The sequence below is a fragment of the Pecten maximus genome, chromosome 17 (genome assembly GCF_902652985.1).
Source record: "Pecten maximus chromosome 17, xPecMax1.1, whole genome shotgun sequence".
Taxonomy (NCBI): domain Eukaryota; kingdom Metazoa; phylum Mollusca; class Bivalvia; order Pectinida; family Pectinidae; genus Pecten; species Pecten maximus.
In genome coordinates, this window is record NC_047031.1 from 1,202,601 (window position 1) to 1,269,892 (window position 67,292).

Below are 67,292 nucleotides of genomic sequence, written 5' to 3' on the forward strand. Positions count from 1 at the left end.
CTCGGAAGTTACTGCTTCCGGTGTAATGAACTACATACTTATTTGAGTAGTTGAAAGTCTCGAGAAGAGTGGACATTGGTTTGACTACCAGGATCAACCCTACAGAAACAGCCTCTCCACTATCTTATATGATTGGATGTATGATCGCCAGAGTTTTTAAAAAAAAAAAATTTTGTATTTATTTTATTTTTTTAAGTTTTTTCTGCATAGTAAAATACAAAAATATAACCCATACACTTACCCTCGCACATAAGGTCGTAATCACATCACATATATGATATCATCATTATCATCATCAATATCATCATCATTAACGCCAGAGGTATTTGTTTCTTTGAGCATTTCACGTTTAACTGCTGATGTGAGATTAATATCAACCAGTACATAGATCGTATTGATACTTAACCATATTTACTGAGGATATAAAAAGACCCTGTTTAACTAAGCTAAACCTCTACAGGGTCCTCGGATCTGTTCATGTTAAGCCTGATATTTCTTTCAAAACAGATGGAAACCAAACAAGATGGCTCCAAGGTAGAGCAAGCTATGATTGCAACGAATCCAATGGGACCAACGAAATTGCGGTCACTATAACCAAAACCCGTTATAGGATTTTAAATAAATGAGATAAAGGCAAATTCGGGCTCATGCATTCTACTAGATAATAAGCAGAAGTTCATATTTCAGGAAACCAGAACCGAATATATTCAATTTTCTTTTCTAAACTTCTCCTTAAATAATCAAATTACAGGTAGTATCATACAGTGTACCAAACTCGCTTTAATACATGATCCAGCATGCCAGATGAATGACAAACCAGTCGTTTCTATCCCACAATATTGACTGTAAACCATGATTAGTAAGTACAATTTTAAATGCCGTATTATGTCTCTCCCAGAGACAACCTCATTTCAATAATATAAAAAAACATATATTTTTATTTTTTTTTAATTAATGTTGATTAAGTATTAAATTAACTTTAACACATTAGCATGCCAAATAAATTAGTATTTAAATTAGTGAAGTATAGAGATGTGTAAAGGACGTTTTCTTTTCAAGAAATGTCCCGATATACCTTACAACAAATCAAATTAACTATCTTTTGTTGAATTCACCAAGTTAACACGAACATGTCAATATATTTGGTGGCCATAATATCCACATTTTCCATGATTATGCAAGTAACCCACGCACTTGGCGAACCTGGTGATTGTTAACTGGTCGTCAAAAATGACATGTGGTCAGAACGGCTTTGTGGTCCAAGCCATGAAAATGACACCTGCTTCCTGTCACGTGATATGGTATTCCTAGTATTTGAATTTATCGTATGTTTCCGTTTAACGGGGAAATGATTCTCATAAATCATAAGATTGCATTGCTTCTAAAAAAAACCACATGAAACTGACACCCAAAGTATGACTTGTGAAATATGACTTGTCGTAATAAAGCAATAGTAGCTTAGTCGGAGCACGAGAGAATATCTTCGGGATGAAATTAATGTGTTATCCACTTAAAACTTAAAAGAGGAAAATAGAAGCTCAAACTTTTAAGAGGTTTGTCAACAACGTTATTCAGCTTTAGTTATATACAACAAAATATTCTTGATCTCGATCGTAATTTCTTTTTCATAGAGATGTAATCTTTATATAACACGAACCATTTGTGTGTTATTTGTATTCTTGATAATAATATTTACTGAAAATATAATTAATTGAACATTGATCCCCAGTCTTACATAACTGCATCAAAGAAAGTATATAAACACGTGAATAAAGACAGTCACATTTCTAAATGGTGCATAATTTATTTCTGGCTGAGATTAGTCGTATCCCCAATAATGATAAGTACTTTTTAACATTAATTAGGAAGTATCGTTTTTCGAGGTAATTACAACAAAGTTTATTATAGAATACATTCGTTGATTAGATAGTTAATTGCTTAAGTTTATTTTTCAAAATAATATCCCAATATTTGATTGAACAATACATATTTTTATGCTAAGACAATCAGTTATTTTACGTTGACGTAAAATTACTAGCTGAACACTTCAGCATTCGAGATGAATAGATTTCACGGTTGGGAATCATGTGGTCAGAGGATACGAATTCAAAATGGCGGCCGCTAGTGCATAAAACATAAAATGAGGTTAGATATCGAAAATACTCATTACATAGGTTTTTTATTGTAGAGAGCATATGTCATACTATAATCTCGACATATCCATACCTCATGTGTGCTGGGACAGTTTGTAGTTATTCGTAACATTCTGACCAAAATTTCGAATCGAAAGGATTCCACTGACGAATTCGATTCAAAATTCTGTTACGGAAAACTACGGACTTTTCCAGCATGCATGAGGTATGGATATGTCTAAATTATAGTATAGCACATGCTCGCTACAATGAAAACCTTATGTAATGAGTATTGTCAGTGTCTTACCTCATTTTATGCTTTCTACACTGGTGGCCACCATTTTGAATTCGTATCTTCAGATCACGTGATTCCCCTCCGTGGATTTGGTTTATGTACGTGATAAATCACTTTTTTGGTCACTTTTCAAAAAAAAGATTTAATAGCAATTAAAATTAACCTCCATTACTGTATTGCTCATGCAAACTGATTGGAACGTTTTTTGTATTGTTCCAGAAAAAGTTTTTATAAACAGATAATCCATTATTCAACTGATAAATTTTCTACATAACATGGTCGTAACTACAAACATCAATAAGATTGTTTTATAGATAGATGGACAGTTTAAGTAGATGTGGGTGTTTGTCAATGACGGATTATTCACATAAATAATTCTAGACCATTCATAAATATGTATCACCACAGAAAATTGGTAATAGTTGAATAAATTAAGTGAACGATGACCATGTCAACCGAACTTTTCTGACGACAGTATGTCTGAATCATTCCCACACTTTATTTCGTAGGTATATTTGTGGATAGGACTTCATTGACACAACCCTTTTTTGTTCTTCGAGATCACTCACACGCTTTATTTGGTAGGGATATATCTCTATTGACACAATCCTAGAATTTGTTCTAGATCATTCACACGCTTCATTTAGTAGGTATGTCTTTGGAGTTTTATTTCCGGGTCATTGTACAGGAATTCAGTACATAAGGTGTTTTCTGTTCTGTTTATAGATAATTTCTTCTAACTGTATTCAAATATCTTTTCTAAAGATATTCAATTTGTTTTAATGTAATGTGCACCTGAACGATTTTGTTTATTTACTTATTAAATTTAAAAAAAAAAAAATCAAATAATTTGATTTTCTCATGGTTACATATAAATAGAGATATTTTTCTTTTGTCTTGTCATGATGCCGTTTCCACTTATCTGTAAGTCCAGATTTTAAAAAAAAATCAAAATAATATGAACTTGTCTATACACCGGACATTCATTCCATAGGTGTGATCAACTTTGTTCTGTTTCTGTAATACAGACATTTTTGTTCTTTAACAATGTACCTTTTGTTCCATCATAAGCTCCCTCTGTGGTATCTTTATTGTACCCATACTATTTAAACCACTGCTACAACAGAATATAATATTTCATTGTCTTCTAAAATGTGCCTCATTGTCACCATTACATATTTATTTTCCATAGCAAATTTACATACTTTAATTCCTGGAGATGAACTCAGTTGTTCTCAACTTAAACAACAATATAGCATTTTGTCTATAAATAGGTGCATGACTAGATAATTTAAAATGTTTTTAAAATGAAATTTACAATAAGATTCACATCACCTGTTTGTCATGACTTAATTCGTCTGAATAGTGCCACGTTTAAAATTATAACAATGCACTTAACGTTAATTTGAAATTAATTGATAAACATTATGAACTTTATTGAATCATCGGTATATCGCACACCCACATCCAGATTTGGACATCCCTTCCGACCTTTAATGATTTTGTTGATCGCCTCGTATAATTATAATTAATTTTCCAATGTTTGTACGCAGAATGCGGCTCTCTGATTTGTTGATATTTGTATACCTCTATTGTCACAATACGGCCATTGACGTTGTGTATTGATTTATGAAAAAGAATCCCTTGTAAGCTAATCTAAATTGTATATAAAGTACGTCTTCATTTATTTCAAAAATTATTATAAGGGTTCATGTAGATTATTATAACGTTTCATAGGGGTAAAAAACAAACGTATTTGAATATTTACGTCAGAATCCGCTACGCGGAGTCATACAGTTTGCAAACAATTTTGTGTCATACCCCAATGAAACTAAACAATGACATCAATGCTTGAAACACTTTACGCCCGTGGCAGCAACACGATGTTAACCCATTCACATTTTGACATTTCCTGAGAACAGTTTCTTGATTGCCTTAAATGATATCAATGGCGAGTCCTAGAAGGACGGAACAGCCGTATGTTGCAGTTTATTGCATTTTTTTCTCTACTGTATCTAACTCGAAATTTGTATTTAAAGGTGTCGACATCTTGTGTATCTTTATTAAAATCAGTTTAGGTGGTAGGCAATGCTAGTGGACAATCACAAGGACGAGGACGAAACAGTTGTATGATGTCGCTAACAACACTGACGAGTCATACAAGGACGAAACAGCTGTATGATGTCCCTAACATCATTGACGAGTCATACAAGGAAGAAACAGCTGTGTGATGTAGTCTGACTGTATCTAACTCTAAATTTGAATTAAAAAATTGCTTATACCTTGTGTATCATTTTAACAATCATTTCAGGTCGCAGATGGTGGACACCACTGACGAGTCTTACAGGGACGAAACAGCTTTATGATGCAGTCTAAGTTTTGCTCTACTGTTTTAATCCTCAATTTGCATTCAAAGATGCCGATATATTTTGTGCCTTTTGTACAATGAATCGCTGTGTATTGTTTCTCGTAGATATTGTATATCTAGCTGTAATGATTGCCGAATGACAAGCTGACCAGGGGTTATGACAGATTACTGACCATCGGTCATCCACGACAGCTGGACACGGTACTAATGAGTAATGGTGTTATGTGTCACCTCCACAAATTACCTGTATTGTGAATACGCCGGTGATAGTCTATCTTAACATTAAAGGTCAGTATGTCGAGCGAGTTATTGCTGAGGTATTATCGAGAATATAATACAAAATCAAAAAATAAAAACAACAAACAAAGAAACTGTAAATATATAATTTTTGTTATAAAATACACTGAGAAATGTTAGGGGCGCTAGGGGTCGGGCGAGATAAATATACCTCTAACCGTTGGTCTTTTTTCTATGGAAAATTTAAAGCAATATCAGATATTCCCATGGATGCAATAAACATGTACCTGTCCATGGTTTCTTCAGCATTCCCTAACTTAAGGAATCACAAAATCAATCGTATCCAAGTAAACACTGTTTTATCTTAGTAAAGCAACTTTTCTTAAAACTGTAATGCTTTCCCTTTGGAAACATTAAGTTTAGGGATTTCCTAACGTTCCGGATTATTAATGAAGCCATGTTATCTATTAATGTGGTGAGGATCCTATTGTAAAACGTCTGCTCCGTCCTGTTTTCTGTTGTGCAATATGTTCAATATCCGGAAATAAGAAATCCAAACTTTCCATTACTCACGTTTCTACCTAATTCCTTATTTTACAGAAATAGACAATTTATGTTTGTATCGGCCTTCTAAGTAGAAAATGATAAAAAATTGTTCAATACAAGTTATGTATGACTAATACCCGGATATCAGAAATCCAAACTTTTCATTATTCGTGTCCCTACCTTAGTCCTTATTTTATAGATTAGAAAATGGATGTTTACATCTGCCTTCTCTATAGAAAATGGATGTTTGTGGCCTTCTCACTAGGAAGTGATATCAAATTGATGAAATCTTACCTTCGTCTTCCTCATTGTGTTACCTTACAAAATGGTAAGGTCAGTTTAACGTTGATTATAAGTACGTCAATGTTATGATTAACACTACCACAAGTACAATATGATACCGCGTAATTGGGGAAAGATATTTTATCTATATATATATTTTTTTTTTTTTTTTTATGTATTGTTTGTTATTCTACAAAAAATATGCTGACCCTTTCTATTGATCGTAGATTACATATTGTAAGTATTCCATTCATTTTGTTAATATAATTATTTGGTGTAATATTGATTTCACATAATGTTTCCCTAGTCAGACAAAACGATTGTTTTTAACATTCAAATCAAAATAATTATTTTTTCTTTGTTTTCATGGTAAATACTCAAATGTGATTGGTCGAAAAATTCTTTTCATCTTCTATGAAAGAAATTCCGAGAATGGCGCGAAAAATGTGACGTCACAATACGACAATTGACGTTGCGTATTGATTTGAGAAAAAGAATCCCATTTAAAACCAGTAAATTGTACATAAAACATGTTTTAAATTAGAAAATCATTTTCAAAAATTAATTATAAGCGTTGATGTCAATTTTTGTTTTAGTTTCATCGGGGTATGAAACAAATTTTGTTTGCAAACTTCTGTAAGAATCCGCTACGCGGATTCATACAGTTTGCAAACAAAATACAAATTTTATTTGCAAACTTCTGTAAGAATCCGCTACGCGGATTCATACAGTTTGCAAACAAAATTTGTTTCATACCCCGATGAAACTAAAATAAAATGACATCAATGCTTAAATGGTTTTCTTCTACTATTTTATCTTCATAACACAATATTAACACTTGATATTTTGTTGACATATAGCATAATATAGTCAATCATTGTTATATAGGATAATTTAGCTTTTTATTTTTATATAGGAAACAATAGGCAACCAATTTATTAATTACAAACAATAACAAAGACAGAGAACAAAGAACTTTTATATCCCGGGACCTCACAGAAAAACAAGGCATTGTTACAGGTATTTTGTAATTTATTCTCATATATAAAATAACAATAAAATTGGTTGAAGAACAATTAAATAGTTATAAACAGCTCTCATGCCATGATAAAAGCATGATAAATCAACGTATATGTAAACAATATATTATCAATGCTTAGGCTCGCCCTGATAAGAGTAAACAATTTATTTTCAACACAATAACCCCTATCATATATTTCTGAGTTATAGCGTGTGTTCAAGTTGTCTTAAGCATGTGTTCATCTTGATTTGCACAACTCTAAACCGTATTATCTAATTTAATTGACATTTTCCTGGGAAGCATTTCATTTTTCATTTTTTTTTCATTTTTTTTTTTCAAAAAATATGTAATGCTCTCATTGTGTTGTGATTACTGACAAAAAAAAGAGCATAACCATTTTAATTCCTTCCTGTGAAAGACTATAATGACGTAGAGTAAAGGATGAAAAATGATTTTTTTTTTCTTTTTCTTTTTTTTTTATCATTATTATTCAAATTTTGAAAATAACGTTTGTTATAATGAATGAAAGATCGGAAATGATATCGGATTTGATTACAAATGCAACTACAGAAATATAGGAGTAACGAGCTGTACGGAAAAGATGAAAAAACGAAAAACAAAATGGCGGATACTGGATACAAGCCAAAGTTATGATGGAAACCAAACAAGGAAACAGAAGACGTCATATTGAGAGTCATTAAAACAATACAGCAATTACAAAGAAAAAAACAGATACACATTGGAGAACAACTATGATACGACGGAAACAAATCGAGAAAATAACAAGACCATACACAACGACAATTAGAATCAGGGCGAAAACAACAACAACAGTGTATGAAACGGCTACAGTTCAACAACAACAATAAAGTGATGTTCTCTCTTACAAAGAAATGATAATCATGTGACACAAAAAGGAGAGATTTCAGGCTAAAGATAAGACAACAAGAACATCGCAGTCTTGAAAACAATTTGCCAAAAATGGTTACCACAAGATATGACCCATATTTGGGTCCGTTCGTTTAACCCATGACTATATAGCTCACAAAAACAGTAAACTTCTATTTGAATTATATAAAAAATTATCTGATATATTTTATCCAAATAAATATATATCTATATATTTACATCATATATGCTATCTTAGGTTAACGTAATTATCTAAAATGGTTATCTGAAAACCAAGTATCTCGGAAATGCATAAACTACATGTACGTTAATGTCCTTTCATTCAAATTTACAGTCATTGCCATTCTCACACATTCTAATACATGTACTTACTGATAAGCTATAATGTGATTACAAATCGTTTATGTTTTAAAATCATCAAGCTCTTAATAGATAATAATCCGGAATCTGTAAATATTGATAATTAAATCTCATCCCTTCCGATATATACAAATAAATATTCCCCTGTAAGCAAGGTAATGCAACAACATTGTAAGCTCGGTTATGTTCGGTAATGCTCGGTATTGCTCGGTATTGTTCGGTAACGCTCGGTAATCTCGCAATAAAGTGATTCCATAGAAATATTGTCATTTAACAACAAACAATAACTTAGCATTATTAGCATTACAATACATTTGGATCTGTTCAGAATATGCGAAATGTATTTTTTTTTATCATAGGTCATTCTTTCTAATTGGTGCCATCAATTATCATTATGTACAAAAATGGAGTGGAGATGATTTTTCTTTTGTGTATAATTAGTCGAACCGGTTTATCAAATGTTACAACACATTTACTGCAAGAATAGAGGCTAAAAGGTAATTAGATAGTCGTTTATAACGAATGTCGATTCCTCATCATGGATCCTGATGAAGATTTTAAAATTTATTTTTTTATGAAACTTGGTTCTTCTTACCCAAATAAATTTACATAATCTACCGGAAATATTAATTTACTGTTAAAGCATTACATTTCGTGGGTGTTTATTTTTCGTTTATTTCGTTGGTAAACCTAATACACGAATTCGAATGGGAACGAATTTCTAAAAAAAAAAGCTCAAAGTACAGGCATGGAGATCTTCTATATCCAGGAATTCATGTCCCTACGTATTTTTTTTTCTTTGAGAAAACCACGAAATTGTAAACCCATGCAATTGTATTATTTCACAGTAATAGCGACATTTTATCTCAGCACCTATGTAGCAAATTTGTTCGACTACATTCTAATTGCCCTAATTGCAGTTTCTACGTATTGTTCTCTATGACGAGTTATGATGACGCGCAAATTGATCATGGCGCTGAATTATGCTGATTGACCAATTCAATATGGCGCTGATGAATTTTCATGCGCGAATGTATCATGGCGCGGAGTAATGCCGATATATTTCAGTTCAGGTATACTTTAGAATATAAGTGCGGCGCCAAAATAGATACGTGGACTGGTTGCTTTGTTCTGTTATAAATTTACATCGGTTCAGTGGTCCCTAGCCCGGAAGGAGGGTATATGAACTCTCCTGGTTCAGGCATTTCCGTTTCCTCCATAAATATGGTGCTAGTTGGGATCGTAGAGGTAGGCGTTGGCATGGCAGTAGTTGTCGTTGTTGGTGCCATGGTTACTGTCGTCGTTGCCGTGGTAGCAGGCGTAGTGGGTTTGGTGGTTTTTGTTGTAGCCTTAACCGTCGCACCAGTAGTGGGTCCGTCCGCCTTGATGACGAATTGGACTCGACCGTCTGGTAGTTTTTCCTGTGATAGGATAATGTTCCCGAGTGCTTCTATAACGATTGGCTGCCCTCCTTCAAAAAACAAAAAAAAAGCAGAATTAATGAAATTGTTTGATTCACGAACAATCTTTAAACCGTTTCTTATATATCAACAATACAGTTCAAATTAAAGAAATTGTCACAGAAGTCATTTTTATTTTTTGATGGCATATCTTACTTCATATTTAGCCTTTTGACATGGGACTAAACTCTAAATAAACACTTTGTTATAAAATATCATAACATATCACAGTCAAATTCCTGTTAGGATGTGTGGAGATTCGAAGGTCAGGAAAATGCAATGGGTCAACATAATCATTGTCTAATTTTCCAGTAGATGAAGATTGGAGAAATAATTATGTTTTAATGAAATTGAAATAGGGGAGCTAATATTTTCCTGATTAATTGAAAATAATGTGTGGAAATTCTAAGAATTAGGAAATTGCAATATGTCGAAACAAATGTTTAAAATAAATGGATGTAGAGGGAGACCACATTAAAAAATTACCTGATTGACCAGAGGATAATGTCAGGCTCATTTTCTTCTTGCCACCAGAGGTCAGTCCTGAATGTACCTTCTGTATCTGTAGAGAATGGACAGGGGCCTTGTTTGTTGACAAAACTTGACTTGGGGAATTGGAGGGAATCTTCAATCCGGAAGTAGCAACATTTGCACTTCCTGCAGCTGCTATTTCCGTAGATGGTTGAACGCTCTGGATAACATTTGCCTGTTTCGTGTTTGCTGCTCCAAGATTAAGTTCCAAAGCTATCATTCCGTTAGCGTCGTTAGCGCCCTGAGTCACTCCAGACTGGACACCATTTGTAGCCAGGACTCCAGCTGAAGGGCTTCCAACTACACTGCTTGCAATATTTGTAGCAATAACATTCTGCGCAGTTTGCACAGAAGACATTCGGTTTTTGGAGTTGGCTAAGTTTAATGTCGCGTGACCTTGAGAAACAAGTGGCTGTGAGTTTAAAATTATAGAAGACTGGCTTTGAACAGGTCTTGATTGACTTTTCAACTGTTCTAAAGGAACAGTCGCTGGGTCGACCGGAACACTCTTCCACATACCTCTTCCTGTGTTTTCCCTTATAATTGGTGCGTTTCTATTAAAATCGTTAAATGGTAGCTTCGAGTTATCTGTCTGTGTTCGAATTCTGATTTGATTTGTCGCCCCTTGCTTGAACTCTCCTCTGTTTTGTCCCTGCATCATACCATTTGATCGGATACTCCCTGTGTTCCGGACAGGACTAATCATGTTACTTGAACCGCGGACAACTGAACCCTGTCGCCTGGCAACTCTCGCAGTTACAGTGTTGCTAGGGAAACGGTTAGTTTGGATTGGTCGACCGAGGTTACTTTGCAACTGACTAGACATATGTCCTCGCTCCAGCAGAGCTGCTTGTTGACTGTTTCCTCGTGCTCTTTGTCCGCGCGCTACACCAATCCCGTTTTGTGTATTACGACCATTCGATATCCTTACATTTCTATTAGATATCACCTGGGCGAGGTTGTTTCTGCTAGCAACTGCATTGCTTCGAGAGAGTTGTCGTCCTTGATTTCGTTGAATTGAAACACTAGGCGGTATGATATGAGAGCCTCGTTGTGGATTCTGAACCAATGGCCGACCACTGGGTTGTCTGATAGTGACGCTCTTCTGACCCTGTAAACTTTGTGTATTCATACGCACTCTCCGCGGAGAAGGGTTTATTTGCTGAGCAGTCCGTAGATTTGACCTGTTCGGGCGGTTAATGCGATTTGAAATCTTGCTCTGGTCAAGTCCTCTACTTGGATTCAGTATGTTCCTTGACAACATTGACTGAGATCTTGATGACGTAGGGCTTCCTCGTAGATTAGTAGTTGTGCTTCTGCGAGGAGAATTAATCCTGTTGATCTGTGTGGTTGTTTGTTGGCTCTACAATAGAGAAGTGTTCATAATAAAAAGTATTCAGGTAAGATTGGGATGTTCATCATTTATTTTACAAAAACTGTGTTTTAAGCACCTTGTTGACCCGGATGGAAGTGTGCACGAGGCTCTACTGTGGGATAAAACCAAAGTACTCTGTTAAAACCCACGTGGTTGGGCAATTGACCCCATACCAGATTGTGTCTGATCAGGGAATATGATTCCATGTTCGAAATGTTTAAAACCAAAGCCAAAGGAAATAAATGTTGTTATATTTTCAATTCCACTAAATAAGAAGAGTTGGAGTGTGGTATCCGTATGTAAAATGCATATAATCAGACAGCATTTCAACATATTTTATCTTTTTGCGCCTTTTTTCAGAATTATGGTCGTACTTCCCCCGGGGCATCTGATCTAAGTAATTAACCTCTGTGTCGCGCTATAATCTTTATTTTATTACCTTTTGGGGTCAATCGGGGTCATTGAGGTCATCAGTAATCAATGCACAGGCCAATGTGTCGCAAATTACGTTTATCGACCAATCAAATGATGTGTTACATTTCCAATGAATGAATATCTTCTTTATTTACATTAGCATTATCATTATAGCAATTATACCATTCGCTTGTCTGTATGTGGTGAGTAATACATTATGTCTATTTTCCATTGTTTAATTAATTATATTAATTACACCAAAAATAAGTGGTGATCACATTTTCTTATTAAAAAGAAATGAAGACCAAAACTTCAACAAAAACACTATAAAGACCAAATTAGCTCAAAGGGTTAAATATATCACAAGAACATCATTATCATATCAAGGAATACTGATATTCCTCAGCACAGAGAAGACAGAGAAGGTTACTGATATTGCACAGTTTCTAATGGCTGGAAATATATGACTGAGAATGTAAGAACATTTAGGTCAAATAGTATGGAAATCAACGGGAAAAATTCCAAAGTTCTGTCTGCAGGAGAATTGATGACACATTCAAAAGAGGCACTTTTAAGTCGCTATATCTCGGGCTCGAGTCGGGTCATCAAACTGTCACAGTCCCATCTTCCTATGTGTTGTAATGACAGACAGGTGTCTGGTAACGAGGTCTCTGTTACCTGGCGACCTTACTGGTCACCGTATGGCTATACGTGGGCTAATAGGTATTAATAATAATCAGACTGACCGGCGTTAGAGGGATACCTAACTGACTCACCAAGTCTAATTTCTATAAACTTAGGATGTATACTTGATAAATTCATTAAGAGGCATCTAAACAGCAAATCCAGACAAAACAGTTGATATTTTACTAGGCTATAAATCTCTACTAAGGTACAATTTAATAGAAGTAACTTGATAAAATTTTGATATGTATCATGTCAAACCGTGGGCCTTGCTGTTGACATTTAATTTTTTCAGTTGTTTGTAAATTTCAATAAAACATGAGAAAAATGCATGTTTCAGGGGGACATAATTAACTCATTTGTATTTATTGCGCAAAACAGTCATGTCGTTTTGCTCACAAGAGTCTAAAGCACAAAATAGGAGCATTGGTTTGACTAGATCGGACTTTATGATATGTATTAACACTGATTTTATTTTGACCTTGAAATGCAAATTGCGGTTGTGAATAATATCACCTCCCCCCCCCCCCCCCCCCCCCCCTTTATGTCATCATCCACAGCCGCCATTTGCATTTGAAGGTCAAAACAAAATATGTGTTTATACCTACATAGAGTCAAGTCCGGTCAAACAAATGCTCCTACCCTGTACTATAGACACTTGTGAGCATGACAGCTGGGCTATTTTTCAGGTTTGGTTATTTTTGTGACTTAAAATTATTCTATGCTACAACTTACCACAAAGTAACTCTTTAGATCAACATCAAATTATTTGTGATTTTAAGGCACTACATGTCCAAACAAACATTTTGGTATATTATATGACTATTTTTGTGGAAATTTTAAGATATTTATTCGTGTTTGAAATCCAACATTATTCTGCTATATAGATGACCCTTAAAAACAAACTACAGACTAATTATCAATCGGTGTTATATTAAATTAAGATAGTATGATCTGTCTAAATCTGCAATATGAGTTATATCGGATTAAGGATAATGATAGCTGTCTCAGTCTGCAGTCCCTGTTATAGTCACTAAGGGACGTATTAAAACTTTCAATCTGTGTTAGAATGAATAAGGGATGTATGATAAATGTCCAAATCTGCAATCTGTGTTATAGTAAATTAAGGACGGATAACAGCTGTCTCAGGCTACAATCTGTGTTAGAGTGAAATAAGGACGTATGATAGCTGTCTAAATATACAATCTATGTTCGAGTGAAATAAGGACGTATGACAGCTGTCTAAATATACAATCTGTGTTATAGTGAAATAGGGACGTATGACAGCTGTCTAAATATACAATATGTGTTATAGTGAAATAGGGACGTATGACAGCTGTCTAAATATACAATATGTGTTATAGTAAATTAAGGACATACGATAGCTGTCACAGGCTACAATCTGCGTTAGAGTGAAATAAGGACGTATGACAGCTGTCTAAATATACAATCTATGTTCGAGTGAAATAAGGACGTATGACAGCTGTCTAAATATGCAATCTGTGTTCGAGTGAAATAAGGACGTATGACAGCTGTCTAAATATACAATCTATGTTCGAGTGAAATAAGGACGTATGACAGCTGTCTAAATATACAATCTATGTTCGAGTGAAATAAGGACGTATGACAGCTGTCTAAATATACAATCTATGTTCGAGTGAAATAAGGACGTATGATAGCTGTCTAAATATACAATCTATGTTCGAGTGAAATAAGGACGTATGACAGCTGTCTAAATATACAATCTATGTTCGAGTGAAATAAGGACGTATGATAGCTGTCTCAGGCTACGATCTGTGTAATAATTAATTTAGGACATATGATAGCTGTCCCAGGCTACAATCTGTGTTATAATTAATTTAGGACATATGATAGCTGGTGAAGAAAGACGTTTTTGTCTAATCAAGTACTTATAAAAAGTGCTTTATTCATGGGAGTTACGTAATTTTCAAAGTAAAAAAGAATGGTGTATAAAAATTGAAAAGATAGGGAAAGCCATAGCCTGATATTTAATGTAAAGGTTATACACACCGGTTTAGCTATAAGATAAAAAGTACAAATACATTGAATTGTCCAATAATAAAAAAAAAAAAACGCATATAATATGTAGTTATCATTCCAATCGATTTTCAACAACTATTAACTTTAAAATTATAATCCTGTCTTATATCTAACAAAGGTAAATAATTATAATTCCTCATTTAAAATTGATAATTTTTAAATACTGAATTGAATTTGGTTGGTCATCAGTTGCTTAGACAAAGGAAGAGCAAACTGTTCCTGTTTAAATATATAGAAACTGAAACATGGTGCGGGCGTTAAAGTAGAAACTGAAATAGTTGTAAGGTATTTTTCCCGAGTATTGTGGTATATTTTAATGACCTATTCTCATTAACGTAATGTAACTCTAGTTGTATTCACAGGACTAAAGTTATATGAAAAAAAATACTACTTTAACATTTAACAAACGACTTTTGATGTTAAATCTCATCTAATGTGATATAATGCGTGCTTTCCACAACAAATTTCGAAAATAAAATCATATTTAGAAAGATTACAGATATATTTCTATTTTTGCTCACAAATATAACTCATGAACATAAAGTAAAAGAAAATATTTTAAAACATAACGCTATGATATACTATTTTGTTTGAAAAGTTGTTTTAAATTCTCACCTCTCCAAGATGACGTGCCTTTGCGAGATAGAAGAGGCTTAGAATCACATAGACACCCCAAACAATATTCTTCATCTTGCGTTTTCCTCAAGTCTCTTCAATTTGAAATCCGTGAGTTGATAAACTTCCTGGCAAAATCAAGTTCTCTTCTTCAGTCTGTTAAATATTTCTCCGATGCGATCCTGTTCGAAAATGATGGTGAAATTGTCCGGGAAAATCTGCCTTGGTATATTTTTCTTGTTTTTTTTAAGGTCGCTATGCGCCCGGATTCTTCTAAGATGGTCGAATGACAAAAAACGTCCTGTTCGTACACCGATTTGACATTCGTCGGGCGATATTAATTAGCGAAACGGTAACAACGCCTTTATCCGGAAATTACCGAATCAAAAATGTATAGCAATGCAAACGTCTTGTTCACACTAATGTTTAATGCATAATGCACTCAGTGAGATGCTTGTTGATTGATAATTTATGTCCGTGTAAGAGCATTTGAGTAATGGGAGATTATAGCCGTCAGTGTGTTGATCTGGTACGACACATGTGTCCGATGTATCTTTATGACCATTGTGACAGAGGTACAAAGACAGGGTGTTCGGAAACATGACAGAATTATTGTCTCTTTATCGTCCATACTGATCATTAACCGTTGTACGAAACTAAAGCTTGCGAAACTACGGCTCGACCTATAAATGGACAATAGACAAGATTGGACTTAGAGTAAATGTTCTATACAATGTTGGTTCTTTTCGGGGTTTTTTTAACAATTAGGATATTGCAGGGTAATGTTTGATTGAGAGCAAATAATGAAATGCATATTTTGACGTGTATGCATAACAAGACTACAAAAAATAAAGAACGGTTTTGTTGGCAACTTTAATAGTTTTAAATATTATTACAAGGAAACAAATACAAAAATACCGCAGCCATCCGCAAACCAGGCATACATATACACTACACGCTTTTGGCCCTAACTTTCTCGCATTGTCGATGAGCCGTAAAACAATTTATCTCGCGCACGGGGGAGGCATTCCTTAAAACAAAACTAAGCCAAGCCTTAATGATATTAGAATTTCCAAGTGATATAAGCGACTGATTATGTATGCCGATGATTTTTCCCTTCCTCTTTCCAATGCTTTAAGGCAAGGTAAAATGAGATGAATCAGTTCAGTAATGAATCCGCCCATGGATGAATTATTTCAATTATGAATCAGCTTAATGATGATTAAGCACAATAAAATAGTATTTCACTGAAGAATTAGCTCAATGATGAATTAGCTAAATGATGACTTAGTTTATTGCTGAACTAGCCCGATCACTAATTAGATGATATATAAGCTTGATAATAAATTATTTCAATGATGAATTAGTTCAATGATGGATTAGATCAATGATGATTTATTCAAATGATGAATAAGCTCAATGATTATAATTTCACTGTTGAATTTGTCGATTGATGCATTAGCTAAATTATTTATTCGTTCAAGGATGGATTAGCTTAATAATGAATTATTTTCAATAATGAAGTATTTTAATGATCATAAGTTCAAAAAACGAATTTGCGCAATGATGAATCAGTTCAATGATGAATCAGTTCAATGATGAATTAGCTCAATGATGAATTAATTTAATGATGAATTATTAGCTCAATGTGGAAATTACTCAAAGATGAATTATGATAGTGATGAATTAGTTCAATGAAGAACTATTTCAATGATGAAATGTCAATGGTAAATTAACTCAATGATGAATTATATCAATGTTGAATTAGCTCAAAGATAAATTAGTTCAATGATTAAATAGCTCAGTGATGAATTAGCTAAAGTATGGATTCGCTAAATGATGAATAATTATCCAAGTTGAATTGGCACATTGATGATTTATTTCAATGATTAGTTATTTCCATAATGAATTAGCTGAATACTGAATTGTACTTACGATGAATGAGCTCAATGATTTATGATTTCAATGTTGAATTAGCTCACTGATGAATTATTGCAATGGTAAATAAGCGCAATGATTGATTCACGCAACGATGTATTAGGTCAACAATGAATTAGCTCAATGATGAATAATCTCATTGATGAATTCGCTCAAGGATGAATTAGCTTAAAGATGAATTAGCTCAATGATGAATGACTTAAAGGATGAATTAGCTATATGATTAATTTATAGTGGATCAGCGTTACCAGAATGCTTGCCGTCAGGAACACTATAGTAATTATCGCAATCATTAATTAGCTTGATGCTTTTACACGAACAGAAATGTAAATTTACACCATGAAATAGTTACAAAATATCATTTGTTTATTGTTAAACATACATATTTACATAGTTTATCAGATTGAGACAAATAAAACTGTTAAGCGTACTTCATACATTACCAGGCGATGATATCTATATATATACATCTCATAAATCTATTTATAGCTGTTGAATTGTTGACTCTGACTTGTTTGTTGTTGTTGTTGTGTTTATGTATTGTGTACTTCCCGCTTGACTGATCACTGCCGAAACAGTTAACATTATATTGGACCTGTAAGAGTATACATGCTCTATAAGTTGTTAACCCGGAGATCGACTATTGTACTTTAATTTAATTTTATTTTGTATTTGGGTGAGATATTCTTCGTTGTCATGGTAGCCGTTAATTATTAAAATATTACTTATTTTCGTCAGAAATATTCTGCATCGGTTGTTTAATTCCAGGCTTTCCTTGTTTTGACTGTATTTTGAAATGTGGTTCTGACATTTATTTTGTTGGAAATGAAATTCCATAATATACATTTTCTTTTCTGTTTTTTTTTTTAATGAAAGTTACATGCATTACGATTTAAACAATAAATATCTTTTTTTTAACCTTAATTAGCTTAATGTTTTGACTAATATTGAGATATTTTTATATCTATTATTTATTCATTTATTCTTTTTTCTCTCTTTTGGCTGACATACTACACCGTTGTTAAACTGCACTTAAAGGGAGGTTATTCGTATTATTGTATCCGGATGCATTTGGGATAGCTCGGCAGATTCCGGCACCCTATCATGGATACCGGAATCTGCCGAGGTTTATCGAATTATCCAAAGAAGTCAGTGCCCGAACCCAAGCTTATAACTTGTAGGGTATATTTTTCAGACTTAAAATACTTATAAAAAAGCATGTCGAAAATTAACAATGGCAAATCACTAGAGAAAATCTCAAAATCATGAATAATATACTTGACTACTACTTAGATAGCAATGTTCATGTAAATTATGTAAGATTAATTTATTTACATTATTTGAAATAAATTAATGTGTGTGCTTGCTGCTAGGGACACATGAAACATAAAGTACTCACCTTAAAATCACTTCCCTACTAAAACGGCGGGAGGAGAGGTGATGGGGGTTCTGATGTGGGAGAGCTCTGGTGGGAGGGGATGGGGGTTTGGTGGGGGTGTTCTGTTTAGTGGATGTTCTGGTGTGGGGGGGAGGGGATTCTTGTGGGGGGGGGGGGGGGGGGGGGGGGGGGGGGCTCTGGTGGTGGTGGTGGTGGCGTTGGGGGATGTTATGATGAGAGAGTGTTCCAATGGCATCAATATTTGTAAATACTGTTAAAGACTTATTCTGCTTCATTGTCAGTGGCTTGATTAGGTAAGGTAGATACTACTGTATCAAAGTAGTGATTGGTGTCCCTGGTGATGCATGCTCAAGTGGAGGAAGCAGATGTCTTCTTATCTTCTGTAAAAGGACGAAAAATTAACCAAGTAAAAGTTAAATTACAACATATTCTGTAAAAACAGGGACATTTGCTTAGTAATGTATATATAATTATAATGTACTTTATAACATACTTAATGTACTTAATAATGTATTTGATTAATACTTTACGTAATGTGAAAATGTACTTACTGTACAGAATGTACTCACTAATGTTCTTAATAGTGACTTTATAACGTTCCTTTTGATGTATTGATAAGAATTGTATGTACATAATAACGTTCTCAAACATATAATAATGTTCTTCATGTTCTCAATGTGCTTAATTATGTACTTAACGTACTTAATAATAACTTTATGAACTTAATAGTGTACTTCATAATGTATTTATGTACTTTATGTTCTTAATGTACTTAAAACTGTACTTAATGTACTTAATAATATACGTAATGCAATGTTCTTAATGTATTTTATAATGCACGTTATTTACTTCATAATGTATTGAATAAGTACTTTATGTATTTAATTTACTAAATGTGCATAGCATTATACTTAATGTACTTAATAATGTCAGTAATGTACTTAACGTATTGAATAATGTTGTTGACCATGAACTCAATGTACTTAATGCATCTAATTATGTAATATACCTTAGACTGTTCATACAATTGGGTTACTTCGGCGTCAGGGGCAACATTAGGTAATGCACACAATTTTGTGTATTTCAATAAATAATTTTCACTGCTGTTTTATGATTTTCAAATTGTCTTTTGTAAAAAAAATAACAGCAATAGCGTCATTGTTGGTAGAAAGGGGGTATTTAATTCCTTGAAAACAAAAATGCGCCTCAATATAAAATGATACAGAATGACTACATGAACTTTTACCTAGTACGACATATGTTATATCTGTCTTACATTCTTTTAAAGTAATTTATAAACGTGACCTACAGCCATATATCCTGCCTAGAGCCTACTTTGGTAGGCGTTTTCTCAATTACCTGCTCACTGATCTGCATTCTATGATAATTTATACACTTTATCCCAAATGTATTGAATCATCTGGAGATTGATCTCACTTTTTTTTGAAAGAATTCGTATTTCAATAAATGTGATTGTACGATATGAACCTGAAATAAACAATTAATTAGTATTGTATATTCTTTTCCTCTTTCATACCTGTCGTTGTGATCACATATAAAATACCACTTTCCAAATACCCCCCTCCTCGACCAATACTCATCCTTCTGCCTCCCCCTCCATCAATCTCCCTTTTCATCAATTGGAAGAAGTGACATGCTTTAGAATACACACATGTACATGTTATTTTAAAACACGTTTTGCAAACTTATAAAATTAGTTTTGGTCATTTGCATATTTCCGCCCAGATTTGGACAGTTCGTTGGATATGTTTTAAATTCTTGTGGTCGACTCCTATCACCACCTTTGGCACTTAGCATCACTGACGAGACCCAGAAGGACGAACGTGCTCTATTGTACAGATTGATTCATTTGGACTCCCTAATTCTCAGTTTGTCTTAAAAGGTGCTAATATCATGTATGTCTGTTGTAATAATTTCAAAACTCAAATCTTGGTCAAATTCGGATAGGTAAAATGTTAAAAATTTGAACTAGCATGGTGAAAACGAAATAGGTCATTTTCATTTCAAAATATTTATCAATTGATATTATTAAATACATACAAATATGTATGCATCATGCATGCGTCCAAAGAACAGGCTAAGTCTATATAAGTCTTTTTGCAAGAAAACCTTCAGGTTAGACCTGACAGAAAAATGTTATTTCCCTCTATTGATCCTAGAGTATAATTGTAAATGTCTAGTCATTTTAATAAGTATAGAAAACATATGACTTTAGAGTATAATTGTAAATGTCTAGTCACTAGAGTATAATTGTAAATGTCTAGTCACTAGAGTATAATTGTAAATGTCCAGTCACTAGAGTATAATTGTAAATGTCTAGTCATTTCAATAAGTATAGAAAACATCTGACTTTAATAACTGGTATTGATCCTAGAGTATAATTGTAAATGTCTAGTCATTTCAATAAGTATAGAAAACATCTGATTTTAGAGTATAATTGTAAATGTCTAGTCATTTTTATAAGCATAGAAAACATCTGACTTTAATAACTAGTCGTCTACTATAAGATATCAATGTTGTGTTAATACAATACAATTTAGCTTTAAATTCAGATCCTAAAAACTAGTTGAAATAGTCTAATATTATAGTACAGCTGAGCAACTCGCAATAATTGGGGATAGGTATTAGTAATGTTGTTGAGGCAGAAGAAATGGTCTTAATCTCTCTCTTATCTGCTGCAAGGGTATCCATGATGGTCCTTATTCTCTATAAGTATGTTTTTCATTTGATCGATTTTGAATTTAAATTACAGTCGTCGTCGTCGTGTATTTACATCAGATGACATGAGAATGTAAGTATAGTTAAATTATCTAAGGATGAGTGATTTATTGTTAACATGAGAAAATTCGGAGTGAGTCGTTTTTGCAATGAATCCGGGCAGAGGAACTTCACAGATTTGGTCAAATGGTGAAAAAAGATCTGGTAGTGGTTGTGGCTAGGGGGCGGGGTGTACAAAGATTGTTATTATTGGCCAAGGATTGGCTAGGGGGTGGGGTGTACAAAGATTGTTATTATTGGCCAAGGATTGGCTAGGGGGTGGGGTGTACAAAGATTGTTATTATTGGCCAAGGATTGGCTAGGGGGTGGGGTGTACAAAGATTGTTATTATTGGCCAAGGAACCAATTCATGCGTAATTGTTCTGTGTAAAGCTTCATTATACCTGTTTTAAAATGTGCTACAGATCTGACAGCTGGTCCGCGCCATCAATGAATCATGTACTACCAATAACTAGTTTTACGTTTTAGGAACATATGTATTAATCAGCAATATAGGATGCTCACTAATATTGCTCAAATTGTTTGAGGAAACAAATTACAAAAAAATATATATATTTATATATATATATCGAATGCCTGCCGATAGGGGATAGTTTGTAGCCCACGTCGCACGTGCTGGTGGGGGAGCCCCATTGAACAGTCTACACTTAAATTTGCAATTCATAGTATTTGTCGAGTTGTTTTTGTGACAAGGCTTAAATGGTTTTATAGGAGAACTCCAGTTTATCCCTAACCAGGTAATCATATGTCCATGTTTACTTAAGAAAAGAAAGATAACTCGTACTTTTCTATTTAGAAGGTTTATGGGCGTTTAGACTTACTGTTATTGTAGATGTATTTAGATCATTGTGTTATACGCTATGAAGATCACGTATACGTCACTTTGAAGTATTTGTTTATTTATGTTCTGATGTATTGATGTTTATTTGTTAAAGCAGCTCCTTTAGATATGATTTAACAACAAATAAATCAGATAAGGTATGAATTTTGTTTTCTGTATATACTTGTATCATCAATGAACAGCTTAGTAAAGTTGTAATACTACTCAATCAGGTGTAAACTGGGCTCGACATAAAACCACGTGACTAACTGAAGCCATTGATGTATGTTATATGTGAAAGGAAATCTTAAGTAACTATTAAATATTTTTGATTTATGAATATAATCACTTTATCGGTACAATGTCGTATTACGGTGATGATATATTGGTGTCTCCATTGTAACACTGATTTATTTATAGGTTACACACGGAGGTCAAGGCAAAGTTCATGGTCGACATCATGACCTTATTTGGAACTCTTTTGTTTCCTTCTGCGATAGAAAGTCAGACATGTTGTATACGTGTTGGTCAAAACAAAACAAAACACATAATCCAAACTAAAGTATCATTTATCTCAGACATAACACAGGATTATGACATTGAATTAAGCATTGATGTCATTTTTTTTTAGTTTCATCGGGGTATGAAACAAATTTTGTTTGCAAACTGTATGAATCCGCGTAGCGGATTCTACAGAAGTTTGCAAATGTAGTAGAGGTGCATGTTTGTATACAAATAACGTACACTCTGGGTGAGGTCTCTGTCATTTATTCGAGAATGTACCATGGTACATGTATAACCCTGTAACAAAATAACAATCGATATAACATACATACTATACACTGACACAGATTAAACATACATTTAGAGCACAACGCTTACTAAAGATTTCTTATATTACAGCGATCCGCTATAAATACGATAGTTGCTTATTGATACATAAATTACTATAAATACTAATACCATTACTTTCACTTATTAATTACTCAGGTAATTCAAATAACAAATATTCATTATTAAAAAATAACACATAGCTACCTGCGTGTGGCGCAGAGCCGTATCTACACAGACCTTGCGAGACTCCCAATACTATGAGAAATTCAAACTGTAAACAAAGTATAAATAATTAAGTATCACTATCTTCGTCTAAAGACTAGAACGTTAATTTACAAAGAATACATGAAACTATTATGACCTTGAAAAGATTCATTGTCACGTACATTATAACATATAAATTATCACCAAAATTACAATACAAAGCATTAACAACGCTTTGTCAGCTTAATATATAGAGATGTACATATGATAATTAAATATTTAAAAGACTTAAAACATCTTTCAAACAAAGACAACACTTACATTCCAGACACGTCCGTACGGTCGTGGAGTCCAACTCGGAACTGACACCTACCCGAGACAAAGACAAATACCCGCCAAGTGACCAAAACACTGACCAATGAAAACAACTGACACAACTTTACGTAATACGTACAAAACCACACCATAGAATACAAACGTAGAAAACCACATAAACACGAGTAACAAAACGCAATACGTCTGTACGCTATATGAACCACACAACGGGATACGACACGCGGACAAACTAGGAGCACGATAGCGAGCACTTACGGCGGGCGCGGACATACAAATCAGTGCTCTTTACGGCGGGCGCGGACAAACAAATCAGTGCTCTTTACGGCGGGCGCGGACAAACAAATCAGTGTTCTTTACGGCGGGCGCGGACATACAAATCAGTGCTCTTTACGGCGGGCGCAGACACACAAATCAGTGCTCTTTACGGCGGGCGCGGACACACAAATCAGTGCTCTTTACGGCGGGCGCGGACACACAAATCAGTGCACTTTACGGCGGGCGCGGACACACAAATCAGTGCTCTTTACGGCGGGCGCGGACATACAAATCAGTGCTCTTTACGGCGGGCGCGGACATACAAATCAGTGCTCTTTACGGCGGGCGCGGACACACAAATCAGTGCTCTTTACGGCGGGCGCGGACATACAAATCAGATAACAGCTTGACCCTGCTACACAAACAAAATTTATTTCATTCCCCGATGAAACTAAAAAATAATTGACATCAATGCTTATAATTAATTTTTGAAAATGATTTTCTAATTTAAAACATGTTTTATGTACAATTTTACTGGTTTTAAATGGGATTCTTTTTCTCAAATCAATACGCAACGTCAATTGTCGTATTGTGACGTCACATTTTTCGCGGCATTCTCGGAATTTCTTTCATAGAAGAATGAAAAGAATTTTTCGACCAATCACATTTGAGTATTTACCATGAAAACAAAGAAAATTTATTATCTGTCTTTTAAACGACACAATTATCCAATTCAAAATGGGTTGGTCAAAATAACTGCTACTTACACTTTATCCGAACAAAACTAAAGTATTACTTATCTCAGCTATAACAAGTGCTTTTTACTTTGAACTGTACTTTAACGAGACAATTGTCCAATTCAAAACTTGTTGGTCAAAGCAATGGCTTCTTACATTTAATCCAAACAAAACTAAAGTATCAACTATCTCAAATATAACACATGTATATGATTTTGAACTGTATTTTTTAAACAAAGAATTCTCCAATTCAAAACTTGTTCAAAACAATGGCTACTCACATTTAATCCAAACAAAACTTAAGTATCATTTATCTCTAACATAACACATGATTATGTCTTTGAACTGTATTTTCACGGGACAATTCTCCGATTCTCAGAAAAGTATAGGCACGTGGGTGTGATTATAACCTCTTATGCAAAGTGCGGAAACCGCATAGAAAACTGATATCAGTCAGCATTGAAAAAAGTAAACGCTTTGAGAATAATTAAAATTTATAATAAAAAGAAAATAACTTAAATTTGTTAATGTTTCATACTTCCAACTTTGGAAGATGTTTTTGAACGTTGATGTGGTTGCTCTCTATTCCATGTCGATTCACTAGAAAAACATTAGAATCACCTATAATTGTAACCTGATTGTCGTGTTACATCAGTAAACAATCTCAGCATTTAAACACAGGATTGGAAACTTTAATAAGTAGACGAGGCGGGAAAAAACTTAAGTTATTTCACAAAATTGCATAATAAACAAACACCTTCATACATGTAAACATTATTACCTAATTAAGCTGGAGAAAAAAAAACCCGTACGTGTTAAGAAATAATATCAATTACTCTATTTCAAATTATAATCTTGCGAATTCTAGATTATCGTTTATTCTATCGACCAGTAGACTCTTGAATAGTCTCGCAGAAACAGTTACATGTAGAAACCAGCCAAATCTGAAAACAATAATTGTTTCTTTACATAAAAGCAACACATATCCTCCGCTCATTCTTAACTACGATCAACGTATTCTTAATATTCTAATTACTAGGCTAAGACACAATCGACGTGCATTAAACAATGATCTATATCGTGGGAATTCATCTGATTTTCCTTTTTGATCTTGTAGCGATACCTGTTAAAATTCCTATCATTTTTTGTTAGAATGTCCACTGACGACAACATAAGAAGTTATATATTAAGCTAAGTCGGTATATCAATAATTACCCCTGGATATGTTTTTGCAAGAAAGTGGTGATCTAACATTAAAGAAAATAAAACTATTTATGAAACTCATCAAATATTTATTCGAAAGAGTGATATATTTCAATGTAGTATTAAAGAACAGGTGAGATTACCATATAATTAAACTATTCTCTTATTTTCTGTGTTTCTATATAACCTACCTATTCAATCACAAGCGATTTAAACCAGTTTATGACAACTCTGTTATGCTTTTCGGTTCTGTTACCACCACTCTAGTCCTCCGTCTGAGGAGGTAGATACCACAAGTGGACCTTTCAGTCCTCGAGGTGTATCAGAACCAGCTTGTCGCATTTTAATTCCTTCTAATAGTTTCAAAATACATTCATGTACTTCATGTTCTGTTGAAATGCAATATCAAAAACTATGAAATGTATTAAGGATAATGAATTTGCTCTTCCGCATCTGGGTTTTGCTTTTCTTTTGATCCATTTAGAGTTTTGCATTTGATCGCCTCTTATCATCAACACTACTGGCCTGCACCATCAATGGCGAGTCCTAGATGACAGAAACAGCTGTTGGCGAAGTATAATTCATTTACTCTACTCCATCCAATTCTCGATTTGTTTTGGGAGATGATGATACCTTTTTTATGTTTGTGCAATCCCTTGCGAATGTCATCTTTTCTACACTAGACCCAGATTTAAATGGCGGATGTCGTCAGTGAAACTAAACGACACATACCCTTCCGAAACTTCTGGTTGCATTCTCACTTTACCCTTTAAATGATTTCTATGTAACTATTAACAAAAAGCCGTACTTTCGTCCTAGTCTTAGGGTTAGAATTATAACATGTTGGTATGTGGGTATATCATTGGCCTTCTTATGCATGATTTCACTTTTTACGGAAATTGTGTATGTTCAAACAATTATCAGTGTGTCAATGTTAGGAATGCTGTTTACTGTATTAAATTATAGTATTGTTCGTGGGTAATAAAACATTGAATACGAACACCAGTATGTTGGGGTTTTGTGGTTTTTGTTTTTGCGATTAACTTCCATTCGAAAGCGGCAAATTATCACATCTCCTGTCCATAATATAATTGTGTTAAGGTACTGTCTATGTACCACTGCAATTAATCATTGTATACGAATTTTTGAAATTCCTGCCGAGATTTGTAAGTTTGTATTGCAATGATTAATTATTTTGATGTCAAAATGACTGATCCCTTCAGTATAAGAAATGATGATGAATCGATATTATTTGGAAATGACTTGCAAATGAGATTATGCATGTCATTGAACAACGATGGTTCGATATCGTATAGTATATATACAAGTAGGTATGTTTAGCATGGCATATGAAGAGTTTAACTGATTAATTTTTATAAAGGTCTAAAAACTACAGCATTGTCAGTTTTACCAGATATTAAATCATACATCTAAAGAACTTGACCAGAAATATTCATAAAAACTGATATAACTAATATATTTGATTAGGAAATACAGTTAATCCTTCATGTTCCTGTTTAATATTTAATTTTCGCGGGGTTTATTTTCATTGATTTCGACTCATCCTCGAATAGGACTATCCATTTATAAAAAAAAATCGTTATTTTAGGTTGGGGTCGTTTGGACTTTTATTTTACATACTTGTTTGTGTAGCCATATTAAAGACCGGGGTCGTGAGGACTATTATTTTAAATACGTGTATATGTAGCCATATTTTAGACTTGGGTCGTTTGGACTATTATTTTATATACGTGTATAAATAGCCGTACTTTAGACTGGGGTTGTTTGGACTATTATTTTACATACGTGTATATGTAGCCATACAAAAGACTGGGGAAATTAGGACTTTTATTTTACATACGTGTATATGTAGCCATATTTTAGACTTGGGTCGTTTGGACTATTATTTTACATACGTGTATAAATAGCCGTACTTTAGACTGGGGTTGTTTGGACTATTATTTTACATACATGTATATGTAGCCATATTTTAGACTTGGGTTGTTTGGACTATTATGTTACATACGTGTATATGTAGCCGTACTTTAGACTGGGGTCGTTTGGACTATTGTTTTAGATACAATGTACGTTTACAAATAGCCATATTGTAAACTGGGGAAATTAGGAGTTTTATTTTGCATACGTGTGTAGGTAGCCATATTTTATGTATTTTTTTTTGCCGATCACAATGTTTGTCATTAATGCTTTCTTTTTACGAAAACAAGCCATGCTTTTGGAGCTACTGAATTTTGCTTAATGAAATCGTCTGATGGCCACGTGGTTTCTCTTCGTTGGAGTAAAGCATATATAATTGCTTTTTTTACCTTAACTATAAACATAATTAAGACATACCCAATTAATTATTCAAAAGAGAAATATATTATTATAATGTCATTATTCCCAGGATTTACATATGACTCTTTTTGTTGTAAGCTAACAATACTTTGAATATCAGTTGTGCAGTTGTATAGTATACATACGGTTCTCCTAACACGAATGAAGAAGTCTAGTTAGATTTTTACGTTTTATTTTCTTCAGTTTCTTAACACACCATAGTTATAATAAACATTATTTTTATATTCAGTTTAAAATTGCATTATATCCGTGACTGGTAAATTCTTTTTATGCAGTGATAATAACGAAATTGATAGATATACAATTTATGTATAGTTATATTTTTCTGCGTTAAGTTAACCAGGCTCGGTTTTACTATGATCCCCAGCACACGTCAGAGTTTGAGTGATATCATATCTGCGAGAGAGTGAATGGTACACCTCCATGTTGACATATCCATTCGGTAGGGATGGAGGGATTAACTGTCTTCCTGCTAAGTGTTCTCCTGTTTGGTAAGTAAATTTTCCATTTCATCTACTAGCATTTTTTACTTGTATTATATATAATGAACGTTTAACATTCATGTGTATTCATTAATTCTAACATAACACGTGAACTTAAATATTTGTATAAACATACATGTCTTAAATGTTAGTGTTGCTTCCGCTGGAAATACATAGCTAGGTAATCATGATAACATTCTTGATTTTTGCTTTAATTTCCGTAACAAACCTGAACTAGAAATGCATTCCATTTTACAATAGCGAAGATAGATTTATTAGATAATTTAGAATATATAAGAGACACAAGGTTGTCAGATATGTCCCGCTATATTCGTCATGTAGGAATAAATGTAAAAGTCTGCGTCTGAAATAATTAATTCAAATATGTATACATTTCTAACAGGATAAGACTATAACATACATTTGCTTCCTTTAAAAAAAATTATAAATACAAGGAGCGAAACCCATGTACATGTTTTTTTATTCCCATTGTTTAAATGTTAATATATTCGTAATGAGTGGAACTTGAACAAAAAATTCAAATAACAAGAAAAATATGAATGACAAAAAAAAAAAAAAGCTTCATTCATATCCAATCATAGTTAAACATGGCATTTTAGTCCTGCAAACTACTGTCATTTATATCGACAATAAATGAAATACCATATAGATCTAATCATTTTCTAATATGTTCTTATCATATCCATGGGTTTAGATTATGATCCGATCGAGATTAAACATTAGAACTATTTATCACCAATAGTCATACACCTAAATGACCCTGGCTGTTAATAGGACGTTAAACAAAAACAAACAAACATACACCTAATGATTATGACGTCATAATGAATCACGCGATGGCGTCATTGAGATTTTTCAAACTGATTGTACACACGTCAATGCCTAATAATACATAAAACCAAATGATATTGTCCTACAACATGTAGCTTTAGTTACATATCCGACATTGTTCTGTGATAACAAAAATTGTTTATACTTTTTGTCTAACGTTATGTACTGTAAACATCTGTTTTCCTTATTTTCCTGACACCTGACTCATTAACCTGTGAAACAACAAATATTTATGCATCCCCAATGACCTTGACTTATGACCGCGCAATACAGATATGTGTCCCCAGGCGATCTACATTTTTTATTCCTATAACTTGGTCACTGGTGCAAAACAAAACAAAGTGTTTATTGTACACACTTAATAATGATACACGAATATCTTATCTTCCGAAAGGGCGACACACCACAGGCGATTATTATACATGAAATGACAATTTAATTTGATTAATCTATGACAATATCAATGATAACGAGGAAAGTAATTAATTAAAATAAAGACAATCACAAGCCGTGATCAGATACACTTGAGTGAAATTATTAATTAACATATTTTGTAGAAACATAAACTTCCCATTGTTTAATAATCCATCATTAAACATCAGGAAATTATGTTGTGTACTTTGATATCATATTAAATATCGTTAGATTATGTAAATGAGCAATACAATCATCGAATTACGTTGATGTGATTAAATATCAATTATCATAAAATTCTACTTTGTATTTTAATGACAGTAGAAACATCCTCGGAATACATTGACTGTTTTGATGCAGCTTAAGTCATCAAAATATTATATTGTTCACTGTATTAAACAATGACACAACATTTATGGTTTCAGTGAATACAATGTCTGCTTTTATAAAACATAAATCATCAACGATTGCATTGGTTCAATATTATTGACTTGTGAAAAGGGGGGAAGGGGGGGGGGGTGTTTTTTTTTGTTTTTGTTGGGTTTATTTGTGAGAATTGCTCAACTAAATTATAATACATGTAGATTAACTTTCCCAAGATTGAAATTTAGCTCTGACATCTCCTCGAGACCAAAATCATAAAACTCAATATTATTTATAATCCTACTATTCTAGAGACACATATCCTGTCAAGTAACCATGCTACAGTCATTAAATTGAATTAACATAGTACATCTCAATATTCCAGTGTTTTTTTACAACTGCTCGTTTCCTTACGACATAAATAGGACGATTTGTATTATTTCTTAAAGTAATTTACATTGCATGGTCAAAATTCTCTATGCACATACGGGGTATTATGAAATGGCATTTTACAGAGAGAATTTCTATATATTTCTTCATCAACACAATAAACATCAAAAAAATCATTCAGCTCTTACGACTCGTCATTGACGTGTTGGACATCATACAGATGTGACGTCCGTCTAGGACTTGTCTGTGACGTTAGGGACATCATACAGCTGCTTTGTCCTTCTATGACTTGCCAATGGTGTTAGCGACATCATACAGCTGTTACTTCCTTATAGGACCCGTCAGTGATGTTAGGGACATCATACAGCTATTAACTACTTCTAGGGCTCGTCAGTGATGTTAGGGACATCATACAGCTGGTTCGTCCTTGTAGGACTCGTCAGTGATGTTAGGGACATCATACAGCTGGTTCGGCCTTCTAGGACTCGTCAGTGATGTTAGGGACATCATACAGCTGGTTCGTCCTTCTAGGACTCGTCAGTGATGTTAGGGACTTCATACAGCTGGTTCGTCCTTTTAAAACTCGTCAGTGATGTTAGGGACATCATACAGCTGGTTCGGCCTTCTAGGACTCGTCAGTGATGTTAGGGACATCATACAGCTGGTTCGTCCTTCTAGGACTCGTCAGTGATGTTAGGGACTTCATACAGCTGGTTCGTCCTTTTAAAACTCGTCAGTGATGTTAGGGACATCATACAGCTGGTTCGTCCTTCTAGGACTCGTCAGTGATGTTAGGGACATCATACAGCTGTTAACTACTTCTAGGGCTCTTCGGTGATGATAGGGACATCACACAGCTGTTACGTCCTTTCAGGACCCGTCAGTGACCCTAAGGACATCATACAGCTGTTACGTCTTTCTAGAACCCGGAAAAGAGGAGAGGAATCCCGGATGTTTGTTAGCGACATAATAAGTCTAACTTAGAAAAGGGTTGCGTCCATCTAATATTTCAATTAATGTCGTGGTTTGGATTTAAAAGGACGAACAGATGCTTATTGGTTTTTTTCTGCGTTCATAAAGGTTTTCGTAATACGATAAGAATACGAATCCTGGCGAACAGAGATTGTTCTCAATTTATGAAATGTATGCTTAAGACGATTCAAAATGAAGGTTATGCAAAAGTCAGGAAAGTTCGACCAGTGGAATTCTTGTTTTGGTTATTGTTTGTATAGCGATACTCCCTTAAAGACTGCGATAGCTCATTCTGTTAGAGCTGTGTTTCTCGGGAAGCTGGGAAATGTGCCTGTTGTCTTTGCTGTCAGGGTTATGACCTTAGACAAGACACTTTAACAGTATTGCTCAGGATGACATGCGACAGGCCGTCCGTTTACAACAAAGAAACCCCGCCCCAAAATGGCCCTTGCTGTCCACGGTTTGAAAATCCCATACAATACACAAACCCTTTAATAAGACGATGTGAAACTTCTACATTCATAGAACAAACTTTACTAAACTGGCCCTTCAAGGTTAAGAGGTCAATATATACATCAAGATAAGTTCCACCATATTTGGGCATAGGGTACTGTATAATGAACCTTGACAGTAAGCGAGAAGCAACAATTTGGTTATAAGTATCAACACCCGCAGTATCTCAAGAGTTCAATACCGCGAGCCTACTTTACCATCTTAAGAATGACTGGACAGAAATGATTCACAGGTCAGGAACATAAAATTTTAAACTTGTTTACATCCCAATCCCAATGCCACGCAAAATTCAATAACGGTAACATTTCATTTTTTTCTAATTTTTTTTAACGTCAGTTATGTTATTAATGGTTTTGCTTCATGTGCGAGTATAAGTGTATCTGTTATACTTTTGCATTTTTCTACGTGAAAAACTTAAAAAATAAATAAATACAAAAAAAATATAGTAATATTTTCTTATTTAGTTGTAGCATAAATTATCATGAATATACCTGTAGGTAAAATTAATTCGGGGAGGTGACAAGGCCTATTTTTATTTTTTCTAATGATAAGAGGATATTAAATAGTGTCAAGTTTGATATAACATAAATTCACGAGAATAACAGAATATCGAAAACATATCGAAAGACTCTGTTATACGAGTCGAGTATATGTTAAATTAAACGGGAAACCGTCCTATTTTCTTTTTTTGCATCTTATAAACTTAAAAACAAAATAAAAGACATTAAAAAATTAATAGGGTCAAAAAGTGTGGGAATCATTAACATAATTTATGACGTCATCTCTATGTGACGTTAATCTACGTCAACTTGACGGCGCCATTTTGAAAGGACTGATCAACGCAATCTTAACTTTTTTTGCTGCATTCTGTGCATGAATAGCTAACGTCGAGTGAGCATTTTTGTCTGAATATTTCAAAAATATTGCAAAATGACCATTTTACTTATCTTCGTTTCCATTAGAAAAACCGGTTTTAATAGGTGAATACAAAGTTTCGCTCTGATTGGTCAAAACTGAAAAACTTATATTTTCATTGCAAAATCGAATATTTTCACTGGTCATCGCTGCAGTGAAAATGTAAGTTTTATTACATTGGCTAAGTTTGCCAGTAAATTAATTGATTAATTAATTTACTGGCAAAAATGCAACAAAAAATCTATAACAACGTTCTGTTGATGAATATCAACGATTAACTTGAATTATCCTTTGTGTTATGGAAATATAACAAAAAAGGCGGAATGTCTAAATAGACCGGAAAGCGGGTTATGATGACAGTGCTTCCCCCCTCCCCCCCCCCCCCCCCTCCCCCCCCCCTTTTTTTCTTTGTGTTATAACTCCATAATATAAAAACTATATTCAATTTAATCCTTATTATCTAATCTATATCCTCAAGTACTAAACGGTCGACAGGAAGAGTTCACTTGTATACACTTAATCCGAACCTATCGGAGCCGATTTACAGGCTAATGGTCAGATAATGTAGCTTAGACTTGTTTTCCACAACAACAGAACCACGCACCAACAACGACGATAACACTTTTTGTTGTTTGTTTTTTTGTTGTTTGTTGTTGTTGTTGGGTTGTTTGTTTTTCGTTATTATCATTTTTAGAGGTAGCATATCATATACATACCTATAGGTTGGCAAAGTCACCGTTACTTGTTCATAAAGCATAGTTTAATTTTAAAATCAATTCCAAAAAGTCTTCAAAAACGTTGATGTCAACTTCATTTTAATGTATCATAAAACGTTATGGTTTTGCCATCAGCCTTTTTTTGTTTTTTTGTTTTTTTGTTGTTTTTTTTTTTTTTTTTTTTGTTTGTTTGGGGGTTTTTTTGGGGGGGGGGGTGGGGGGGGGGGGTTGTTAGTATTACTATTAGTATTACTCAACTAAATACTACATGTTGATTAACTCAAATTTACAATATAGCTCAGACATATCCTCGAGACCAACATCATATACCTCAATCCTATTTATAATCTTAATATTCCTGAGACAGATGGCCTGTCTAGTAACCATGCTACATTAATTAAATTGAATTTACAAAACATTAATAAGACGATATTTATCATTTCTTGATGGTAGTATTTACATTGCATGGTCAAAAGTATCTCTGCACATTTAACGTCTGCTATATAATCTTACCATTTAAAGGTTTTTTCAAAGAATGTTCCTGAATTTGTTGCACGCTGAAATTTCCGTTGCAGGTTTACATTTACAAAATTCTCCAAAATATTAAATGTTTACCTGTTAATTGTTATTACCTGAACTTTTGGGGAAAATATTAATCGGACTTACGAAATTAATATCAACATTTCTTATTGATAGTTACCTATCAGGCTACATACCTATGTTCTCGCTTCATAACATACAGATACTGGCTAATCGGTGGCTGCCAGACATTTTTTCCTTGGCTCAACTTTCTATACACAGGGGCTGTTTCAAAAATCTATTTTTTCAATTGGTTGGTTGTTCCCTATAAAACATATGTTGTTTTATCATTTCCATGATATGTTGATATTTATTCAGGATTAACTTAAACACATGTTTATGTTATGCTGTTACAGCACAAACAAAAACGGTCGTACTTAAATAAACCACATCGCGGTCTATAATGTGATTACACTCTGTTTTCATTGGTATTATAACTCTATAATATAAAATATATATATTCAAGTTAACCCTTAGAATTTCACCTGTACCCTGCAAAATTCACTTTATTGATTCAATTCAATTCAATTCAACGTTATCCCGTAAGTTTTATAACTTATTGGATAACATAATATACATACATTTAAGGACAAAGGCACCCACTCTTACATAATGCATCCTTCATTCTACAAAATAGTACTTAATCTCTTCACATACATATACAGTCAACAAATTGGCCTCGTTTCTTTTACAAACTATTACACTGCCCCATTCGCCAAACAAAGGCGACATCATATATGGCGACGATTTTTTAACGTTATGGACTGACAACATAAATGTTTAAACCAATGAAAATGCTTGTTACAAACAAGACTAAATTATTTGATTTAAACGAATTTAGTTGCAAATACACAAATGGGATTAGCCACAACCTAAAATATATAATCCGTCTGTTTCTATACTATAAATATTAATATTAGTTCTATGTATCTGACATATTGGTGACGTGTACTGTCCTTGTCAACGGCTGATGATTCAGTATTCTCACGCCTAAATATCAATTTTCTGCTATGCTCAGATTTTTTTGATTTTTTTTTATTGACATACTGAGAATACAGTGGTTGACATTTTCTGTGACGTTCATTTACCTATCCAACACTTACAGATCATGAATTCGTGACATTTATATATTTTGTTACACTTAACTAATGATGTTCCCGCATTAACAAGAAGCTAGCATTTAATTTCAAAGACAAATACATCAAACGTGTTAAAATCCCATCTAATGACTGATAAAGTCTTAATCAATCATCTTTAGATGTGCAATTAAAATATGAATCTTTGTAAGTATTCAAAATGATGTTAAATTATATGGTAATAACTTGCTCACACATGTAATGAATCATATTGCCGGACATATTCATGCTTTTAGACATTTTAAATGATTTTTTCTTAAATGTTCCCTGCTATATTGTTTGAGAAGTCTGTCTGCTCAAATAATGAAAAAGAGTTAATAATGTCACCTCGTAAATCAAATTTTAATAGACGATCGAAAATACTGACAGCTAATCAATCGGGCACATCGATTACATATGAACATCATGTGATATATAGAACTTCAGACACACTGTCATTACGTCAACCATTAAACGATTAACCCTTAAGTAGATGTAAATCCTTAATCCCGATGACACTAAAATCCTATTACGGACATGGCCTAGTAATGTTGGAGACACATTTCATTTCCTGGATCATTTAGATTCTAGTTATTGAATTTTATTAAACAGATACTAGAGATAGTTTATATTAACATATTATATTAACGGATTGATGAACGTTTCTCATTTGAAGGCAGTCTTAATTAACAAAACATGTTATTTATTAACAAGGTAAATATAACGTCAAGTAGATTATCTCTCTAACTGGCCAGTTGTGTTATTGCTTTTATTAAACAGATAACCTGTATCGATTGAATGATAACAATATTCAAAAGATTTAAAAAGCCTGAAAACGAAGATGGTTAGACCACGTGTTCTTAAGGGCAAACGTTTGTTAACATTTACAGATGCTTTCAAGTGATCTTTTTTTTAAATCGTAGACATCAGTAAGCTTTATAGAGATTTTTAGTAAGCTTTGAACGCATTTTTAGTAAGCTTGTTGACATTTTAATTAAGCTTTGTAGACATTTTTAGTAAGCTTGTTGACATTTTCAGTAAGCTTTGTAGACATTTTTAGTAAGCTTTGTAGACATTTTTAATAAGCTTTGCAGACATTTTCAGTAAGCTTTGTAGACATTTTTAGTAAGCTTTGTAGAGATTTTTAGTAAGCTTTGCAGACATTTTTAGTACGCTTTGTAGAGATTTTTAGGAAGTTTGTAGACATTTCAGTAAGATTTGTAGACAATTTGAGTAGTCCTCATAGACTTTTTAGTAAGCTTTATTAAACAAATGTTCAAGCAAGATGTAGACGGTCTTTAAAGCTGTGTAACGCAGCTTTATTCATTTGTTGTTTGGCTTTACAGTATCTAAGTCGTATGTACAGTCCTTTGATGTGATAGGCACGGCTAGCTAACTTAAGTCTCAAAGGCCAAGAATAAACACTCGTGTACTTGACATCGTTTTTAAAATCTAATACTGCAATTCGAGAACTATAGCACGTTTGCATCTTCCCTTACCGATTTGCACAGCCGTGCCGGCCTGTTTTTGTTCGTACAGTCGCTTCAATTCTTCCATCATCACTGACGAGTGATGCATGATAGTTTAATGCATTGAAGACTCCACTTTATCTTTATTTGTGTTGTTAGGTGTTAATGTTTTGAATGTCTTATGTACAATCCTTTTGCCTCTCCGTCTTCTTTCCGGATACCGTACCGGAACTATTATTAGGCCCCAGAAATTCATACAAAACTGCATCAACGGTTTAAGTATTGCTGTGTGTGTTTTGGTTTTTTTTTTTTTTTTTGGTATTTTTTTTTTGGGGGGGGGGGGGGGGGGGGGTTTCACACACACAGTTTTTTCAGAAATATGTACTGTAATTAAATTATATCTAAAAGTCCCTTTCAACACAATATAGCTTTCTAAATAATGATATCCAAAGTTGAAGAGCCGAAATCCGCCATATTGTTAACGTAAACAACAGCAGATACTAACACCATTTACTCTGACTTAAACTTATGTGTTGGTAAATTGCTATTACATATATATATTATTTATTGTCGACCGCGGTGTCTAACCTCATGGGGTTATAAATTCATGGTCATAGATTATATTTCGTGGACAAGAACACACAAATCAACAAAAATATAAATCCGGCGAATATTGATATTTTTCTGTAAACACGTTCTACATCTGCTCTCGTCAATCTTATTAACCTATGTATATTCCCTATATAGATTTTGACTTATGTGAATGATATGCGTTTATAGTATATCAAAGAAGTAGTATTGTTATAAATCTTATAAATCACCGAAAGAGTACTGTACTAACCTTGAGATGATTCTAATTTATGATCAGTTTACTCCATAAGAACGAATATCGGCTACATCATCTTGCAACGTCCCGGGTTATTTGGTACTGAATTAACATAAATGAATATTTAGTAATATAGTAAATGAGGTTCTAAATCACGGACATTAAGTCACATTCTGATATCATGACGGCGATCGATCAAGGGAGAAAGTCAAATTATCGAATTCAACGTTAGTATTCCCACTCCGACCGGATCTAACTGTTGGACATAAAATCAATCACCTTCCCTCTTCCCAAAAGAGTATTTACTATTGGTATGTTCTAAAAATATAACTACATGGTGTCAAGCCATGATACAATGATGACATCCTTTTGAATGCGAGAAGACCAATCACTGAGCACTATGGGAGGATATACCAAGGTTACGTTATTATACTAATTCCTGAGAAATTGATATTTATGTAAGGTTCAGTCTTCACTGTATATATAATAAAAAATGTAGTGTGAAATTGATGGGAAAATTTTAATGTAGCTTTGACCAAAAAAGGAATGCTAGATTTTACTGTATCCCTTTTTTATATTATTCCTAGCTTCGAAATAAGAGGTATATGGGTCAAAGAAGTGATATTAGCTGTAGCAAACCGGGTAACAAAGGTTTGTCTGCAGGATATGAATTACTTGTTAATATGGGACAAAGAAGTAATGATAACAGTGTGGACATGTAAAATGTCAATTTTTTTAGGCAATCCACCCCTTTATCAAGACACAGATAATAAAAATGCAATCACATGATATATAAGCAGTACTAGAAAATACAATACGATACAGTAAGACTAGTAGTTGTGGTAGTAGTTGAAATAACAACCATGAACCCTTCGGCTGGCTTGGGCCGAAGTCGGTTGCTAGTGTGACATGTTAGTTTAACTATGAAAACAAGATAGTGAATATGCTGTTTTAACAGATATCAGAATAATACTTATACTGTAAAGCGATCATACTTTGCAGATTTTTTTTATTTTCGTATATTTGCGTTTCCGCTTTAATTTAACACAACACTGACGTAATGAAGACGTATCATTGTACCATATCGTTACTCTATAAAAATATAACTCACCGACGTTGAAAAATGGCATGCACATGATTAAAAGAATAAAAAATAAATAAATAAATAATTGGTATATTCCGCTAAAGCATACAATATACTCATACAAACATGTATATTCACAAACACGTCTTATTATATGATATTATGTCGAGGTTTATAACCAAAATTCAGGATGTAGGGAAACTAGACTCAGCAAAATATAAATCAGTATTACGTAATTAGACGTTTCTCTTTTTAAATATCAAATAAAAAACGGTGGTCATGTGTCAAAATAAAAGGCCGAAATCTGAGCAAATCATATATGATCTAATTAAAGGCTTGTCAAAATGCAAAATATGTTCCGAAAACGAAAACGTGAGATACTGACATCATGAACTTTAATAACTAAAGAGTATATACAGGTAGATGTAAAGCCAATGGGTATTTTAAAATCATATACATTTCTTGTATGATAAGCTATTGTGGTAGATTTATGTCTCCGGTTTTTTCCGTTACCATCGATCCCAAGTCTTACCACTAAAGAATATTGGTAGAATATGTAAATGCCTGTTCGAAATTCCTCTAGTAGTCATTATGTAAGGTATTGTTCAAATTACATTGTTAAACATCTCTTTTTAAATGTTTTCAATTACCAATTTTTATATTCTTAATATTTGCTTTGTATTCTCAAACTTTGTTCCCTAACATCATTGTACTTTGAGTACTAAATAAAGAAACATATCTAAAAAATATGTTGGTAGATTTTAAGTTCCTGGAAATTTCCTTAACCTCCATGTCAAGTCTAACAGCTGATGAATATAGGTTAATTTGTACCTGTCTGTTCAAAGTTCCCCTATAAATAATCAACATCCATTATTTATCTAATTGTTCAAATTAATTTGTTTGAAAAACATTTTTTTATATCAAAATATTTTCAATGATTAATTTTGATATTCCTAACTTTTCAGTGTTCACAGATATGGTTTGTTTCCTGACATCAATGAGAGTACTAGAAATACGAAACATTAAGCCACCTGAAATTGCCCTTAAACTTTTTCATACTAACCGTTTGACTATTCACTGAAAGACCTCTCCATGTCCACTTTTTTCTATGGGTAAAATGCATAGCAGGTTTGTTTTGAAGATTTAAAAAAAATGTCTCACTTTTTTTATCTGTGTTTGTATGCCATACATTAATTTCTGACAATAGTTAAATGATATCCTGGGGCGGCGGTGGCCGAGTGGTTCAGGTGTCCCGCCACTGTATCATTAGCTCTCCCCTTTGCGTCCCGTATGTTTCAAGTAAACTATCTAGTGTGCTCGAATAATATATCCAGTGTGTATTTTTAACATAATATTCATTGCGTTTTCAAATATCCGATTTGGTTTTAATAGAATATCAAATCTGCATTTAATAGAAAATCCAGGGTATATTTAAATATTCGATGTTTGATTTATATATAGTATCCAATACCTAGTGTGCATTTTATAGATAGTATCCAGTGTGTATTTAATAGAATATCCAGTGTGTGATTTATAAATTATTTTATAGATTTTACAGTGTGTACTTTATAGAATTTAATAAAACAAATAGTGTGTATTTACTAGAAAATCCACTTTTCATTTAATAGAATACCAATCGTGGATTTAATAGAATACCCAGTGTGTATCTACTCCGCGTACTAGTATGTTTTAATTGACAATCCGGTGTGTATTTATCAGAAAATCCAGTATGTTTTAATAGAAAATCCAGTGTGTATTTAATAGAAAATCCAGTGTGTATTTAATAGAATATTCAGTGTGTATTTTGACTTATATGAATTGCGTACAATTGCAACAAATGACTCTTCCCGCGTGAATACATAATATGAATATATATTTACAAGCATTTCTTATTTTGTAGCATGCAGAGCTGCTGTCATTCCGGATACGTTAAACAACCTAGCAGAAACACCAGGGGCTGTAAGTCCAGCTGAAGCACCAGGACTTGCTGGTCCTGCAGAACTACCAGGGATTCAAAGTCCATCAGAAACAACAGGGGTTGAAGTTCCAGCAGAAACACCAGGTGTTGATGGTCTAGCAGAAACACCAGGTGTTGAAAGTCCAGCACAAACACCAAGGCTTGAAGGTCCAGCAGAAACACCAGTGGTTGCAAGTCCAGCAGAAACACCAGGGCTTGCTGGTCCAGCTGAAACGCCAGGGGCTGCAAGTCCAGCAGAAACACCAGGGGCTGCAAGTCCAGCAGAAACACCAGGTGTTGAAATTCCAGCAGAATCGCCAAAGGTTGAAGGTCCAGCAGAAACACCAGGGGCTGCAAGTCTATCAGAAACACCAGGGGTTCCAGGTCCAGCAGAACTACCAGGGATTCAAAGTCCATCAGAAACAACAGGGGTTGAAGTTCCAGCAGAAACACCAGGTGTTGATGGTCTAGCAGAAACACCAGGTGTTGAAAGTCAAGCAGAAACACCAAGGAATGAAGGTCAAGCAGAAACACCAGTGGCTGCAAGTCCAGCAGAAACACCAGGGCTTGCTAGTCCAGCTGAAACGCCAGGGGCTGCAAGTCCAGCAGAAACACCAGGGGCTGCAAGTCCAGCAGAAACACCAGGTGTTGAAATTCCAGCAGAATCACCAAAGGTTGAAGGTCCAGCAGAAACACCAGGGGTTGCAAGTCTATCAGAAACACCAGGGGTTCCAGGTCCAGCAGAATCACCAGGGATCCAAAGTCCAGCAGAAAGTAGTCAAGTTCCTAATGCAATAGAATCTAAACAGTCTTTTAATCAAGCAAATTTAAGTCCGGGGACGGGTACACTCGATTCTGACTCTCCCAAGGCTGTTGTTCAAGTCGAAATGCGAGCTGTGGATGTTGAAGGCCAGGAGGTTACACAAGATGGTGCTGGTAAGAACACTCAACCATCAGATATAAAACAGAGATCATCTTCTGCTACTTCAAAAATGTCTAAAATCGATGGCAGTAAATCATCACATTCTTCCGCAAGTGAAAGTAGATTACCAGCATCTGGGACTGTTAACAGTAAGGCTGAGAGTAGCCAGCCCGTGCCTCATGAACAAATTAGTTCGACAGTAGAGGAAAAGAAACAAAACCAGGCAAATAACGCAAAATCAGCATCCACGGCTTCTAAGAAACGGAGCAGAACTAGTAAAATCTTAGAAAAATTATCAACACAAAGTCTCGACCGTTTGAAAACGCTAGTTCTATCAAAAACATTAAAGAGTAAAAACTTACGCAGACTAGTTCTTGTCACGTACGTGAAAAAAGCAAAAGAAGAAGGCATGGTATCTGATTCGATTTATGGCAGAACGAGATTAGAGCAATCCCAAATGAACAAACTTCTGAAATTAGATAAGGAATCAGTCAAGAAATTACTATTCCGAGAGACACGAATCCCAGAAAGGATGCGCAAAAATGCACTGAAAGTCTATCTGAAAATGAGTCTTCCTTCACGGTCAGAAGTGAAGGCTAAAACTGACAAAGACATCAAAGCAGAGAAGGTAAGCAGTCCACCGCCTGGTGTAAAGGTTGGGGGAAATGTGGCACCGTGGTCACAAGAAAATGAAAACTTCCCTATGCAGACACATGCTAAACCGCATACACCTACTTTTAATGAGAAGCAGTCGGTCGAAAAACCAGCAACAGAAAAGAAAAAATTAGGAAGTATTACAGATACATCGGCGGTAAAAGTGAAGGAAAAACCAAATAATACAAGGCCGGGACATGTTAAGTTCGGGGACAACGTCGCGCCGTGGTCCCAGGAAAATGACAATTCTAAGTTCCCCATGCAGACACATGCTAAACCGTTCGTGCCAGCTGAATTAGACAAACCTGTTGATACAACTACTATCAATAAAAAACCTGATGTGAATTTGGCAGGAATTGAAACAAAGTCAACCAAAGTCAACTCAGAACTCCCTGCAAAACAGTCCGCCGAAAAAGACCGTAATTTAGCTACACCACCCGGGAGTGTAAAAACTGGTGAAAATGTGGCACCGTGGTCAAAGGAAAATGAAAACTCAAAGTTCCCCATGCAGACCCATGCTAAACCGCCTACTTTTATAGACTTACCTGATATAACTTCTGTGAAACTTCCAGAAAAACAATCCACTGAAAAAGACAGTAATTTAGCTACACCACCCGGGAGTGTAAAAACTGGTGAAAATGTGGCACCGTGGTCAAAGGAAAATGAAAATTCAAAGTTCCCCATGCAGACACACGCAAAACCGCCTACTTTTATAGACTTACCTGATATAACTTCTGTGAAACTTCCAGAAAAACAATCCACTGAAAAAGACAGTAATTTAGCTACACCACCCGGGAGTGTAAAAACTGGTGAAAATGTGGCACCGTGGTCAAAGGAAAATGAAAATTCAAAGTTCCCCATGCAGACCCATGCTAAACCAGATCTTCCCATGATTCATACCGAAATACCTGAAAATCAAAATACTCAAGAAATTGTTAAAGAAGGACAGACATCTATGACTGAATCGGATGTTAACCAGGGACCCGTCACAAAAGTCCAATCATCCTCTGGTGGGATGGCAGGTGCAGAGGTCGAAAGCATTCCTGATTCTGTTCAACCTTCAGCCAAGCAGACGGTGAATCAAAATAAAGTTGAGACAAGCGGGACGGCTGATAAACTCACGCCTAATACACCAACAGAGGGCGCTACAGAAACAATTAATGACGAGCAAATATCAGAAACAAATAAAGAAACACAATTACCTACAAGCGAAGTAAAACCTCGAGAAAGTAACGCAGACATGTCGTTTTCCTCACCAGTTGTTCATCAGATACCGGTACCAGATAAAGACACTAGTGCCAAGCAGGACAAATCCCTCTCTTCCTCCTTCCAGAGGACATCACAGGTCTTGTCCATGGTTGAAGCCGAAAGTCCAACGTCTACATCTAACAGAGACATCCTTTCGGACAAGGACATTTCCGCTGTCGTTTCGTCCTTTTTCTAGTAATGAGAATTATTTTGTTTCATATGCAATGCTATTAAAGATACACCTGCTTTACCTGGCTTTTATACCACACCTGTTATGCTCACTTTGAAGTTATATAAGGTAGGTGCTTTATAAATTCACATAGGGTGAAGATTCCGAAACAAATCAGATTTGTGACCAATACACGTTATTTTTAATGATTAGGTTTCTTTTCCATATTCTACGATATCAATTTCATCCGGACTCTTTCTTTTTCCTTTTATATAAATTATATGCCTCAGGAAATATCATTTTAATTACATTTTTACCAGCGAAATATCGAAAGTGAAAAATATCAAAACCCTGCTTACATGTACAAACGACAATGTTGAAAATTAAAGGCTGTCCTGCATATTTTGCTAAATGTAATAAACAGAATATCTTTAGTAGTTCCAAATATATTTCACTCGTGTGGCTAATTTTTTGATATTTTTCACTCGTGCTGAGCACAAGTCCGTATTTTCTGACAATCTGACTACGTAGATACGTCAAAACTTCATACATACAGAAAATGAGCAATTTGTCCGACCCACCCTCAGGTCGGTATTTGAACGACATTTACTCCAAGTCCCTTCAATCTGACGCATTAACGGTATTCATGGATTAAAAGGTAAGATTATGTTTTATTCACTTCCATACATATTTTAATCACAGGCCATCGTGCACTAAATATGTCTGTCCACAATATTTGTCATATCGTTTTCAGAGAACTATAAAACTACCACCGTAGCTAATCACGTGACCCACATCTCGTTTGTTTACATTGAAATATCGCGAGATCTTGTGTCTTGACGATTGCGGCCATTTTCAAAACTTTGCAAAAAATTGGATTAAAAAGAATCTGGACGGATATATTTAGTGAACAGTGAGTAAAATATGTCTGTAAGCTAATGGTATAGTATCTCACCTCTTAATCAATGTTTACATCTGATGTGCCGGGTTGATGTAAATAAGGAGATTTGTTGTTGAAACGCCGACCTGAGGGTGGGTCGAAAAAAATTGCTCGTTTTTTGTATGGGTTGAGTTCTGTTGCAAATCGCCACAAGGCAGCTTTAAAGGCAATTTTAATATCAGAACACTTTAAATAAGCTGTGCACTAGTGAAAAATATCAAAAGATTATAAGCTTGTAAGAGTTAAGGCTTCATACAAAACACATCGTAGGGGGAAATGTCTTGGGGAGGCGATTTATAAACTATCTGCCAGTGTTATATGGGGATTCTAACCTCTAATGTAACAAAATGTATAAAAAGGACTCTGCTTTCTTGTGTTTTCGGAGTCTCCGGTCTTTTCGCATTAATTTCAAAATATGAAATTTGAAACCGTTTTGAGAGTGGCACAAACATGAAGTATGTGACTTAAAATTGCAAAAAATCGCTAGAATACATGTTTTTTCTAATGATCATAATACAGCTCCTAAAACAGATAAAGAGAGGCATATCATTGTCATTTTTATATAAACCACATTTTCTATTTAATGTACTGTAGTCGTATATCGTTTAATGATAATCTTATTTTAGCGGTAATTTTATTTTAGCGGTAATCTTATTTTAGTGGTAATTTCATTTTAGCGGTAGTCTTATTTCAGTGTTAATCTGTTTTCATTATTTATCCTATTTTAGTGGTTATGTTATTTGAGCGGTAATCCCATTATAGCGGTAATCGTATTTTAGTGGTAATCTTATTCTAGCGGTAATCTTATTCTAGCGGTAATCTTATTTCAGATTTAATCTTTTTTCAGTGTTAATCTTATTTTAGTGGTAATCTTATTTAAGCGGTAATCTTATTTAAGTGGTAAAAATTTAATCTTATTTTAGCGGTTATCCTATTTTAGCGGTTACCTTTAAATTATTGGTAATCTTATTTTAGGGGTAAACTTATTTTGGCGGTCTGTGCACTAGAAGCATCACGCTTAATCATGATTGCGTTAACTGCACTTTTCATATCCAGTTTATACTAATTTCGTTGTCCCTATTCATCACTCTGTTAAAACTGGAAATACGCTAAAGTTTGAGTACGCAAAATAAAGCACATTTATAATAATCTTTTAAATATATACTATGAAATCATTCATTTTCGTGTTTTTCGATGATATTGCTTTTATTCATTATTAAGAAATCAATTCTATCGACAAGTCAATTTTATTTTCATATAGTGAGCTGAAATATTAAATCTCCTATTATGAGATTTTAGATGGTTACTTGCAATACTTGATTTATTATAGAATTAATAGTCATTACAAATAACTTTAGAGGGTTCAGGTGGTACCGTCAGTTAAATTAGGAATGCCACGAAGTTTGAGCTCCAGAAAACCAGATAAAGTTGTCATTACACATTAACAGTAGTTTTATTTCCGCGCTATCCGTAATGGGATTAATGAGCTAAACGTTTCTCTCATTGTTTATCAGATCAAAGCATGCATGCACGCCTATGCTTCGTTGATAAGTTTAAACTACATTTCTTTTTATTCTAGGGTTGTTTTTTTTAATAAAAAGATGAAGGCATACCATTAAAATTCAGCGGTTTTGTTCGGGATGAACTTACAGCATCGAAATTATAGATTTATTCAAAATATGTGGCAATGCTGCTTTCTGGATCATCTAACTTACAGAATCACGTGCCGACAGACATAGTAAATACCCCTGTTATATTCACATATACAAATAGCATGATTGATAATCGCATAAAGGTAAAAACGTGGAACCCACAATAAATACAGAAATAAAGTTATTAAAGATAAACCACTAACATTATTTAAACAGAAACTCCACAAAAGGATTTTGATCTATAATGAACATTTTTAATTTTGGTTTACCGAATCACCCCGAATATCTGTATCAATTATTTTCACATAAATGGCCCGTTCTACTATGTTATAAAGCCATTCATAAATACCGCCTGAAACTTGTATATTAACTTTATTGTGACGTCATAAATAATTAATGGAGTAACTATGAATATGACGTCATGATTAAGAGGAGTTGTGCTACTTGACATTCCCCGATTTGTATAGAAATTAACTTGTGGGCTTTCACTTATAATTTCATTAGCATTAATTGTATGATAAACGTAATCTTTAACTCGAAACTGTGACATATTTAATTAGTAAAGGTTGTGATATCCCGTACGATGTAACTCGCTGTTTTCAGAGTATCTCTTGTCCAGTCACCTACACGCTATACCACATCACGTGTAAACTTCATTATCTCACATCACGTGTAAACTTCATTGTCACACATCACGGGTAAACTTCATTGTCTCACATCACGGGTAAACTTCATTATCTCACATCACGTGTAAACTCCATTGTCTCACATCACGGGTAAACTTCATTATCTCACATCACGTGTAAACTTCATTGTCTCACATCACGGGTAAACTTCATTATCACATATCACGTGTAAACTTCATTATCTCACATCACGGGTAAACTTCATTATCTCACATCACGTGTAAACTTCATTATCTCACATCACGTGTAAACTTCATTATCTCACATCACGGGTAAACTTCATTGTCTCACATCACGGGTAAACTTCATTATCTCACATCACGTGTAAACTTCATTGTCTCACATCACGGGTAAACTTCATTATCTCACATCACGTGTAAACTTCATTGTCTCACATCACGGGTAAACTTCATTATCACATATCACGTGTAAACTTCATTATCTCACATCACGTGTAAACTTCATTATCTCACATCACGTGTAAACTTCATTATCTCACATCACGGGTAAACTTCATTATCTCACATCACGTGTAAACTTCATTATCTCACATCACGTGTCAACTTCATTATCTCACATCACGTGTAAACTTCATTATCACACATCACGTGTAAACTTCATTATCACACATCACGAGTAAACTTCATTATCTCACATCACGTGTAAACTTCATTATACCACATCACGTGTAAACTTCATTATACCACATCACGTGTAAACTTCATTATCACACATCACGTGTAAACTTCATTATCTCACATCACGTGTAAACTTCATTATACCACATCACGGGTAAACTTCATTATCTCACATCACGTGTAAACTTTATTATCTCACATCACGGGTAAACTTCATTATCTCACATCACGTGTAAACTTCATTATCTCACATCACGGGTAAACTTCATTATCTCACATCACGGGTAAACTTTATTATCTCACATCACGTGTAAACTTTATTATCTCACATCACGGGTAAACTTCATTATCTCACATCACGTGTAAACTTCATTATCTCACATCACGTGTAAACTTCATTATCTCACATCACGTGTAAACTTCATTATCTCACATCACGTGTAAACTTCATTATCTCACATCACGGGTAAACTTCATTATCTCACATCACGTGTAAACTTCATTATCTCACATCACGTGTAAACTTCATTATCTCACATCACGTGTAAACTTTATTATCTCACATCACGGGTAAACTTCATTATCTCACATCACGTGTAAACTTCATTATCTCACATCACGTGTAAACTTCATTATCTCACATCACGTGTAAACTTTATTATCTCACATCACGGGTAAACTTCATTATCTCACATCACGGGTTAACATTATTATCTCGAGCCCTTATAACTTGAAAACCTTACTAAACTCAAAGTAAAAAAGATATTTTCAACAGTTAAACTGAACACTCTGCATTTTTTTTTCTTATGACCAAAATAACACCGAGATATCGAAGTTCGATGGTAGTTTCACAATTCACAATTATCACGTTTTATCTCATCTAATTTCAGCGCTGCACTGCACTTCAGATTAATTATATCTGCACACGAACAATCACTGTGTTAGCATGGCAACGCCGTATGGCCACCATTTTGATATTATATGCATTTTACTCCGTTTTCCACAGTGAACCTGAGCAAAATACGCTGGAAACGCAGCCATCCACTGCGACCCCAATAATTGACGAGGGCCACGGAAAACAAGCTTCTCGACAACCCAGGTATGACGTCAAAGGAGATTCCGGCCATCAAGGTTTTATAGAACCCATTCCGGATTTGAATGAAAATTACAGAAAAAAAAAAGATAACTTTTTAAGTATTTTAGATGTTCCGGACGAGGATGCACAGTCGTTCCATTCCCATCGTGATATTATTGAAAATTCTCAAATCAGGCAAACTTTTAGGAATCAAAATCCCACTGTTCCGAAACTGCCGAACACAATTACACACACCGGTTTTCATCCACATGATGGCTTAAACATCATGCGAATTCCCGAAGAGGATCTATTTTCACAAGATTCGTTTCCTGAATACAATTCGGCGTCTTACAACAGTAGGACGATAAAGAAACCATTAAAAGAGCAAACTTCCGGTGTAAAAGAGCAAACTTCCGGTGTAATAAGAATTGTGAACAAAGGTTTAGACCAGAGAAGGATGACGCCATGGGGTGCTGGAAAAGCTATCACTAAAATAAAAACGATCTCAGAATCTCCGGAAATCATGCAACCAGAAAATAGGTGGACAAAAAATCGCAGTCCGGAAATGACATATTATTTTCCTGGAATTGAGAGTCGACATGGAGACGTAAAGTCAATACGGGATATGTTATTGTCGCTACATTCGTCTGGCTTCCGTAAATCACCTACGGTCGTATTGACGGACCGACACGCGCACGAGACCCCAACCAGGTCTGTCATTTCAGACACAGACATTGCAAATGTTGTTTCATCGTTTTTCCTGTGATGTTTATTTTTCCTAATTTGGACAGAGCATTTCTACGTAATCGTTTCTTTTTATCAAAGAAAAAATTCAGTGTGGATTTTAAAGAATTGAAATTAATATTTGACAATTAGTTATCTAAGCATTAAACTTCCATCAGTCGGCATCCATTTTTATTTCATACTCATACTTTAAACAAGTCCGAAATATATGTTACATAATTTATTGTGTATGTAGATTCATCTTGTTATTCTGTCACATGGATGTTATTCAATCCAGTTTATTGATGGAGCCTTCTATAGTATTACCATGACGTCATGATAATGATGACTTCTACAACTAAACTATTACATTCATAGGGGTTTGAATGCCACCTGAATTTATAAGATCTATGTGGTAGTAAGCTCTGATTTTACTTCAAAGCTATAAATCTCACCATTAATGAATAAGATACAAATATTGTATGATGTGATGGCACAGGTTCTTGTGTTTACAAACGTCAGCACTCGACACAACCGTTTTCGATATCTTTTCTAGAAAACGAAAATTTAGAAAAGAGCAAATTTCTGCGCTACATTTAAACCAAACCTGCAAATTTATTATGGATTCTATACAGAATAGTTTTCGGGGTGAAGATGGTTGTGAAAAAAAGTTTGATTAAGTAGGACCTACATTGATCACGTTGAACAAATGCTCTCTAGAGAAATAGACATTTCCAGGAAAATCATGATTTCATTTGGAAATATAGTCGAGATTGCAAGGCCTCAAAAATGTCCAAGTTAAAAATTTTATATTGAAGTAAAGGTTAATTTCAGCTAAAACTATATCTTTTGGAAATAATAATAAAAAGGTTAAAAACACAAAATTTCGAAGAGGTTTGTTTTAAATATGTCTTTTCGGCGTCGAAAAGTTATCTTTAATATTGAGTTATTTGTAAATTGATAAGGTTTAAACATATGTTGATAATGTTGTAAAACGCACTCAGTAACGCTGATATCATGTCTTTTCTTAAAACAGAGTTATCTGCTCTTGTGAGCAGGTTTTGGTTGGTTTGTCATTTGTTTTAACGTTATTTAATTGTTAGAAAATGACGTCATTTTCTCATGCAAACACATGATGTAACCTCAATTCCTATCAAGGATAATTCACTTATTGTGCGAATCACTATTTGCTTGACTTATTTATACGTACAATGAGTAGTTTATAATGCTTATTTTCTATTTTCAGGTGATGCACTGCTTATATCTCATGGAAAATAATCCACACCCAGCATTCTATTAAGTATAGGTGTGGCTTTGCTTTCAATATACTTTCCTATTTAGTCCAAAAATAAAGACGCGTATTCCTTTTAAGCTTTTTGTCATCTGTAAGTCACAGCGTTCATGATTTCACTGAAGTTTTAATTAAATGCACTGTATGTCGCAACGTTCATCCTTACAATGAAGTTTAAGTTGCATGAATTTTGCACCACAGCGTTCGTGCTTTACATTCAGTTTTAGTTTCGTGCGCTGTACGTCACTCCTAGCGTTCATGGGTCCACTGTATAGTTTAGCTACATGTACAGTACGTCAAAGCGTGTTTGGTTTCATCAATGTTTTAGTTGCATGTCCTGTACGTCTCGACGTTCATTGTTTCACTGAAGTTTTAGTAACATGTACTGTACGTCACGTCGCTTGAATTTAAGTGATATGTACTTTACGTCACAGCGTTAATAGTTCCATTAAATTTTAGTTATATGAACTGTACGTGAAAGCATTCTTGGTTACACTAAATTTGTATTTACTTGTACAACTGTTCAGCTTTAATTTGTGGAAGATTTATATTAGCATCCCACTTTAATTTACACTTATGTCAGTTTCACAGACAGACACAGGTCGACATATATTCGAGGAGGTCTTATTTTCAGGTTTGACGAACACATATTTCTCCATTTTCAACATTTAAATTGTCAGGTGGCACAGTAGTAACACACCTTCCTATCATGTAAGCGGCCGAGGTTCGATTCCCTGATCGGACGTGAAAATGTTGTATCACCTCTCACAGTAAGACCTTTCGCGCGCTCCCATTCGGGCTAACAAAAGTGATTTGTTGTATCACCTCTCACAGTAAGACCTTTCGCGCGCTCCCATTCGGGCTAACAAAAGTGATTAATATCAGTTTGTATCGCTTGTTTTGCATTTGTTGTTGAATAAATGAACTTTATTTTAAGCTATTTACGTTTTATCCGTAAAAGCTTAATGTTTTATATAGATACTGCTGAACACTGTTTTACGTGAAGTAGCATTGATTCGTACAACAGAAAACTTATTTCCCCCAAAAAATGTTACAGGTATTTCAGACCGTGCATATTTCGTGAAAAATAAAACCTGGTATTTTGAGCGTTTACTTCACGGGATAGATACCATGCATGTTCGCGTTCTGTTATACATTTCGTAAAAGTGATTGCTTCTCCCGAACTTTAATTTCTTGTACTGCTGTGCATTTATTAAGAAATAAAAAAGAGAGAGAGAAAGAAAAAAAATCCGTCGATGTTCTTTTTTTAATTTATCGCACAATATGCATTTATAATTGAAGATAACTAAACGTCGAAGTATTATTATGATTTAATTCTATGTGGTTTCATGTTCGCTGTACATGTGTTATCTCACTTTAACGGTCCGGAGATGAAATCATATTAAGTCATAATATTAGTTTCGACTCTAGCAACCATTGACGGTGACTTGGGAGACACTTTGCCCTATCTCGCTCTGGATGGCAGTTAAAGCTGCGTCGTTAACATTTCCCCAATAAATGTTCACGTTTAACACTAAAAAGCAGCAAAACAAATTAGAATAAAATAAAATTTTATTTTTATACATACATGTACTAGTAAAACAATTAATATGCGTTTTGCACGTGAATTTCATCACCCGATCCCGCAATGTATGTGCGTCAATTACCATCTTTTTTTGCAAATATCCTCTAGTATCCGTCTAAATCTGACAACTCCAATTAAAATCTGTCAATATTCGCCAGTATTGGTCCTAATCGGTCAATAATCTTTAAAAAGTTTGTCAATTTCGTAAATATCCATTTAGGGAATTGCCGTCAGTTCGCTTTATACTTAGTTAAAATCAAGCAATGTTACTTGGCGTAACACAAAGTCAATTTTACGTTGTTTTTGTTTTTTGTTTTTGTTTTGTTTTGTATTTTTTTTTTTTTTTTTAATTATCATTTTTTCATATTTCAAAATAATGATGAACTTATATAAAAAAAAATATGTGAGTTGTTGAACGTTTCACACATTGATATGTTATTTAAGATGAAAACATGGCAGAGCACATGTTTAACATTTTCCAATAAAGACACTTTAAACAATGCCTATATTCCACTAAAGCATAGTTTTGTGTTTGAGGTAAAGGGGGATAACTCGTCTTGTTCTATAGGTTTACTACTCGATTTGCCTTTGTGGTGAAATAAAGACCGGTTTGTGTAATACCTCCCACTAGAGTGGTACAGAAGGCTATCTATCGGTCGTATGTCTAATTTCTTAGCCACGATTCCCAGGTAAGAATCGTCAATACTGACCGGTGCTACGTATGGAATGGCCAGCTGAAATTTAAGTCCGGATAAACGGGACATAAGAAATGCACCCCCAGCTAAATATGGCGGCCAGAAGTCATACGGGTATTCCTCGTGAGAAATAAACCATTTAGACGTGTTATCGCGGTAAGGTTCCCCGCACGGTATCAACAGACCGATATATAGATTATCGATAATGTGCTGGGGTTGTCTTGATATATCGTCGATGTGTGTCATCAGATTTTCAATATCAACACGAATATCATCGTCAATGAAGAGAAGATAACTCGTGGTTGGACAAAACTCCATCGCCCAGTTATATCCCATAATAGTCTTGTAAGTATTATTTCTGTACGAATCCAAGAAATTTTCCTGTACGATATCTCGGAATTTCCGAGCCTCGTAATCGATGAAAACTTGAATCTCCTCTTCTGTAGCTGCTATGAGGAACACAATCTTTATTGATTTACCATCTAGGAAAGCAGCTCCCCAAGTTTTCCGGATTTTCCGCCTCCAATCTCGATTTCCCGCGGCGGATTTCACAAGAATTAATAGTTTATGTTTCACACTTTGGTCAAACTTGCATTTCCGCGCTTTATAAGTATAAGTAAAAAGTCTAGGATTTATGGGATCAATGTCGGTATAGTTTGTTAAATCATTCCCTTGTATCGTGTCCACAACAAATGATTTAACATCAAATACCATCGGATATTCACTTATTTCCATGTAATATGTTTTCGACGGGAAAATAGTAGAAATAGGAATTGAAATCGTGGTCACAGGAGCGGTTGTTAGAATTGGAACATTACGTGAGGTTTTAACTTCAATGTGAAGCATGTTGTCGATCGAGATCAATAAAATGTAAACGATCATGAAATAAACAATTGAGAAATATATCCCTGCTATTCCAAGTCTCCGAAAGACCCAGCGAAAGTATCGCCCAAATCTCATCCGAATATTTGAGGGACAACAATATCTTGTCAATATTTCGCCATTAATGTACATTTCGCCGGTTCTCCTTTAAAATAAGTTCCGATTTTAGGTAGCTGCTGTGTCACATTTGGTAATGTTGTACCTCGGGAACGTACGCTTTAATCTTTGGAATTCCCTGGATATCATTTTTTAGAGGTTGTAATTGAGAACGTTAATTTAAATCCTGACATTACAATTCTGTTAAATGTTCGTGGTAGATGATCGCAAATTCTTCAAGGCTATTTTAACTCTGATATGCCAAACAATTCAAATCCGGAAGTAAGGGCAGACAATTCTCCACGGGTACTCATCTGATGAACCTGTAAACAACAGAAAGGAAATGAGATAAATTGTTAACGTCCTATTACAAAGTTATTTTATGTCGACAGCTAATTAAGCTAAATTTTAGAGTTCATGAAAATGAACCACTTTTCTTATTTTACTAAGCAACCATTGGATTTAAGTATTATAACAAAATATCGCGTATACCCGTCAGTACATAATTGCTTTCATTGGGAAGAAATCTGCAAAAACAATATCTGTGGTTCTTGGGCTTAAAGCCAACTGCTACCGTCCTTCTGGGAAGCATACCGCCGGAGCTGCAATTTCGGCGCAAACAGCTTGCACACGACATTTCTTGCAATATCATATCACGTATTATTTTACATCGGAGTCAACTGGCCACACAACAGATTTAAGTGTCGAACACTTAGATACCACACAGTCCCCGTGCCGGGACTCGAACTATAGCGTTCCTTCGATCAACAATCCAGCTCCCTCTTCCACTAGTTCCTCGAATATTAAATAGGCACCTTTTCTACTAGTGCTGCCTTCAAATGATATACAAAGATTGTGTGCTTTGATTCGAATTCTTATCGGGTGATCGCATGGCATTGAAAACACCCTCCAAAAAGAGCCATAGATTACAATTGTGGGATCGCACAACGCAACAAACAATCGTGCATAAATCGTCCACACATCGGACATACATCGTCCACACATCGGACATACATCGTCCACACATCGGACATACATCGTCCACACATCGGACATACATCGTCCACACATCGGACATACATCGTCCGCAGATCGGTCATATATCGTCCGCACATCGGTCATACATCGTCCGCATATCGGACATACATCGTCCATACATCGTCCATACATCGTCCGCATATCGGACATACATCGTCCACACATCGGACATACATCGTCCACACATCGGACATACATCGTCCGCATATCGGACATACATCGTCCACACATCGGACATACATCGTCCGCATATCGGACATACATCGTCCACACATCGGACATACATCGTCCGCATATCGGACATACATCGTCCAGACATCGGGCATACATTGTTCGCACATCGGACATACATCGTCCAGACATCGGACATACATCGTCCACACATCAGACATACATCGTTCGCACATCGGACATACATCGTCCGCACATCGGACATACATCGTCCGCACATCGGACATACATCGTCCAGACATCGGACATACATTGTTCGCACATCGGACATACATCGTCCACACATCGGACATACATCGTCCACACATCGGACATACATTGTTCGCACATCGGACATACATCGTCCGCACATCGGTCATACATCGTCCGCACATCGGACATACATCGTCCGCACATCGGACATACATCGTTCGCACATCGGACATACATCGTCCACACATCGGACATACATCGTCCGCACATCGGACATACATTGTTCGCACATCGGACATACATCGTCCTCACATCGGACATACATCGTTCGCACATCGGACATACATCGTCCGAACATCGGACATACATCGTTCGCACATCGGACATACATCGTCCACACATCGGACATACATCGTCCGCATATCGGACATACATCGTCCACACATCGGACATACATCGTCCGCATATCGGACATACATCGTCCAGACATCGGACATACATTGTTCGCACATCGGACATACATCGTCCAGACATCGGACATACATCGTCCACACATCAGACATACATCGTTCGCACATCGGACATACATCGTCCGCACATCGGACATACATCGTCCAGACATCGGACATACATTGTTCGCACATCGGACATACATCGTCCGCACATCGGACATACATCGTCCGCACATCGGTCATACATCGTCCGCACATCGGACATACATCGTCCGCACATCGGACATACATCGTTCGCACATCGGACATACATCGTCCACACATCGGACATACATCGTCCGCACATCGGACATACATTGTTCGCACATCGGACATACATCGTTCGCACATTGGACATACATCGTTCGCACATCGGACATACATTGGACATACATCGTCCACACATCGTCCATACATCGTCCACACATCGGACATACATCGTCCACACATCGGACATACATTGGACATACATTGTTCGCACATCGGACATACATCGTTCGCACATCGGTCATACATCGTCCACACATCGGACATTCATCGTGTTGCATTTGCCTAAATGTCGTAAGTAAACTTAATTGTATTCATGAGACTGTATACTACAATTTACAGTGATTCGGTCAGAGTAGGAATACAGCCCCAGGTGTTGCAGGTCAAAACAATGGCCGCCAGTTACTTTCGGCCCAGAAAGCTTTCGGATGCAAGGCTTAGCATTTATATATATAATCCACAACAAAAAATAAAGCAACTTCACAAGTCATGAGAGAAATATTTTATAATGAGAAAATATAATCAACAAAAAATAACTATAAGCGCTGTTCTTGATCTAGGAATTATCAAATTGTCAAGACAATGTCGTCACACTCACAGGGGCTCGCTTCCGAATTTTATAAAAATGCAAGACACGACAAAATTGAAAATCCAGTATTTATTAAAAAAATAAAATCTTGTGAAAATCGGGAGTATCGACATGGTTTCCGTCTGTGTAAATACTGGATTTTAGTTTTGTGGTTATTCACTGATGTCAAAGGCCTACCTTACAAAATCGAGTCTGCTAAGATGTGACCGGTTAGACTGGAATCTGTTTCGAACGAAATATCCTTGGAATCGTTTTCACCTACTGTCAAGACGACTTTCATTTAGAATTTAAGAAATCATATTCATCTGAAAATAATGTAAATCCAGTCGATAGAAACAAAAGTTAACTGTATATCACAGCGACAAAAAATGGTTTGGATTTTAAACAATCAGAAATTATGCAATTGTGAATAGTTTGACGATATTTATAAACGTATATGAAATAAAAAAAAAAAAAAAAAAACATTCGACCAAAAACCATTGTATGTGTTTGCTATTAATAACGACACGGGGGACTATATTATTCCTTTTTGGAGATTTCGGCTGTTCCGGTATTTGAACTAAATGACGTCAGTGATAGGATAAGCGGCATATTTAAAGGCGTCATAACCTACAGCAAATAAAAAAAGCTTGATGAATGTAAATATAAGCATTGAACTGTTACCGAATGGTAGTATACAGTCGATATGAATAAAATTTGGGTGAAATATAAATATTTTATGTCGCCCTAATTTCGTTTCAATCATCAATTGGCGAGCGCACATTTATCCTACCGTGCTATCATCGTGCTATCACCGTGCTATCACCGTGCTATCACCGTGCTATCACCGTGCTATCATCGTGCTATCACCGTGCTATCACCGTGCTATCATTGTGCTATCACCGTGCTATCATCGTGCTATCATTGTGCTATCACCGTGCTATCATCGTGCTATCACCGTGCTATCATTGTGCTATCACCGTGCTATCATCGTGCTATCATCGTGCTATCACCGTGCTATCACCGTGCTATCACCGTGCTATCATCGTGCTATCATCGTGTAACGTTGTGCGATCCCACAAGTGGAAATAGAAAAAGTGTAGATTTCTAAGATTTAGAAATATATATTGCATAAGTTATTGTCATCTTTGGATCAATTCTGATAAAAACACATTTTGGTTGATAGATATATACCTTGTAGCGTCTCCCGGAAGTTCAATGTCCACAGGGTATGAGAAATCCCTGTCTCCATCTTTACTGTGGCGTCTTCAGATTTAACACATACAGTTATAGAATTGCTTATTTCCTGCTGCTCGCTGTAATCACCGAGGACTCTCATTCACAAAAATGTTATCAAATGAACAAAGAATTTCCATGCGCTATCTTGTGTCGTCTTTAACGTTTCTTGGCACGAAGTCCGCCATCCTACCAACCATGACGGATATTAAAAACTTACACTCCTCGTGCGTCTTCAATGAGCCTCTGTTTCGTAATTTAGAATCATAACTATTGTCCTTTTAAGTGATCCGATCTCTGATGTACAGATAAAAAGGCAAATTAAAATAGATTACGATGTGTTCTCATTACTGGACACAAATCCGGGGACACTCCGTCATCAAAATAAGTACAGGTCAGTCTTGACCAGTTAAGTTCAGATTTTCACAATAACGAATACTCCAATTTCACCCCATGCACTATTCTGCAACAGTAAACCACATTTATAGATAGGCCGCCATTCACGATATTTGAACTCGATCAAGAATACTCGATCGTGTCTCGGGGTCAAAATGTGGCTCGCTGGTTTGTGTCGTCACAAAGGTATTCAAACAATAGATTTCAATACATTGTACGATATTTCTACATTTGCGTAACGATTTAAATGTGTTCTGTTGGGTAAGGATGAAACCTGATTTCTAAGCTTTTTGTTATTTTACTGGTGCTTAAAACTGATTTTTTTCAAAACATTGTTTTATTTTTTTTTATTTTTTTTTTTTCTCGAACTACCCTTCTTGTATCACAAAGTTTGCATATTTTGTTTTAAGTGTTTCTTTTTTTAACATAATAACCATTTAAGATTTCTTTCTTTTGTCTTCAGCTTACAAATCTCACCGCACATGTAAATCTGTAAATGAAAGCATGGTCAGCTTGATTTATGATAAGTTAAAAAATACGGATCTTCTTTAACATATAATCATGTATAAAATAAATGCAAAAATAGGACTCTGAATCCTTAGTTTACATTATAACCATAAATCAAAACCTACACAAGCTGAAGGTTTTTTTCTTTGTTGATTTGCTTTGATTTAGCGCTTGTTAAGTTACATAAGCTTTATTTAAATCCTTAACGTAGACGAGCTCGCTTTGACTATAGTCCGGTTATCGTTTGTCTAAAAACCGTAACAGAAAAGAAAAAAAAGGAAAAAAAAACAACCATATTACCAGCATATTGATTAATTTTAAAAAGTTGTTGAAATAAATTTCATTTTAACACTTCACTAATTAAAAAATTAATTATATGTAAGCTGACAATGTTTAAACAGACTGACTCTTGAATTCAATAAAACCAATTGACCGCAGACACACGCTGTCCATATGTATAAATATATATACATTGCATATAACTGATAGTCAATTATAGCCAATTGCATGTAATTAACATATACAATGTATATACAACGTTACCAGTTTACATACACGTGTACTTATATCTTAAACAGGTGTAACACGATTGTCGGATAATGTAACAATGGAGTACATGAGCCGGTATCATACAATACCCCTGCCTAGTCTCCTGTAGAGTGAGGTACGTGTAATTAGGACCGTCACAGTGTTAACCCTCTTAACTTCTTAAGTGTCTACTGCTGTGTATAGAGTAGAACACTTTATAGAGAATACATGGTCAGTGTCATACAATATAAGCTGTATTTTGTCTTTCTGTCCCGAGCCAAACATACAGCTTATATTCTAAGACACTGACCATGTATTCTATTTACCAAGCAATAGCCATCAAAAATTAAGTGAAACGGTATCAACAATATCCATATATGTTCGCCTTTTAAATGCTATTTCACTTGAAGCAGGTGAGTCGAATTGACGCACGTACTAAGATTTTAAAATACCGCTATTTTCCGTCTCTGCCGTATACAGCAAAAATATATATGGTTGGTGTAGTCCTACAATGCAGTGCCAGTTGCAGGATAAAATGTTTTACAACCAGGCAAAATCAAATGGTAAACGAGGGCGAATCCAGAGAGGTTAATATTTCAAATTTTACCAGGTTTGCAAAACGCCATAATAACCTTACCAAATGTTAATATATTTTTAATATTAAACATATCAAATTTGTTTTCGAAAGGGCTTGATCGCATTGTATTTATCTTGGTTATAGGAAATTGACATCCGGGTATTATGACGTCACAAACAATAAGTTTGACGTCATAAACGCAATGACTACATTAAAAATAGAAAGATGAAATTCTCTCAAAGTAGTGACCTCCACATGACTACGTTTTAGCCAATGAGAATTGAGGAAATACAATGTTTGGACGTATCTTATATTTCTATATACATTTATGTACTGCAATCATCAAATTAATTTCACTGTATATGATATAAGAATGATATAGGGTAATTACATGTTCTGAATATCAATATTAGGTATAGACTATTACATGTACATTAATCTAAATTGACTTGGAAGCATTTTATTGATAATTTATCTGGACCCGGAAACCTTTTCTTATTTTACATCATTTATATTTTGTAATATACTTTTAATATGAAGCTTTTATTTGCGTTTTTCATATTTAAGTACATGTATTGCTATTATGTGATATCCAGAACAAAATCTATCCCTTGTTACGTGTGTTTCAGTCCTTGGGTATATGATACAAGCATTATCATTAAGATTGGTGTGGTCCATTTTGATTAACGTCCTAATAACGGCCAGTGTCATTTAAGGACGTGCCAGGTTTTGGAGGTGGAGGAAAGCCGGAGTACCCGGAGAAAACACCGGCCTACGGTCAGTACCTGGCCACTGCTCCCCACGTAGGTTTCGAACTCGCAACCCAGAGGTGGAGGGCTAGTGTTAAAGTGTCGGGACACCTTAACCACTCGGCCACCGCGGCCCCGTTTGTCTTAGAGTAGGATTTATCACAAAAGTTGTTATCAATTCAATTCAATTTATTTCCAAATGCTACATAGCATATAGGATTCCAAGATACATATATATCATATAACATTTCATGCATACAAAATGGCGGAGAACTAATTCTGACTATTACTGAACTGGAACTACGTAACGTTCATCGTACGGCATAAACTTAAATAAATTATACCATCCAAAACAACGCCTCAAATCGTTTCCTGGAACCTACTAGTCCGAGTTTCCTCTGGCCCTGTCACCAGGCTTACATATATAGTTGACATTCACACAGGCTTACACCAGGCATATACCTGTCATATGTTAAGTCTCCTCTCTACTTAATGCAACAACAAACACGCCCATTTGCCGACTAGCCCGCCGTGTATAGCCGTAGCCGGAGTTTATTCAAAAACAGTATCAGTATGAATGGTACGATACCTAACAATATATCCGTGCCGACAGAGACAAATTATTTCCGCTATACTTATCGAACCGCGGGAATATTTGATTAAGTCTGGTGTCAGAGTAGGAGGAAACTCGGGCTAGGAACCTACATTATATCACAAAGTTTAATATCTGAACACTGTTAATTAACTTGATATAGCAGGCGTAGAGTTACCTAGAGGGGGTATACGTGTCAATTTGTAGGTCATAAATTTGAAGGACTTTGCCAATAAGCACGTATTAATGATTGACATAAATACTGAGTCAGCGTGTGTCTATATCAAAATGTACAGACTGGGACAGCGAGAAACAATTTAAATGAAATACAAAAAAATACGATGACTGAAAACGGACACAGTGAAGAGTGGATACGTAGGTGTGAAAAATATTGTCATCAAAACATACGTAGGTGTGAAAAATATTGTCATCAAAACATACGTAGGTGTGAAAAATATTGTCGTCAAAACCTACGTAGGTGTGAAAAATATTGTCGTCAAAACCTACGTAGGTGTGAAAAATATTGTCGTCAAAACCTACGTAGGTGTGAAAAATATTGTCATCAAAACATACGTAGGTGTGAAAAATATTGTCGTCAAAACATATGTAGGTGTGAAAAATATTGTCGTCAAAACATACGTAGGTGTGAAAAATATTGTCGTCAAAACCTACGTAGGTGTGAAAAATATTGTCATCAAAACCTACGAGTGAATATTATTGTCATAAAAACGTATGAGTGGAAATATTGTCATCAAAACGCACGAGTGGAAATATTGTCATCAAAACGCACGAGTCAAAATATTGTCATCAAAACGTACGAGCGAATATTATTGTCATCAAAACCTACGAGTGAATATTATTGTTGCAAATATGTACGAGTGAATAATATTGTCATGTTGATGCTTCTATATTGTGCGATTTTTATTTTTTCTAACTTCTCTTTGGATTGACCAAATATTATGTCATGGAAATGACCCATTAGGGCTAAATACAGTATATTTTTTAGAATAAATAATTTTGGAAATCTGGAAATTTCTTGATAAGATTTGCTTACACCCTATCACAGAATTGCAAAATTAATATTTTTGCTTTATGGCATTTTCACGGTGATAGCTTATAATTTTGTGTTCACAAACTGGATGTGAGATAAAACTCTTTCAAAATCAATGGTCTCTGAAAATGTATGATAAGAAGAAAAGCAAGAGGTCAAAGAGGCATGCATCGTTTTTTGTTACGACTTTGAAGATTCTTCTCTGCTTTAATCGTCACTTTTTTTATTTCATCAACATCAATGTCCGTGTACAGGTGTATATATACAATGTACTTTATCGGGCTACATCCAAGCAAGATTTTGTTTGAGTGATTTGACAAATGTGACTAGTGCGATAATGATAAGATACTAAGTCAAGGTCAATTCTTATCTCAAAACATCACCAGTGTCCTCCCAGTAATCTGGCCTAGCTATAGTTTTTTTACTTTTTTTTTATCATATTTATTTGTTTATTCTATCTTTTAATTTTTTTCTAGTGATATTTGAAATATATAGGTTTCTATTAATTTCTTCTTAATACATCTTATAATTATTCTTTAGCTTCTCTGCGTTTGCTGTCAGATCACGTGATTACAGGTTCGAAGGAGGAACCGAGGGAATAAGATAAAATACAAAACAAAATAAAGGAATAATAGAAACAAAGACGGGAACGAAATACAAAAATAAAGATGTCAGGTACGTTAAGAAATAGACATCTTCTTTAGTGAGAGACAAAGTATACGGACATTGGTTTTTTGGTTTTTTTTTTTTTTTTATTTTTATTTTTTTTTTCTTCGTATTTCACAAATAATGTAAAAAAATAAGGACATTTGATTCGGTTAATATGCATGGTGTTATATCAACCTGGCAGAATCTAACATATGGACCTCGGGACCTTCGCCATCGGTTAATATTTGACTTTATCAGGTTAATATAACATAATATTAACCTCACGAAAAGTCCATAATTGATGAATATATCATAAACGTCCCCCTCGTTCCTCGTAAAAACCAGAATTTAATCAATCTAATGCCATCTCTGACCCTCAATCTAATGCCATCTCTGACCCTCAATCTAATGCCATCTCTGACCCTCCGCCGAAAATAAATATATGTTCGCTTGACTGATCTTCGGTCACAATGTCACTTGGTGTCTGGTAGAGTTCTCGAGCACTTGGTATTAATAGACAGACGTGATTGATACAACAGTGGACCTACAGATCATATCATAGACCTATTGTCGGGAGAAACACGTGATTCTGTTCTTATTGAAGGCACCAAAGTGTGACAGATATTCTGTTAAATGTTAGACAAAGGCATTTTATTACACGGCGGATATGTTTGTATGTAAGACGAAATGACGTATATAGAGAGAGATATCTGAAATATGCAACGACCAGTCCGGGACTCGAACCCGGAACCTCTTAATGTAGGCCGACGCTCTCACCATTGGAGATCAATGAAAATATTCAAAAGGAATTGGACACAAGTTGTACAACTTATAAACGCCCTTTTCCATAAACATGTATACGATGGTATTTACAAATGGAAGCGTATGTGATATAATATAAATATATATGTATACAAAAACAAACAAACGGACCTTCTAACCGATGAACTACCTGGTCAATGGTGCCTAGCCAAGTCCAGTTCCGCTACATATACACAGTACTAGTAATGTATAAAATATAGAAACTACCCGTTAGGCCAAAGGTCAAGGTCACAGGGCAGAATACCATCACGAGATTCCATATATGTACAACCCATTGTCACTCATTATAAAGAAACATGCATTAGTTTAATAGCTTCAAGTATATCCGTGTTGGTCCAGTTTATAATGACGTCATAACTTCATGAGGAGACGCTTAAATTGCGTAATGAAAAAGGTTTTGGGCTAAAATACTACATCATTATTCTAGCTTTTATGTCAGTGTGCTTAAAATGTGGTTTTCATGGAATTATGTCTATTCCTAGTACTGTGGTTTTCATGGAATTGTGTCTATTCCTAGTAATGTGGATTTCATGGAATTGTGTCTATTCCTAGTAATGTGGATTTCATGGAATTGTGTCTATTCCTAGTAATGTGGTTTTCATGGAATTGTGTCTATTCCTAGTTCTGTGGTTTCGTCCCCGTCACACCCCTCGCGCGCCCTAATCAATTAGTATAAGAAACGATCTAACACAAGTCCCTGGACGATTGAGAACCCTACATACCAGGTTCCACCTCCTTAACAGATATACAAATAGTGTTTCGGTCATTTTATTTTATCTAGATTCTGACATGCGTAAATGTACATGTAGCTGGGGTATAATGCTTCGATTTCCGGTCTAAATACAAAGGTCCCTCATGCGCTTGAGAACAGTGAGGGTATTTGTATGGGGTAGAGCGCTCCTTAGACACCGATCATTGATGGAGAGAAAAATTGACCAAGTCCTAACAGCTGAGGTCATTTAAGGACGGCCTCCCCTTGTGTATTGTTTAACGCCCTAACAGCTGAGGTCATTTAAGGACGGCCTCCCCTGTGCGTGAGGTGTATGCCAGTGTGTTTTGGGAGACTGCGGTATGTATATGTTTGTCTCCTTGGACGGGATTGATGACGACTCTATAGTGCTGTCTCACTGAAGCATACTGCCGAGGACACCCAGCAGGACTCACCAACCGAGCACATTATACTGTGTCTCGGTCAGGGTACAGAACCCAAAGCCTTCTTCACAGGGACGGACGCTCAACTGTAGTCCAAAAGTGAGACACTGTCGAGAAATAAGGAATTTTCAATTTATTTAATTCACTCAGGCGCACTTTATATTGTGCGCGACAAGAGGTCGATATGAAATACAATAATACAATGATATGACTGACAGTAAAGCACACATATTCATCTTCTACACACCTCAACTCCTCATACAACGATAGACACGACATTTCACTATTCATAGCCAATAAATCGTACACTATCATATACAACATACCATTTACTACCACAATATTACAATTCCATCTTACAGTGCGATCATATGATATTGTAACATACAGATACAACTGGCATACAGATACCTTCAATCATGATATAACAATCAAACCATCATATACACTACAATAATGTTATATTTAGCAAAAATGATCAATAGTATATGCATAAAAAAGTATACAATTTGACGTGTAAATTCACATATTATTTTTTAAATGTCTTTCTAGTAGTTGTATGAACGGGGACGGATTTGATAATATATTGATATTACATACGAATATCAATTCTTTCATTTTGTGAACCGATGGGTTGGAGGTATAATAAAAAGGTATATATTTTCTACGAATTTGACTGACATAAGTATTTAAACAGATAATGATATTCGTTTCCAACTCCATTTAAACATAGCGGACAGATTCTGTTTTCACGTGGTGTTCTAGTCCATCGCCCAGTCTCTATGGGCAGAGATGTATTACTGGTTCCGAATTTACATATAGTTACTCTATCTTTAGTAAGACAAGACAAAATCCAAAATTTAGTCGCCTCTAACGATATCATGCGATGGGGGCAGCAGATACAATTCTTACGCCTTACCTGCAGACAGAAATATGGAATAATTATGTGTTAAAAGAGAAAAATCGCTTATGTGTAAAGTTAAAACGTATTTTTGTCCAATATGACTAATAGATAAGATTTAAGGTCTTACAAGTTCCGAGCTCTTCTCTATCAATACAACATACATGTATATGATTAAACTTACATCACGTGACCTACATGTACATTAATCATGTAGGCAAAAGAACATATGTAAAATAAATGTTTTATGTTTTTGTTAACATTTATCAAGAAGAACTCAGATGAGAGACAAGAAGGCTGCAATCTAATTAAAATCTAGATGGTCATTCTCACTAAGTTACATGAACATTAAAATCTAGATGGTCATTCTCACTAAGTTACATGAACATTAAAATCTAGATGGTCATTCTCACTAAGTTACATGAACATTAAAATCTAGATGGTCATTCTCGCTAAGTTACATGAACATTAAAATCTAGATGGTCATTCTCACTAAGTTACATGAACATCTAACAACATCCCATAAGGGGTCACGTTCTGATGACCTTTGAGATGTGTGTATTTCTTTTTCAGGGCGAATGGTCAATTTGTCGATGTCCTCGAAGCAAACCATTTCGTCACATATTGCATCTGAAGCTAACCATTTCGTCACATATTGCATCTGAAGCTAACCATTTCGGTACAACCTGTACGTATAGCAATGCTTTGTGGGACGAAATGACATCAAACAAATTGACAGATTATGCAAGCTATGCACTCTAGTCATGTTAATTAGGACATATAAACTTACCTCCAAGATTCTAGAAGTAGTTATTTGATTGGCTAAACAAAAGGTCGCCCCGACATGACCTCTTATGGGATGTTGTTAGATGTTCATATAACGTAGTGATAATGACCATCTAGATTTTAATTAGCCTGGAAATGCGATAGAGAGAATACAAATGTGCTTGTAAAGGTTGGTTCAGACGAATGAAGTATCAATACGTTTTGTCGCGTATTGATTAAACAAATTTTGTAGTGCAAGCTAGTGCTAATTTCCTGTAAGGCAGTGATCATTCACCAACAAGCAAACATGATTTTACAAAAGTTTAAATGTAAAATGACCAGCCACACAAGATGTTTAGGTTTTATCTGATTTATTCAAAAGAAATGTTTAACACACATTTGAGCCAATTATTATATAAATTGCAAAATTTGAAGCATGGTTCTCTAAATGTCATCTTAATAATTTTTAATCTGACGTGAGCTAGTCAATACCCTACAAATCAGAATT

The 67,292-nt window shown here is 34.9% G+C and overlaps 4 protein-coding genes and 1 long non-coding RNA gene across 5 annotated transcripts; 2 read left to right on the top strand and 3 right to left on the bottom strand.

The window, feature by feature from the left end:
- Positions 1–7,168: 7,168 nt before the first annotated feature.
- Positions 7,169–15,711, bottom strand: LOC117315591 (putative GPI-anchored protein pfl2). Its single transcript, XM_033869853.1, has 3 exons — positions 15,291–15,711; positions 10,097–11,504; positions 7,169–9,621 (listed from the first exon to the last, which is right to left on the bottom strand). The coding sequence occupies exons 1-3, from the start codon at positions 15,363–15,365 to the stop codon at positions 9,293–9,295; spliced, it is 1,812 nt and encodes a 603-aa protein (XP_033725744.1). The 5' UTR covers positions 15,366–15,711; the 3' UTR covers positions 7,169–9,292.
- Positions 15,712–22,877: 7,166 nt separating this feature from the next.
- Positions 22,878–23,640, bottom strand: LOC117315042. The gene is made up of 3 exons (XR_004529668.1): positions 23,606–23,640; positions 23,285–23,351; positions 22,878–23,047 (listed from the first exon to the last, which is right to left on the bottom strand). It is a non-coding gene; the product is annotated as an uncharacterized LOC117315042 (long non-coding RNA).
- Positions 23,641–28,564: 4,924 nt separating this feature from the next.
- LOC117315379 (neurofilament heavy polypeptide-like) lies at positions 28,565–43,891 on the top strand. Its single transcript, XM_033869536.1, has 2 exons — positions 28,565–28,661; positions 40,761–43,891. The coding sequence occupies exons 1-2, from the start codon at positions 28,619–28,621 to the stop codon at positions 43,835–43,837; spliced, it is 3,120 nt and encodes a 1,039-aa protein (XP_033725427.1). The 5' UTR covers positions 28,565–28,618; the 3' UTR covers positions 43,838–43,891.
- Positions 43,892–47,027: 3,136 nt separating this feature from the next.
- LOC117315383 lies at positions 47,028–52,904 on the top strand. Its single transcript, XM_033869538.1, has 2 exons — positions 47,028–49,512; positions 50,771–52,904. The coding sequence occupies exons 1-2, from the start codon at positions 48,686–48,688 to the stop codon at positions 50,772–50,774; spliced, it is 831 nt and encodes a 276-aa protein (XP_033725429.1). The 5' UTR covers positions 47,028–48,685; the 3' UTR covers positions 50,775–52,904.
- LOC117315382 (beta-1,3-galactosyltransferase brn-like) lies at positions 52,844–58,504 on the bottom strand. Its single transcript, XM_033869537.1, has 2 exons — positions 58,055–58,504; positions 52,844–54,396 (listed from the first exon to the last, which is right to left on the bottom strand). The coding sequence occupies exon 2, from the start codon at positions 54,107–54,109 to the stop codon at positions 52,904–52,906; it is 1,206 nt and encodes a 401-aa protein (XP_033725428.1). The 5' UTR covers positions 54,110–54,396; positions 58,055–58,504; the 3' UTR covers positions 52,844–52,903.
- Positions 58,505–67,292: the final 8,788 nt, after the last annotated feature.

Excerpts from the sequence above, each read along its gene's own strand:
- LOC117315591 (XM_033869853.1), bottom strand. The coding sequence starts at position 15,365 with ATGAAGAATATTGTTTGGGGTGTCTATGTGATTCTAAGCCTCTTCTAT. Across the intron at positions 11,505-15,290 it reads AGGCACGTCATCTTGGAGAG|AGCCAACAAACAACCACACA; the intron begins GTGAGAATTTAA and ends TCTCTATTGTAG. Across the intron at positions 9,622-10,096 it reads ATTATCCTCTGGTCAATCAG|GAGGGCAGCCAATCGTTATA; the intron begins GTAATTTTTTAA and ends TGTTTTTTGAAG.
- LOC117315382 (XM_033869537.1), bottom strand. The coding sequence starts at position 54,109 with ATGTACATTAATGGCGAAATATTGACAAGATATTGTTGTCCCTCAAAT.
- LOC117315379 (XM_033869536.1), top strand. The coding sequence starts at position 28,619 with ATGGAGGGATTAACTGTCTTCCTGCTAAGTGTTCTCCTGTTTG. Across the intron at positions 28,662-40,760 it reads GCTAAGTGTTCTCCTGTTTG|CATGCAGAGCTGCTGTCATT; the intron begins GTAAGTAAATTT and ends CTTATTTTGTAG.
- LOC117315383 (XM_033869538.1), top strand. The coding sequence starts at position 48,686 with ATGGCCACCATTTTGATATTATATGCATTTTACTCCGTTTTCCACAGT.